Source organism: Camelus dromedarius, chromosome 8, assembly GCF_036321535.1.
Source record: "Camelus dromedarius isolate mCamDro1 chromosome 8, mCamDro1.pat, whole genome shotgun sequence".
NCBI lineage: Eukaryota > Metazoa > Chordata > Mammalia > Artiodactyla > Camelidae > Camelus > Camelus dromedarius.
This window is the reverse complement of record NC_087443.1, coordinates 15,863,686-15,935,774: the sequence shown is the minus strand read 5'-3', so window position 1 is coordinate 15,935,774 and position 72,089 is coordinate 15,863,686. Positions and strand designations below refer to the sequence as shown.

Here is a 72,089-nt window from a genome sequence, read left to right as displayed (position 1 = left end):
TAGACGGTGCAGACAGGTTGTCCTGGCTCTGTGATGGGGGTGTCCTGCCAGGGCTGCCTCCGCCTCCGAGTGACGAGCTGCCTCACGTGCTATGCCCCAGGGGGCATATGTGGGGGCCCCTGGGGCCCCCCAGGCAGGGAGGGCAGGCTTCAGTGGGCAGGGTGGTCAGGGTCCCCCTCCTGCTGGCTCTCCCAGCCCTGCACACTGCCAGCCCCCTGGGGCATCCCTCAGTGCCGCGGGTGCCCACCTGCCCCTCTCTCCCCAGTGCCGCCTTCCCCTGACACACAGGTGGGCACTGTTCTAACGGCCAGCAGGACAGCAGAGTGCCTTTTGTACTGGTGTCTGGGGATGCCATTGGCAGCCTGGGGTGGGTGGGGAGGGTACGGAGGCAGGGCCTGGTCCTATCTGTGTGATGGGCTAGGCCTGGGGAGGGTGCAGAAGGCTAAGATGAGGCTGGAAAATCCTGGAGTCTGAGGTACCAGTGTCCAGCCCATGCCCTTGTTGTCCGGCGGGGAAACCAAGGCACTGGGACTTCTGATCACAGGCAGGGGACATGGATGGTTCACACGTTCGTGGGTACATCTGGGATGGTGGGAGTTGGGTGTGGGGTCCCTCTTCTGATGGGGACCCTGCCAGCTGCAATGTGGGGCCTATAGTCACGTGAGATCAGAGACCAGTCCTGGTGTGCAGTAAATAAACTAGTCATCATCTCCCTCCCTCGTCATTGTGGCTCCAGCTCCTTGTCCCTGCCTGGCGTGGCCATCTCTCTGAGGTCCCCCACCCCTCATCCCGAGGAAAACCTGCAGGCTCTGGGAGGCTGTGTGGCAGGTTCGGGGAAGAATTTGACCAAAGCGATGGGGGCTGGACCCCTGGAGAGCCTCCTGGCAGCAGGGCATTTTTTTCCTGAGGATGTGATGGGAGAGGCAGGGACCTGAGTGGGAGGGCTTGGGTGTTCATTGATCACTGTCCTTGGGAACCAAAGAGGGGCAGTGGGTGATGGGCACTGCAGTGACCGAGGCTGGTGTATGGGAAACCAAGGGCCAGTCAGGGGCCCTGGGGCTTGGGGGAGACAGTCACCCAGTGAGCACCTCTGGAGAGGAAAGCCCAGTGACCACGCTGAGCCCCGGCCCCAGGGTCAGAGCCCACGAGCCTCTTCCACCCCTCACCTTTGGTCAGAAGGCTGGCAGAGTATGATCTCAGCAGAGTACGACCCCAGGGTGCTTGGTGTGGCTGAGGGGAGAGGGCGAGCCAGCTCGAGGGAGCCCAGCACAGAGGAAGCCACAATTCAGATGCTGTGGGAGCTGCCAGAGGTCCCCCGTGCCAGGTGCGGACCCAGCCATCCACTGGCCTGGCCCTCCTTCCCTGAGGCCCTGCCTTAGGCTCCTTGGGGCTCTGTCCTGGCCATTGGCCTCTCCCTAAATGGTCCTCGGCAGGCAAGCCCTCCTCTCCCGGTCCCTGTCCCTGTCCCACTGCCCCGTATGTCTCAGTGAACACACGCTGAGCCCAGGTCTCCTCCTGCCCTGAGACTTGTACACGTGTGGTGCACGTGTGCACATGTGCAGACATAGCACATGCATACACAGAGACACATGCACCTACAGACATGTGCTTGCACACACATGTGCACACGTCTGCTCCCCACTGCTCAGCAAGGGTCCTCGCCACCCATCACCTACTTGCCCAAGCTGGAGGCCCAGGGATCTCCATGACCCTGTCTCTCCTCTGACCCCATCTTGGCCCAGACATCACACAGGCCTCCTCCCAGATCCCCCTGATTGCACCTGCCTCCCCTGAGTCAGAGGGATCCCCTCAGTGAAGGCCAGGTCCTGACCCCTCATCCTAGAGTCCTGCCCGAGGGGTCAGGTGAGAGCAAGGAATCCCTCGCACGCCCTCACCCCATCCTGGCTCTGATCGCCCAGGCCTGGGATGCACTCGACTTGTCAACCTCTGCCACCGCTTTGTGGCCTGGGGACTGACATGGGTATCCCCTGGCCCAAGCCTTGGAGGGGCCTCTGAGGTGTTTATCCAAGGCCTCATTGCAGCGTTTCAGGCAGGCAGTTAGTGGGGACAGAGAGGTTCAGCTTCTGGAAAGCATCTGGAGGGAGGGCCTCAGCAAATGCCTTTGTCCTGCAGGCCATGGTGTGACAACAGCGGGGGTTCCCACTTGCTAAGGGAGGGAGCCAAGGCACAGGGAGGCTGAGCAAGGCCCAAGGCCACACACAGGGAGAGGGCAGGCCCGGTTCTTCCCACAACCTGTCCTGTGGATCAAGGCCTGCCGCTGCCCTGTCCCAGCTGGGTAAGTGGGCAGCTCCTGTCTTCAGCTGGTCCAAAGGGCATCCTGGCGCCCGCTGCCCCGAGGAGCAGGGCATGGAGGGCCTGGAGTGGGGGCAGACTCATTTCTCAGCAGAGGATGGTTCTTTCTTCCCCAAGGGAACGGCCAGGCCGACGGGGCCAGGGGTGCAGTGGCGTCGGATGTGGATTGTGTGTTGGCCCCCACACGGCCCTGCTATGTGACCCTGGGCAAGTCCTCTGCCAGCCTCAGTGGCCCCCACCCATCACCCAAGGGTAAAAGCAGCCCTGTCTGAAGGCTGACGTGAGGCCGAGATGACCTAGCACACTCACCACACGTGGGGTCAGGCAGAGGGGACACGTGCACGCAGACATGCGTCCGGAGGGCACTCATGCTGTCCATGTGAGTGAACTCGATCTCTGAGGGTGTGAACAGGAGTGGGGCGGGGGCTTCACAGTCATGGAGATGACCTTGGAGTTCAGGGCATCGTGTTCCTGGGTGGAGCCAGTGGGCTGTGTCAAGGTCTGGAGTCTCCCTGCATGAGACCCCCCACCTCCCGTGGCCTGGCCTTCCCCCACCCCACGTGCCCGCCGTGCCCACCTCTGCAGGGCCGGGAAGCTGCCCAGGTTTCTGTAGGGCTTGGTGCCCACCGCAAGCACAGACGAGTCGTCAGCCTCTAGAAGAGAGCACTGCCGGTGGCCCTCCTCCTGGCCCACCCCCAGGTCAGGACCCTGCTCCGGGGAGGGCAGCGCGTGTCCCCTGAAGGAGGCCCCAGCTCTGTGGTCACATCCACCCCCACGACGGATGCAGTCTGCATTGGAGCTGGGGTGGGGGTTGCCCTGAGTGACCCTTGAGGGGACAGTTTCTCTTCCTGGGAACCAGAGTCACATGCTGTGTGACTCCAGGCTAGACCCTTGCCCTCCCTGCAATAAGGCCGTCCACTGGTCCATTCAGCCAAGGTTGGCTGGGAGCCTCTCAACACAGGGAGAGCTGGGGAGGCTTCCTGGAGGAGGGGGAAACCTCAGGAACACTGAGAAGAAATGGATGCTGCCCTAGCCCTTAAAGCAGCAGGCCAGCCCCTCACCTGCCAGCCCCATGGAGAAGATGTTCTTGGACACAGTGACCCTGTCCTCTGGCACATTGGCCCAGTCGCCTGTGGTCCACCAGCCTTCATGGAGAAGCTGATGTCTGTGGCTCTGTTGACCGAGAGCTTATGGATGCCGAGGACTGGGGAGGGTGGTGGTGGATGACAGACAACAGAGACAGAGAGAGGGAGACACAGATGGAGAGAGCTTTTGTGACAAGGAGCCTGGGAGTGGGCCCAAAAGCATGGGGGTGCTTGTGTTTCGGAGCAGGTACAGGATATCTGGGGCCACCCAGGTCATGTGGCTCCCGGACACCAACCTGCCCATGAGGCCCAGGGCCTGGACAACTTCCTGGTTCCTTCCAAACCCTCAAATGACACCTGCCACCCCAGCAGGAGTCACCCAGCCCCTGTAAGAATCCAGGCCTAGACCCAGCCCTAAAAGTTGCCAGAGGTGGGTTCTGCCATCAGGGCTGTGGCCAAAGGGAGTGGTGCCCACTTGGTGCCCCTGCCCGGGACGATGGAGCCCAAGCCCTTCCCCCGTCTCTGTTCTGTAAAAGGGACAGATACAGATCCCCCTCACAGCGCTGGGGGCTATAAGGGGACAACAGATGGACAGAGGCATGAAGGGGACCCGGGAAGGAAAGTGCTGAGTGTGGGGAAGGGGCAGATGGGGACACAGCACATCTGGGGAGAAGCCAGAGCAGAGACAGCTGGTGGCATCTGCAGTCCTTCCTCCCACCCTCCCACTGCAGGGAGGGGCCCGGCCAACCTCCTGAAGACCCTCAGCCCCGCTAGGCCCCAGCCAAGCTGCTCCTGTAAACCCCAGTGGGCTATGTCTGGCCCTGACCGAGGAGTCCCAAGTGGCAGACTGGCCTGGGAGGACCGGACAGGGTGGAGGTCCCAACGTCTCTGAGCCCCTTCATTCCAGGCCCACCAACTCCAGGCAGACTCTGCTCGCTTCACCCAGCACCCACAGCCTGGGTCCAGGTCTGCACAGGGTGGGGGGCCTCAGGTGTGCGGTGAAGGGGGAGGACCACGGGAAACAACAGCCCCACCTGCCCGGCTGTCACCTGGCCTTCCTCCATTGCTAAGGCCTTCCCCCAACAAAACCCCACCCCTCAGCCCATTCCCACCTCCTGCCTTTGCTCAGGCAGTGCCTGGCCCGCACAGTCTTCCCCCTCCAGGCCTGGCATCCCGGCCATGCCCTCCCTCCCCCACAGGCCACGGCCTCCCTGCAACTGTGCGCTCAGCTCAGGGCCCAGGGTGTCTTCCCTGCAAGAGGCCCTGGGGACAGGGATGGGCTCCCTCTCCGGGTGCCCAGCCCAGCACGAGGCTGGCCCTCTGGCGCTGAGTGCCTCACCGATGACAGAACAGGTGGGCAAATCCATCATGCCCCATGTCTCCGAGCACTGACTATATGCCCAGGATGGTTCTCATGCTGCGGACACAGGAGAGGGAGACAGACCCTCTCCCGGAGCTGACGTGCAGCAGGGAAGACAGACAGTGAGCTGAGCAGAGAAGAAAATGGGTGGTCTGTGGTCTGCGGGGCAGTTATGGACCCTGGGGAGGCGTTCTCCCAAACAGGTGGTCAGGAAGTCCTCCCTGAGGAGGTGGCCTCTGGATGAAGACCTGGAGGAGGTCAGGCTGCTTGGATTCCTGGGGTAAGTGTTCCAGCAGCAGGACATAGGGAACATGTGGGTGTTTGGGGTCTATGGGGTGTGTGAGGTGCACAGGGATGGGTCATGAGGGGTGATGGGGTGGAGTCCAGGGCTTCCTTTGGTGACAAAGAGACGGCCCGGAATGTCCACCGGTTGTGGACAGGCCCCCTGGAGGTAGGAGGTCGGGGGATGGCAGCCCAGGCCTGAGCGGCACCCCCAGGGGCCATGGGCACTGCCAGGCACCTTGGGAGCTGACCTCCACAGTGGGATCCTGCAGTGGCCACTCCCGTGCAGCCACACAAAAGCTGTCCCCTCTCTGGGGTACTCCCACCTCACCTGGAAAAAGGGCCTGGGCAGCCCAGCCAGGAAGGGAAGGAAGGGCATGTCCCACCCAGCCAGCCTGGAGCCACCACTGACCACACTTGCCAGGTGACCTCCAACAGCACTGGACCCCCAGCCCCGAGACTCCCCACCTGTGAGGTGACAGCAGTCCCCGCTCCCCTGGCCTCAGAGGTCTCCCCAGCTCTCACCCAGCTCTTTGGTCCTGAGCTCTAAGGCAGAAAGGCAGAGCTGGTGCTCTGGGAACCTCCAGCTTAGCGAACATCCATGACATCCCAAGGCCCGTCCCCAAGTGTGAGTGCAGCACAGCTGACCCAGGGCGTGTCACTGAAGGTCCAAGTCTCTCTACAAGGGAGGTGACCATCTCCCTCTTGAGTGCTATTTGGACCACAGCCGGGTCCAGGGCCCACTCCTGGCTTCCCCACTATGAGGAGGGTCCCTGACAAGGGACAGAGTCTGGGGAGGTGCCTGACACAGGGAGGATTTGACAAATGTGGCCCAAGAGAGCTGCTGGAGGTCACCATGAAATACAGTTTTTGTGGTGCTTGTGCGCCCCAGTCCCCTCCCAGGTCCCAGGCCCGTGCCCTGCTCTCTACCCTCCACGAGGCCCGCGCTGCCGCCTTCCTGTCTGAGAGACACGGTCAGTGCCCCAGAGCTGGGTAGAGACCAGGCTTCTCTGACAAGGCGCCCTGGGCCTGGAGGGCTACACAGTCTTGCCTTCAAATCTCCAAGGCCATCCCAGCACAGAGAGGGCACTGGGGGTGACACGTGGAAGTGGGGTGCAGCCCCAAGGAGGTGCAAGCAAGGGGCTGGCTGTGGCCTGGGGGTCCTGGTGTGTCCCATGATTTGAGGTCTCCAGGATCTTGTCTGAGTCTAAGAGCCCCCATGCCGACCCCCTCCCAGGGTCACATGGAACCATTGTGAGGAGACTCAGGTCTGTGCACCTAAGAACATAAAGATCATCTTAGAACTGGGTCTGGGGGCCCCACAGAGGGTGTCTGGCTGCTGCTTGTTTAAAGATGAAGAAATTGGGGCCCAAGGGCCCTGGCCAGGGCTGCGGAGCAGGGGCGTGGGTGTTGGCAGAGCAAGGGGTGGGCTTACTCAGGTTGTCACCTGGTACGGGTCCCGCAAGTCCTTCATGCAGAAACCGATGACGTCCATGAAGTCCTTCACCAGCCAGAACAGCTCCTCAGTGTCGGGGCCCATCTGGGGAGGGGAGGGGAGGGGCTCAGGGAGCCTCGGAGACAGTGGGGAGCCCAGCCGAGAGTGCCAGCCACCAGAGTTGAGTGTCACCAGAGATGCCCACATCCCAGCGGGGACACATGTTCTTGTTCCTCGGCCTCCTCCCGCCTCCTCCCCTCAACTGGTCCCTCTGTCAGGTTCCTGTCGCTCCTTCCCTAGCACCATGGGGCTTTGGACCTGACTCAGGGAGCAGAGTCGGGACCTCTGGGACTCCATAGGCATTTTGCAGAGGAGAACACAGAGCGCAGGGGGGAGGAGAGCGGAGGGCCCTGGGCCCCACGCCCCCGCACCAGGTGCTGCCCTGGGCACCGGCATAGTGGCCACTTCCAGGTCAGTCTGGGAGGAAAGGAGGTGGGCAGCTCTCTCCAGATAAGAAAGAACTGCCATGTCCCAGTCACCCCAATTAGCGCCGCCCAGCCAACATGTTTGCTTGTACCCGCCCTGAGCCCCACGTGGGGAGCCACTGTCCTCAGACAGATGGGGACACTGGGGCTCAGAAGGACAAGCAACTTTCTCAAAGACACAAGACTGGCAGAGGCCATGCTGGGATTTGAACCCAAGATCCCACCCTGGTCCGGCCTGGGGCTCAGGGAAACACTGGAGAGGCCTGTGCTCTTCCTGCTACTCTGATGACAAGGGCCTCAGAATGGGGTCCAGACCAGCTGGGCCTTCTGCCACTTGTCCCGGTTCTCCTCCAGCAGCAGGCTGCTGCTGATCTGGACAAAGTTCAGGAAAGAAGAGGAAGGGCTAGTGGGCAGAGAATAAGGCATCAGAATCAGGGGTCAGAGTGAGACTAGGGTCAGAGCTCAGTCTAAGACTGGGGTGGAGGACCGCCCTCATGGGCACCCACCTGCACGTCCCCAGGGATGGGGCTGTGGTACGTCCCCCGGAAGATCTCCGTCATGTTGCTCAGGAATCGATGGTGGACAGCAAGTCCCCACTGTAGCTGATCCCCTCCTGGGAGCTCTCCACCAGCATCTGGATGACCTCAGAGAACCCTCCCGGGCAGTCCACACTGAGCCTTCGCCAGGTGCTCCTGGGTCTGGAAGATGGAAGGAGTGGGTGTCATGACTTGCAGGTACCAAGGACCTCCCACCCCCAGAAGGTCCTCTGCAGCCCCCAGTCATGGCCATAGCTGACTAATGTCCACAGAGTGTGCCACTGGGGACACATGGTTATGTCTGAGGACAGAGGCAGAGAAGGGCCCTGGAGATTTGGGCCAGGCTGGGTACGTGACCCCTGGCCTGGTCTTACCATTACCTGGGTGTTTGGGTAGTCGATGGAGACACAGCGGATGTAAGCGGGGGCTCCCAGTGGGCAATACCCTCCTCCTCCAGCTCACAGCATCGCAGGATGAGGCCTGGGGAGATGGCAGGTCAGTTCTGTCTCCCGATTCTCAGGTGGGAGCCCACCTCCAGCACAGGAGTCCCAACCACGGCTCCCAGGTACAAGCTCCTCCAGGTGGAACCCTCCAGCCCCAGAAGCAGACACTTGCCCATGGCCTCATTCCAAAATGAGCCAGCCCAGGGGACAGGCTTCCCTTGCTTTCTTTCATTCAAAAACAAAATGGGGCAGGGGGGTTGCAACCACACCTGGAAATACACAGCCCGCACTAGGGGGATGAGTCCTGAGTGGGTGGGGGACCCACAATATGCTTGTTTTACAGAAAGAAAACAGAGGCTCAGAGATCACTCTCTAGTCAGTATTGAATCATGGAGGGATATAGGAGAGCCATTTTCATTCTTAATGGAAATTATTATTTCATTTTATTAATGCGATGAATATTAACTTAATAAATGATAAAAGAACACTACTATAAAATGCCATTCTTAATATTCTATTTATGATGCATGACTTTTGTTGCACAATTATAAAACAAAGTTATTGATAATACTTGGAATAGATTGTAATTATTGGAAAAGCATATTATACCTAAACATGGTTTTAGGCCTTTGTTTTGTAATTAGATTTTGGAGCAGGAAAACAAGCTGTATAATTATGTTCTTCAAATGCAGAGAAATACAAAGTGTGTGTTTTGAATACAAAACACATATTTTTAGAATCTTAAAACCATAAGTTACTTCTTTTCATATACAAGTCCCAACATCTGGTTTCTATAATTAGTTTATGTCCGTTAGGTTTGTATCTATGTTAATTATGTGAATGCATGTGAGTACCAAATCATTTGGTCAGTCTTAGAAATCTTTTTGACAATTGTCTACTCTCCTTGGGGTTGAATTCAGCCTTCCCCTTAAACTAGAGAGAGAAATGTCAAAGGACTATCCTCAGTAAGACCACCACAGTGATATGAAGAGCTATACATTACTTTATCCAAGAGTTTTTCTTCTGCGAACATTCCCATCATGTTTTCCATGGAGACCATCTGTTACTGAGTTGTGAATAAATTCAAACCTTTCCTCTTTTAAAACACTGTTCATGTTTTAAACATGAGATGCTTTCTACTTTGAAATAAAATTATTAAAAGCTCTGGTTGAGACCCTTTTGAATACTTTTTATAGAGAAACAATGAAGGCAAGTTTAAACAAACGTCAAAGTTTCTGAAAACTGCAGGATGTAATCTGCGCTAGGCTGTCATTCACAAAGACAGCATCCTATTAATGGTCTTTGGGCAGTTCAGTCTCTATTACTTGAAGAGGTAGTTCTGAAGCTCAGATACAAAGAAATCTTGTTATGTTTTACAAAGTGTTTCTCAAATCCCCTTAAGAAGAATAAACTTGGGCCAGGAACCAGTCGTTTGTGTTCCAGGGGATTCCATGTAAATCCAGTAAAGTCAAGAAGTGTCTTTCACTCTTTACTTCTTAGAAATGTACAACGGAGGGGCTAACTGTCACCTGTGTGCCAACCAGCACAATCCCCATGCCGAAGCTCTTGGCTCACATCACCAGAATTCATAGTGGGTTTTTGGTTTTTTTTTTCAAATATTAGAAACATCAAATTTTCATGGCCATAAGGGTCATGATTTAGCTTCATGTAAGTGCAGGAACTGTGAGTGCTGAATTAAGGCTTAAAGCACTGACAATTAAAGTGTAAACTAGGTTACAACTGACTACACCTCCAAACTCATTACTGCACATGACATTTAGAGCAGGCTTGTTATTACCACAGACAACACAGCAACGAACCCTTAATGCATCAAAAACACAAGTCTACTCATATTATTAATATATCAATAACATGCCATTTGAAATCTCTTACTTTATCATGAAAACCTTCTATCTGTGCATGGTGTTTTCCCTCCTCTTGACTTGAAACTTCTTCAAGGAAGGAACAGCATTTCACTCATCTCTCTTCAACCATGGTAACTGTATTCAATGGAATTGTATAAATCAGGTGAAAATATTTGATATACACTGAACATTCTGAAGCCTTTCTTAAAAGCAGGCTAAAGGATATTCAGTTGTTAAAATTCTAGGGGAAAATGTGATTAGATGTGAACTATCTCCACAGTATAAAATAACAGTATGCTACAAGTTAAAACAAGGATTTTTCCATTTTCCAGTAAGATTTATTAAATGCCTATTATAATTCTGTACTTTCTGAAAATTGATTATGATGATGAGATCCTAGCCATTATAAAGTTGTCATTTGGATTTAGGTAAAATAAAGGAGGGAATTGTGGTGAATCAAATATAGAAAGCATTTAAATTGAAGAAAAGATGAATTTATACTTCTAAAACATCTTAGTGTTCATTTTGTGTTGAATAAACTAACATGGAAAGATAACATTTTCATTTGTAGATGCTAAAATTTAGATACATATTTTAACCTGTAATCACTTCAATTATACTGCAGTAATCATTTGGTGTTGAATATGTATCCAGAAGGCCTCAAACATGGATACACTTTAATGATGGCCTAGTGATGAATGCACCTGTGTTTAGTAAGGATTTGCCAATTATTCCTTCAAGAACTTTGGGTAATTTGCTAGTTTTCATGAGTTTAGATTAAGATAATGCCTAAATATAATGGCTTAAAGCATGAATGTAAAAATATGTGGGTGAAAAGTCACTCTAAGTCAGTAGTCTTCAAGAACTCATGATTTACGTGATCCATTGACATGTATGTAGGAGGAACATTAGGACTTCTGTATTTTATTTAATCGAAAAAATAAGTAAGAATAAAGGCTTTTCTAACATTCATTGTGTGAGTTGACAGTAGCCTCCAGGTGTTTTCAGGGAAAATGAACATCTATAAGGTGGGAGCATTTATAGTGATAAATATATTTATAGTGGTAAATTGTTCACTAACTGACATATTTTGAACTATTTACTTTAATTTTGCCCAGCTAAGCTGAGTTACATCACCTAGTTTTTTAGCCATATAAACTCAACAATCAGTACCTGAGTTGACTATATCCCCTCAGAAGAGCTGCAGCGAAGACAGCACTGACAGTGCACATGCAGGCCAAGCACGAGGAAACACTAACGTTGACCATCACCTTACATTTCCCCAGTCACAGGATGAGGTGGAGGTAATGACGACGTGAAATGTGACAAAAAGTTGAGCATTGAGTAAGAAATTGTCTTGCAATTTTGGATTTCATTATACAGAAACAATTTTGAAAACAATTGTTCAGAGAGGTTCTATCATTTTTTGGCCAAAATTAACTTTAGTCTATCGGCCACAATACTCTTCTGCACTTTGGAATCAGAAAACAGAACAATTTAACCTGCTTTTAAAATCTTCTGAACACAATGTTTCAGTGAGCTTTGAACCTTTTAAAAACAAATCAACATGCCACATTTTCTAAGTAATTTTCAAGTACAGCCAAGTTTCATAAGGAAATTTATTAGCCAGATTCCTACCATAACCTAAGCTAATTGATGAAAAGGATTGAAATTAAGTTTCATAATTTAGTATGCTCAGCCAATGATGTAATTCTTATAATGGGACCTGTGTGTTGTTTGTGTAGTATCTCTTCTGAGCTATGAAAACCATTGTTACTAAGTAGTAAGGTGAACCGAACCTAGAAAGAGACTTTAAAATTTCAGTATGTAGTAATATCACTAAGTAGTAAGCCAACATTTTTAAGAACAGGAAAACATTTAATTACATTGTTCTTTCTAAAATAAGAGCATTGTATTGTTGAGTGAAGAGGAGTTTTATATCAATAATTAAACATTTAAACATAGTGCTTATTTTTCATACTTTAAAATCTTTATCTTTGCTTTTAAATAAATTTACAACATATGAATATCATAGCATATTATACAATAAGTAAGTAAATATAAAAAAGAGAGTGTACAGATACATGTATACATGTCCATATGTATGTGTATATGTATTCTCATAATATATGTGAATATGTACCCTAAAAAAGCATTTTTATTGATAAAACTGTAAAATCAGTTCTGGAGACCCTTGCTCTAAGTAACTGAGTAGTGCAGTAAATCCACTCCCACCAAACAAAAAAAACTTGTGGGATAGATGAAACCTATCTCTCATGCATAATTAACATCTTTCTAACCATGGCCCTCATTCTCCTGGTGGTTACCTACTATTCTTCTATTGCTCTTAATTATACCATTATTTGGGTTTAATGCTCAAAATAGACACTTAAGAGATTCATCATTGCAAATGACCATTGGATAACTGATGTATGTATTCATTTATCAGGAAATTTCTAGTCTCTGATTAGTGAATACGACAAAGAAAAACCCTCACCTCCTGCAGCTTATTTGTAGTTAGAAGAGAGAAAATCACTTAGGTAAGTACACGGAGCGCATTATGTTAGCCAGGGAAGGAGGAGAATAAAGCACAGAAAGGAATAGGAAGAGTGGTGGCAGGTAGACGGTTCTATAATTTTAGGTAAAATATTTATTTAAAGAGCTAAAGATGACATAGGCACAAACTATATGGATGTCTTGGGCAAAAGGGCCTTAGGCAAGAGAAAAGCCAGGGTAGAGGCCCTAAAACCTGACGATGGCTGGCGGGATAAGGAGCGTTCAGGACGGGGTGAGTGAGAGGGGATGCAGGAGGTGGGGATGGGAAGAACATTGGAGACTTCCATTTGGTTATGTTTTTGGATTTTTATCACAGTGAAATGGGAAGCCACTGGAGTGCTCTGAGCACAAAAGTGTAATTATCTGACATATTTTAACAGTCAATGTGATTGTTACACTGAAAATGGAATGAAGAGGATGAAGACAGAAATAGGGAGCCCAGAGGCTTTGTAATCGTTGAGTAGGTAGATATGATGGCTTGGACCAAAGTGGTAGCAGTGGAAGTAATGAAGAGTGATTTGATTATGGATGTATTTTGAAGGTAAAGTAAAAGAGATGTCCTGACAGTTTGGTTATGGACCATTTTAGAGAAAGAGGAAAGTCGAGGATGACTTCAAAGATATGGGGGCCGGGAACTACATGATGCTTAAAGAAGAGGATGAAGAATTCGGGAAGGATGGCAGCAGTGGGGCCAGCTCAACCCTGGCCATTGGCTTGGACCATCCATGGTGGTGGCAAAGCGGCCAGCCCACTGGGGTCTGGCTTCCTTGTCGAGGACTCAGCCTGGCTGCCAGATCCCGGACGGCGGAGCCCCTGGCATGGACAGGTCCTCGTGACAGGCCCGCTGAATGAGGGGACACAGATGCCGCTGCAGCTTCAGCCACCTCTGCCCCAGCAGCTGTCCTGGGTGCCTGGGTCTCCTGGGAGCCCAGGAAATGCTTGTAGCATCAGAACGGCTGGGGGAGCCTGTGCCTCGCTGACCTGATGACTCACGCCACCAAGAGCACCCTGGGCAAATGGATTTTATTATTTTTTTAATGGCTAGTACTGGAGAGGGCTGGTTTAGATACTTGAGAAGCAAGATGTGCAGTGGGGAGAGGGTATAGCTCGAGTGGTAAGAGTGCATGCTTGACACACATGAGGTGCCAGGTTCAATCCCCAGCACCTACTCCAAATAGAAACAAAGGAGTAAACCCAATTACCACCCCTTCATAAATCAAACAAAACAAGCCAAATGTGTGCGTGGATATCATTCCCCAAATCTGTCTCATCTTTTAACAAATGCTGACATTAGGAATCTTAGATTGAAATGAATGAGAAAGAATGCTTCTGTTAACAGTAGGGTGTATGTATCTTTCTGAATTCATGTTTTTGCTTTCCTTCGGTTCGTGCACAGGAGTGGAATTGCTGGGCCATCTGGTGGTTGAATGCTTAGGTTTTTGAGAAACCTCCATATTGGTTTCCATAGCAGCTGCACCAATTTGCTTTCCCACACACAGTGTATGAGGGTTCCCTTTTCTCCACATACATGCTAGCATTTGTTTTGGTGTTCTTTTGGGGAATGGCCATTCTAATAGGTGTGCAATGATATCTCATGGTGATTTGGATTTGCATTTCCCTGATGTGAGTGATGCTGAGCAACTTTTCATGTTCCTGGGGGCCATCTGCATTTCTTCTTTTGGAAAAATGTGTTCAGTTCTTCTGCCCAAATTTTAAATGGGGTGTTTGTTTGTTTCCTTTGGAATTGAAGGGCAGTTGATTGAAAATGTTGTATTACATTCTGGTGTACAGCATGGATGGTCTTCAAAGGCATAATGCTAAGTGAAGCAAGTCAGACTGAGACAGACAAATACTCTAAAATATGACTTCCATGTGGAATCTAAAAAAATCTAGTGAATGTCACCAAAAAGAAACAGACTCACAGAAGTAGAGAAGGAACGAGTGGTTATCGGTGCGGAGGGGGGAGGGGGAGGAGCAAGATGGAGGTGGAGGATGAGGAGGTACAAACCGTCAGGTATAAAAGAAGCTCCAAGGATGGACTGTACACTGTGGGGAACAGAACCAATAGTTGACAGTAACTACCAATGGAGTGAAACCTTTAAAAATTATGAATCACTCTCTCGTACACCTGTAGTATGTCATTGTACATCAACTATACTTCAATTTAAAAAGTTTGATATTATCAAAGAAATACGTCAACAAAGAAAAGGAAAAGGTAGGAGTGGCCATGCCCGTACCCCTCCTGCCCCACCCCTCCCCCTTCTTCCCTGCCCAGCCACCTGGTCCAGCAGACACACAGAGCTCTGGTGGCCATGGCAGTGGTGGCAGCGGCAGGGGGAGGGGGGCTGCCCTGTGTGAGCCCATGGATTCACTCATGTATCCCCTAGCCTGGCTGGGGGAAGGAATCTGCTGCCTCGCCAACCTGATGATTCACACCACCGAGATCTTCCTGGACAAGTGGCTCACTGTATCCCAGATCTAGTAGTGGATAGTGTGCCGCATGATCTGCTTCAAGGTGAAGGGCGACGGGAACAGCTCTGCCCCTTGGAAGGTGCTTACCTGCCTCTGGCTGGCAGCTGGACCTTCCAAGCCACCTGCATAGTGGGAGACTCACCTTAGATTCCTGGGATCACATTTGCCACCACCTGGGAGTAGGGTAGGCAGGGAGAGCTTTGGGCTGTGAGGCTTGGGGGGATACGTGTCATGTCTGGTGAAGGGGAACCCTGGGACAGCCTTAGAGGCGGTGGGAGGGTAAGAGGAGTCTCCTGGGAAAGCCTCAGGCAACGCCAGGTACAGAGAGTGGGCCAGGGATGCCAGGCAGGTAAGCACAGATGGATAGAGGTGCCTTTGCTGGATTCCCGGGTCAGCACAGAGGAGGAATGTCTGCCTCCAGCTTTGGAGTCAGATTCACCACAGTGGAGGTGTGACGAGGGTGCTGCGGGTGGAGTGAGGGGATGCAGGGGAGTGTTTGGGAGATGGTGACTGCAGGAGAGGTTGGATTTGTGGTCTCCAGCCATTCTCAGGAGCACGGTGCATGGTGACTAGCAGGGTGAGAACCCTTGTGTTCAAGTTTCAGGCTTGTGGGTGCTAACTCCCACAGGCACATGGATCCCATGACAGAAAGCGGTGGTTTGAGAGAACAGGGGCCTGGTGCTTCCCCTAGCCTTTGGACAGAGGTTTCCAGGCAGGGCTGGACTGAATGGCTTCTACCTGTAAGTGAGCCTGAAGAGGGGCCCTAGAATGTCCCTTTTCAGCCTCCTGGGGCACTGGACACATGGTAGGGGGAGGTGTGCAAAAGCCTGTGATGTCATGACTTCCTGCAGGTGGGCATCCAAAGAGATTGCTCCTGTGCCCCTGCTGGGTGACTGGCACCTAGGTGTAAGGTAACACCTGCAGATGTCTTTTACAGAGCAGAGATCCGCAAATTACTATCCTCCAAGGCTAGGCTGGGGAGTCTACTCCCTGTTGCCCTACATTTTTTTCTTAGGTTTTTTTTCTTTTTTGTGGGGGGAGGTAATTAGCTTTATTTATTTCTACTTTTTGAGGGAGGTATTGGGGATTGAACACAGGACCTCATGCATGCAAGGCACACACTACCACTGAGGTATATACCCTCCCCCCTCCAAGTTTTATGTTTCTTCTTTCACAACACTTTAAACTTACCTTGATTATTATCTATTTAATAAATCCTTTTAGAATCACTTCTGGAACAAGACAGGATCCATGTTAATTAAACAATAAAGAGTAATCTGTGCTTTCAGTAAAGACCGTTGTACTAATTTTCTCTCTGTATGAGAGGGATGCTGAATAAACTAGTCAACAGTCACTTTTCATTTTATTTTTTATTCCACCCATTCATGTTAAGAATAAAATTGCATACTGTTTTAACTTTGTCTTGAGAAAAATGGCCATTTTTCTAATCCTACACGTGGGAATGTAAAATAACATAAACTTTCTCGAGAACAATTGACAAATACGGATCAAAGATATTTTAAAGATATAGTGTATATATATATGTATGTATGTATGTGTATATTTATCTTGCTGTATTACTTCCAAGAATTTCATACTCCACAATACTAATGAAATTTTTTCTCCTGTAAAATCCCAAAAGGTAAGTTAGCAATTATAAAACTTCTCCTACATATCTGTAGTATTAAAGCAAATATAAAGAGTTCAAATGTTTCTTTAAAAACAAGAAATTCAATGCCTCAGCTACAGAGCTCTCGTTCCCACACCACTTTTTCATGTTCTGTGATTTCATTCCTTTAGTTTCTGACAGCTCCTTTCATAGCCTATTAAGCTTCTTTTCCAATTTCTGAATTTTCCCTGTAAGTAGTTCACACTGCTTTTTTGAGTTCTATTCATTTTCTATATGAAAGAATTGCATACTGAATTTTCAATAAGCTACCGTAATCTTCATTAGGAGGAAATAAAAAATAGAAATAAAGATATGAGTAACTTTTGTGTATAAAGGATTGTGCACTTTCACATTCACTCATCCATAGATTGAACAATTGTATATACTGAGCATCTATAATGTGGAAGACATTCTACTAAGCTCTGAAGATAAAACAGACAAGACCCCTGGCTCCCCTTTAGTGTACAGTCTAGTAGAAGAGAATCACAAATAAAATAATTATAAATTCAGATGGCTACTATAAGAAAAGAGAGCTCTATGATCACATAACAGGGCTTGGTCTGGACTGGGCCCAGGGAAGACTCCCCAGGGAAGAGATGGTCATACTGAGAATGAAGGATGAGCAGGAAGCCACTAAGCCCAGGAGGAAGCAGCCCACCTAGAGCGGTGACCGAGGCCTCCTGCAGGCGGCTTCCAGGCAAGACAGAGGAACAGGCACTGACGGGCCTGCCTCCTTGAAACAAGCAAAACCAAAACAGATAAAATACATGAAAAAACAATCTTTAAGACAAAGGACTTCAGGCAATGACGGACAGTTATCCCTAAAAACACATGAAGTGAGTCTACCGAACGCCCCAGTGCACGGGCTTGGGAGAATATCCAGGCCGTGACACAGGGACAGGGAACGAAGGTAGGAGGGTCCACCAGACTCCCTCAGTCGACGTGATGAAGTAGGGAGTCTGGCGAAACCAATGCAGATAGAGATCAGAGGAGAGAGGGCTAGAGAGGAGGGAGCGGAACACAGAAAGGACCTTGGAGATCTGCAGTGGGGCCCCCTTGAGGATTCAACTGAGTGAAAAACTGCATAAAGGGTGAGAAAACACTGGAGATGGGGGGGTGGGTAGGTACATTTAAAAACAGGAAACAGTGCATACAGCTCACACAGTTCGAGGAAAAGAATCCATTCCTATAATTAGGGGTGGCCCTGAATATAACACGACTGAATCAACTGTTGGTATAAGAAACCGATATATTTCGTATTGCTTACCATACTGTTCTTTCTCCTGAAATGTCCCTGCAGATCTACATGAACATATAATAACATTTCAAAGGAAGCAGGGATATGTTTTAAAAGTTAAAGAGATGAAAACAGAAAAAATAAAAGAACAAAAACAAAAACACTATTCATTTTAATCAAATGTTTTTCTCTAAATCACTGTAAAATTTAACACATCCATTTATACCAAAAACACAACTATGGAAACAGGATGACAAACAATACTTCTGAAATTTGAGAACACATAGTTTAAGAACCAAAATGGAAACCATACAAATACAAACCACAGGTTTTTGAGCTATACAGACGGGTTTAATCAATTGAGGGGAAAGAATTAACAAACGGATACAATGCAGTATATAACATTTAACCCAGCCACACGTCATCAAGTGTAGGTTTATATGACACTACAAATATCAAATAAATGCTACATAAAAATAAGATATAAAAACTCTTCATCAAAAGTCATTTTGTCCTGAACAGTTGATTCCTCTGAAGGACCTTCAAGAGATTCAGTATCATATTCTTCTTTTTCAGTTTCTGGCTCAGTTGAAACTTCCTGTGAAACAAAACAAAACAAACCCCACCTTGAGAAACCATCATACTTATACACTTGACCATTCAGTGTATCAGTCAGTAAGACAGAAAATATTTACTGAATCTATCACATCATAGGCATTATCCTGGCAAAAGCCGGGAATACACACGAAAGACAGATTCTGCTCTGTGTTGTACCAGAGGCAGGGACACGTGAAAACCAACCAGAACAGAAAAGGGTCATCCAACAGCTCTACAACTGAACTCAACGGACAGTTAGCGCACATAGGAGAGAAGATTCCGTGGCAGGTATTGGCCCGGGGAATGCTGGGAAGACCGGACTGTGTCTTCAAAGACAGGCAGAGTGCAGAGGGGGCAGGGAAAGGGATTCAAAGAAAGGCAGCTAGAGTAAAAGGATGAGGTGGGAAACAGCATAAGAAATCACATGGAAAACTGGAACACACTGAATGGGAAAGGAATGGAAAGACCCCATTTGCAAGATTCAGTAAGCGACAACAGTCGATTAATCGAAAATGAGGAGTGCAAAAAATACAAGAAAAACAGTAGAAACTTTAAACTACACCGAACGTACACAGGGAACTATCTATATTCAATAACTTGTACTAATCTATAACAGAAAAATATTTGAAGCAAAAAATTTAGATACAGACACTGCTTTCTCTAGGCGAGAGTGGAAAATTCACACAACTGTACTGTGCATTCACAAAACCCAAAGCACAGAATGACATTATTAGTTGTAGATTAGAAAATGCTAGTCAAGAATTGGGATGGGAAAATGCAAACATCAGAACGCAAAGTCAGGGCATCCAACCGCTTATGTTTTAACGCTCTTTGATGCTTAGATATTAGACAAGAAGAAAACTAACACAAGGATGGTACCTCCTCATCGGGAGGCTGTGCGTCTTCAGCTTCTCCAGAGTAGCAGGGTGATGTTAGCCGGGAATACACACGAAAGACAGATTCTGCTCTGCGTTGTACCAGAGGCAGGGACATGTGAAAACCAATCAGCACAGAAAAGGGTCATCCAACAGCTCTACAACTGAAGTCAATGGATAGTCAGGGCACAAAGGAGAGAAGAGTCTGGGGCAGGTCTTGGCTCGGGGAATGCTGGGAAGACCGGACTGTGTCTTAAAAGACACAAACAAACGGATACAATGCAGTATACAACATTTAACCCGGCCACATGTCACCAAGCGTAGGTTTATATAACACTACAAATATCAAGTAAATGCTACATAAAAATAAGATAAATATAAGAACTCCTTCATCAAAAGTCATTTTGGCCTGAACAGTTGATTCCTCTGTAGGACCTTCAAGAGATTCAGTAACATCTTCTTCTTTTTCAGTTTCTGGCTCAGTTGAAACTTCCTGTGAAACAAAACAAAACAAACCCCACCTTGAGAAACCATCATACTTACGCACTTGACCATTCAGTGTATCAGTCAGTGAGACAGAAAATATTTACTGAATCTATCACATCATAGGCATTATCCTGGCAAAAGCCGGGAATACACACGAAAGACAGATTCTGCTCTGTGTTGTACCAGAGGCAGGGACACGTGAAAACCAATCAGCACAGAAAAGGGTCATCCAACAGCTCTACCACTGAAGTCAATGGATAGTCAGGGCACAAAGGAGAGAAGAGTCTGGGGCAGGTCTTGGCTCGGGGAATGCTGGGAAGACCGGACTGTGTCTTAAAAGACAGGCTCAGTGCAGAGGGGGCAGGGAAAGGGATTCGAGGAAGGGCAGCTTTAGCAAGTGGACGAGGTTGGAAACAGCAGAAAACTCACATGGAAAACTAGAACACACTGAGTGGGAGTGGAATGGAAAGACCCCATTTGCAGGACTCCATAAGAGACATCATTTGATGGATCCAAAATTGAAGAGTGCAATAAAGACCAAAACAAAACAGAAGAATCTTCAAACTACAACAAGCTTTCATAGAGAACTATCTGTATTCAATAACTTGTACTAATATACAACGGAAAAGTACTCCTAGCAAAGAACTTAGATATAGACACTGATTCCAGTAGGTGAGCATGGAAAATTAACACAAGTGTACTATGCACTGGCGTGACCGAAAGCACAAACGGACTTGACTAATTGTAGACTGGAAAACATAAGTCAAGAATTGAGATGGGAAAACGCAAACATCAGAACCCAAAGTCAGGGCATCCATCCGCTTATGTTTTAACGACCCTCAATGGTTAGATATTAAAAGAAGAAGAAAAATAACAAAAGGAGACAGTACCTCCTCATCGGGAGACTGTGCGTCTTCGGCTTCTCCCGAGTAGCAGGGTGATGTTTCACCTAGAGAATGTAGTCACATATACATTGATGACAACATTGACCACTGTCCATTGTACACACACATATAAGTCTATCTCAATTCAAGAATCTTTCCGTAAAATAACGGGGCACAAAAGAATTTCAGAGGGGTGAAGCATTTTCTTGAAGGAAAACCTAGTCGTGGTTGGGCTATGTATGAAGACAGTGGGCAAAAGGAAAACAAACAGTACTGCATATGGTATCTGGATCTACAGTCTTCAGATATTTTAGATTAGCATTTCATTTCTTTGTTTGAATGGAGGTCCGGCGATGCAACTACTGCATCCGAAGCATGCCATCCATCTACAAATCAGGTACACCCTTCCCTGACCCCACAGTAACTTTTAAGCACAGGGATAAGAAAAGTCAAACTCCATCAATGTTCACTAGCTTACTGGACATGTCAGCTTTGTTTGTTCCACCCACAGACGTCAATTCCTTCTCATCTGTTGGCTCCTCTCAACCACCTTCATCGTCTGCATCCATTTCAGTACCAGGTTCATCTTGCTCAATTTCTGCCTCGGTCACCCCTTCCTATAAAAACAAAACAAAAGAATATTAAAAACCCACCTTCAGAAGCCATCATACTCATGATTTGGCCATTCAGGCTCTCAGTCAGTGAGACAGAAAATATTTACTGTATCTACCACATCATAGGCATTATCCTGGGAAAAGCTGGCAATGCAAACGAAAGACAGATTCTGCTCTCTTGTACCAGAGGCAGGGACACGTGAAAACCAATCAGCGCACAAAAGGACCATTCAAAAGCTGTACAACTCAAGTCAACGGACACTCAGGGCACAAAGGAGAGAAGAGTGTGGTGCATGTGTTGGCTCAGGGAATGCTGGGAAGACCGGGCTGTGTTTTCAAAGAGAGGCCAAGTGCAGAGGGGAAGGGAACGGGATTCGAAGAAGGGCAGCTTGAGTAAATGGACAAGATTGGAAACAGTGTAAAACTCATATGGGAAACTAGAACACACTTAGTGGGAATGGGATGCAAAGACCCCATTTGCAAGACTCCATAAGAGACATCACTTGATGGATCCAAAATTGAGGAGTGTAATAAAGGCCAAAACAGAAGAATCTTCAAAATACACCAAGTTTGCACAGGGAACTATTTATATTTAAAACTTTGCACTAATGTGTAACGGCAAAGTATTCCAAGCAAAGAATTTAGGTATAAACACGACTTTCAGTAGGTGAGCGTGGAAAATTAACACAAGTGTACCATGCACTCGCATGACCGAAAGCACAGAATGCCAGTATTAACTGTAGATTAGAAAATATGTGAATTGTGATGGGAAAATGTAAATGTCAGAATGCAAAGTCAAAGCATCCATCCGCTTATGTTTTAACAACCCTAGATGGCTACATATTAAAAGAAGAAGAAAAGTAACAAAAGGAGACACTACCTCCATATCAGGAGAAGGTGCATCTTCCTCCTCTGTTGAGTAGAAAGCTGATGTTTCACCTAGAGAATGTAGTCACATATTTATTAATGACAACATTGACCACTGTCTATTATACACACACATGTAGGTCTATCTCCATTCAACAAGATTTCCATAAAACAATGTTGCACAAAAGAATTTCAGAGGGTTGAAGCATTTCCTTGTAGAAAAACCTGGTTGTGGTTGGGATATGTATGAAGACAGCTGGCAAAAGGACAGCAAACAGTAATGGATGTGGTAAATGGATCTACAGTCTTCAGATATTTTACACTAGCCTTTCTTTTTCTTTCTTTTCTTTTTCTATGGAGGTATTTGGGATTCAACCCAGGAATTCCTGCATCCGAAGCATCCCATCCATCTACCAATCAGCTATTCCCTTCCCTCGCCCTATAGTAGCTTTTAAGCACAGAGAGAAGAAAAATCAAACTCCATAGATGTTCACTAATTTACTGGGCATGTCAGTGTTGTCTTTTCCATCCACAAAGGTCAACTTCTTTTCATCTGGTGGCTCCTCTGGAGCATCTTCATGGTGTCAGTACCATTTTCTTGTTTCTCTGTTTCTGGCTCGGTCACCCCTTCCTATGCTTTAGGTCATGACCAGAGAGCCCTAATATTCAAATCTAATCTTCTTGCTCTTGTGCTCAAAATTCCCCATGGAATCCCTGCAGCACATATTGCTGACTTCCAACCTGACAGCCACTCTTTTTCTTCCTTCTTGCTGCACAATTGCAACTTGACTTTGATATTATTTTATCCCAATATCCCCAGCTCTGAAAAGAGAATTCACTATTCTAAGATAATCAGTGGAACTACCTTTCCTTTACCAGAGGCTTATTTAGGAATGAGTATGTGATATAACCCTGCCAGTAAAATGTTCAGGGAAATCTATTATAAGCATCTCACTGTTCTTCCTATTTGTAGGAAAACAGGTAGACAAAAGGAGCCCTTCCGGCCTTTGGATATTGTCATGTGAGAATATGATGCTGGGACCTGCTGCTAACCAGCAGACCAGGGAAGGAGACGTCAACCACCACCAGCCTCACAGCTGAAGGAGGGACAACATCTGGGATGCTGATGGCATCAATGAACCATCTAAACAATCCTGCTTCCTCTTGTTTTAGCCACTTCCCCTCAGGCCTATTATTCTTTACAGCAAGCAGCATTCCGATATATTTCCCCAGGGTGTACAGGAGACGTACTCTTCTCTATAGAACTAAAAGGGCTTTCCGGAGCATTCCTGAGCTGCGTATTCACCTTGTTCCCAACCAGGCCCATGGCATCCTTTTTGGACCAACAACATGAAACTCATGAATCCTCTTGAATTCCCTGGCACATCTTTGCCTCTGCACTGCTGTTCCTTTGGCCAAATGTCATCTTGAAAGATGTTCCTACTACCAAATATTGTCCTTCTGTCTGCTTCCCAGCAAACTTCTACTCGCTCTGCATGCTTCCCTCAAATCCTACCCACTTTTTCAAAAGGCATTTCCTCACCATGAACTTAATTTAAGTATTAGGCACATATGAAATACCAAAGAAAGATACAGACAGAAACTTAGGAAGCCCTAGGGGCCCTGGGACACAGGGAGCAGAGTCACCGAGAGGGAATCACAAACATGACGATAAGTGACACGCTCCTGGGGGGCGGGGCTGCGTGTTAAATGTTTGCATTTTGTTACGTCAGGTTCGTGCTTAGTACCTACAAGACACTTGACAGCCATTTACATGGGAAAAAATGATTTAAACAGTGATAAATAATTATCAGATAAATGAAAATGCTTTCTTTCAAAATTCTATTTAAAAAAATACAGAAAACAGCCAGGGACAACTTTATTGTATTATGATTACCTTAAAGACAAAAGTTACCAATTCCATCTTTGTGTCTCCTATAACATGTAACGCCAACCGCCAGAAGCACTTTGCTTGCTAGAGGCCTGCTATGTTCCAGGGGCCCTCACACACTGCAGACTGTGCAAACGCCAGGGCTCTCACCCAGGCAGCACAGCAGTGTTCATGTTCATGTGAAGCATTTTTGTGCTTTTACTGGAATTTCTTAAGTCCTGAGTTGAGCTATTTGAATATTTATGATGAAAATCCTTTAACTGATGGCAACAGAGCAGCTTGTTCTAACAAAATTAGTTTCATGACAAGTATCCAAAAAGAAGAGGAAGAGGGAGGAGGAGAAAGAGAAGAAGAAAATATCTGGTTCTCATTAGGTCAACATATCCCATTCTGTTTGCACTTATGAGGCATGAAGTTGGTAAGAGGGAGACCTGGTTGGTATAAGGATGGGAAAAGTGACCAGTGCTTCTCCATAAGGCACTGCTTTCCGGACTTCTGTACTGTCGCTGGGGACTTTTCAAAAACTCTCTCTTACTGGTGTGCTGCACTGGCTCAGCTTGGCAGTGCTCACTGTTTGCCATTTGTTTAGAGTACCAGGAAGGGATTGCTGACTTCCCAGTTTTAAAGATAGTAACTTTTTAAGTGAGATGAGTCACTATGCAATAACTAATATTCATTTCCTAAGTGTAACCCATTTGTTGTAAACATTATAGATCCAATTCTGTAAGAAGTCCAATGTGTTATGATGTGGTTGATGGAGGACATGTACAACAAACTTAAAAATCTGTTTTTCTTCTTTACACAAAGAAAGAATATGGGATTTCAGGGGTTGTGTTTAAATAAGTGAAATTCTTTCCAGACAACACTGTTTCAGGGTTTAAATTACCTACAATTAACTTCCTAAATAATTTTGAATACTAGAACATTAAGGGAGAAGTTAACTTTAAAACTCAAGATATACATGAAATTTCCACACTGGTTTTTTCACTGCTCTGTCATGATCAATACTTCCTCACTCTTACTTTCTTCATCTATGGCAGGACCACAGAGAGTAACTTACAATCAGGAGTCTTATCTGGGTTGGTATCTTGAAAAGGCGTTTCACATCTCTTTTCGTCTTTGTGTTCAGAAATCCATTGGTGATTGCTATGTAAAAAAAAGGAATTGATAAATATTACTCTTGAATGCCAATATGAAAATAATTACCAAATATATTAAATTCTTACATTATTTCAGACAATAGCAGAGTTAATATCAAAACTTCAGTGGTCCTATATACCTCAAATTTGTAAGTTCTATAAGCTTTTCCTTTAGCATGCAATTGAAGGAGAAAAAAAGTAAGGTGAAGTAGTCATGAATTGAGGGCCGGATAGCTCACTGAGTGAACTAGATTTAGCCTGACATATGGAAAGGATCTTGAACTCAGAAGTCTGAGTTCTGAAACCAACAGCTATTTGTTCCTGGAAAAGTTGTTTCTAATCAGCTCAAAGTCTTCCTCTATAAAACTGGGAGCTTACTGCCTTAATTTCCAACAGTATTCAGAGGATTTCATGACATAATATAACCCCAAAATGCTCCGAGAAACAGTGAAGGAATGGAATAAATCCTTCTTGAACTTTAATGCCTGAACTATTTTAGCATCCCGGATAAAACCAATGTGTGCTTTTTTCATAGGTGGAACATTCAAAGGTTGCAGTTTTAAGAAAAATGTTCCAAGTTATGGTGATGAGCAGCCCTTTTTTCAGGGTTTATAATTCAGGGCACCTCAGCTATTACATACTTTGTAGCTAAATTTATAAATATAGGACATCACACAAGCAATGCATGAGAACTAAACAAGCTGTCGCTCTGCAGTCTAAGTGTGGGTCACCAGGAAGGCTGAGAAATGTGGGTCAGCAAGGGCATCCCGGGAGAGGTCAAACAGGACCAACCGCAGAGACACTTTCTGTTTTCTTCTTTTAAAATGATTTTATTAAAGGTCTTTAGAGAGCAACATGCAGAGCGCAGACCCAGCTGCCAACGAGACCCTGTTAAGACCAGTTTTCATACTGACGCTGCAGCAACAGAATTGAGGGAAACAACAGAATGGTTAGAAAGCCCTCCTCCCCACCCCAACCCCAGTGACTTGTGGAAGACAGTTGTCACTTTGATCTCGGGGAATCCCTTTGCTTCTCGGAAGATTCCAGAGGAAGAGTACAGAAGAAAGTCCTCAAGGCAAAAGACAGGATTTTCTGCTCAACTAAACATTTTAAGACCCAAATAGCTACTTAGAAAAATCAGTTATGATACTGTTTGTACCCCATGCATAAGGGATACACTTGGAATGAAATAAAGAACACAAGGATGCTGAAGGATAAAGGGCTCATAGACCCTGAGATAAAGAATCCTGGGCCACTGCTGCATCTCACTAGTCTGGCCTTCAGCATGATTTCCAGCTCATGATGTGGCACAGCTCACTGCCATCCCCCAACTGCCTGCACCCAACTCGGAACTCTCACCTGTCCTGTGACAAGTAACAGTTAGTTTCACCCTCAGTTTAGTGATCATAGCCATTTTAATGCAAACACTTACATATTAAAACCACCAATAAGAGTATATCCTTCTACACTCCATGCCTAGATATCTTGAGAAAAGACATCAATGCTTGTTGAAGAAGAAGCCTGATCATATTTGGTGATTCACCACTTACAGCAAGCATGAGGGTTGTTCTAAAATCAGAGAAGAAAACTCACCCCCTCCTCTGAGGAATTTACTTAACTTATTTAAACAGCTAATTTGATATATTTTACCAAGTTTATATCTTGACCATCTCTGTAAGACTGATCATATACATGCTCAAGTGTTCATCTCAGCAAATTACCTCAAGGCCAAAAGCAAGCCACAAAAAAGCAGCCCCCTGTCCTACTGGGGTAACACAGAGATGAAGTTGCAGATTTAAAGTCCTCTGATGGACAAGAAACGATGCTGAGGTCACTTATTTCAAGTAGGTAAAGATTTAAATAAAGATTTCCCCATTTCTTACTGAGTCTGAAATATTATACTTTAAAATCAGCTAGAGATCAGGAAAAGAAAAGCTGTTTGCAGGCTTAAGACAATAATATGAATGAGGATGGCCATAAAAATAGTCATGGTTGCAGTGAATCATGCTGAGAAGCATGTGCTCGGCACTGAATTAAATACCGTATGTATTTCTTACACACAACCCCTCTTAAAGGACATACTCCTCTCCTCCTTTACGTATCAGGAAACCTATTTGTTGATAAGAAGTCATGTTCCCCAGGGAACACACCTGACAAACAGGAAAGCTAGGACTTAAACCTGGTCTGGATCTAAAGCTCAACTCTTTCCTATTATCTACCACTGGTTTGTCTGCTTTAAAGGAAATGTTCATTCAATCACTAAAGCTATCTTTCCTCTTTCTACCATTATCAATTAAAAAATAAAAACATCAAAATGTACAAGAATTGAAAAACGATAAAAACGGATGAGTCTATAGGATCCGGTAATGGTGTTGAATACTCATGCGTGATAACATAAAAATATCAGTATTCTTCAAAGAAAGTCATTTCAAGCTAATAGTCATCCAAAAGACAAAACAAATTCCTCCATGTTTAACCTTCATGTTTTAAGAAAAAATTTATACACAGTAGACATTTAAAAATTATTATAAAAGAATTCAGAAATTCAATGTTCTATCATAAGGTCAATTAAAAGTGGAATTCATACTAATGAAATGAAAGTGATCTCCCTGACCTCTGAGATCATATGATCAAAAGAATCAGGTTGCAAATGACATCAGTCAATATTCTAAAGGAAGATGAATCCTGCTCTATTCTGTTCTTTGTGACACCCAGCAGAACTGCTTTTCTACCTAACCAATGATGTGTGGATTCCAAGTTAATCCTTTTATTAATTTAATTTTCCTGACTGATACTGCTCAAGAACAACATCAAAGGTTTTTTTTTAAAAGAGAACAAACTACTGTACCTTTTCATCTTCTCAATTGCATGTATATTTGCCTGTTTTTCATTTAAAAATTCTGCCATTCACTGCCTGTTTTCCCTTATGGCAACTAATAGTGGTGTCAGGTCATCCTGTAAACAGCAAAAACAGTGTATAATGTACAAAATGACATATTTCAAAACTGAAAGTAAAAACTTGTAAGTCTCTGAACATAAACATGTCATGTAAAGTAAATAAAAAGTAGCCTTTTCCTCCTCACCCCTCTGTGCTCCTACTCTAAAACATTCCTCCTTGACCACTTCAAAAGATTCACTGTGAAGTCATTCTCTACAACTCACTTCAAGCACTTACTGGTTCCAAGAACTTCTGCTTCTGCCAGGCCGTCTGTCGTCCCCTTACTGCTCCGTGACTGTGCTCAGCGCTCTCAGCGCTGCTCCACAGGGAACCATGTAACTGCTGAGTCAAGTGCAGCTTTAAGGAGCCACGCGGAGGAGAAAGATATCACGCTGTCTTCAGTGAGCATAACCTATCCAGCTATGACCACGACCAACCTTATCAGGTTTACAGACATTCTGATGGGAATATGATCATTTGCATATTCATGAAAAGAAAAAGTTTGTTTTAAAAATCAACTTATAAGTTCTAATTTGAAAGATTAAATCCCATGCTTGAGATTATTATATAATATGAAATAGATTATAAATCAATACAGACTGCCTTTAAAATCTCAAAATCATTATCAAAATATACTATAAGACAGGAATTGTCAAGTCAAATGCTTACAGAGGCAAAGTAGGGGACCCGTGTTAAGTGAAGGTCCCAGGTGAGGACAGTAAAGTGGAGACCACACACCCCACTGACAAGGGGCTGCCTCTGCACAGCAGACCACACTGGGCACTAGAATTGTTCCTTTAGGAGAAGTCTGAAGTGTAGATTTCTGCACAAGTCTCCTAAATTTTAAACGTTGACTCGATGTGTGGAGGCCAACTGAACATATCCAGGGGCCATGTTTCGTCTATAGCCCACTTGTGTTTTTATGTTTGCTGTGCTTCCAAACAGTTGGGTATAAAAGCAAATATTTGGATGTAAAACCTTTCCTTTCTTTAGTATCGTATGTCCTACAAAAAAAAATAATAAAATAAAAATAAAACTGGGCCCCAACATGTCATAAAAAGTGCTATTAAGACTCATAATACCCACTTTAAGAATTTTTCCTATGCCTACTCAGACTACAGTCTGTATCTCAATCTCCCTTATTGTTAATCATATGGATCTTTAGTTCATAAGATGGCTGAAACTACACTATTAAAACAATTCCCTTCTGTTAGTAACTTCCTGGGTTTTGATGTTTAAAACTGCCATCTTGCATGGTACAGTCATATAGAATGGAATACTACTCAGCCATAAAAACAATGAAATCATGCCATTTGCAACAACATCGATGGGCCCAGAGATTATCATACTGAATGAGGTAAGTTGGAAAGACAAATCTGAGGTGATATCACTTAATATGTGGACTCTAAACTTTGACACCAATGAACTTATTTAAGAAACAGAAACAGACTCACAGATGTAGAAAACAAACTGATGGCTGCCAAATGGGAAAGGTGGTGGAGGAGGGATAAATTAGCAGTTTGGGATTAGCAAATACAAACTACTGCATATAAAATAGATAAATGACAAGGTCCCACTGTACAGTATAAGGCCTTGTATGCAACATCCTGTAGTAAACCAAAGTGGCCAATATGAAAATGTGTGTGTGTATGTATATGTGTGGTGTGTATATATATACACATATATATATATATAACTGAATCACCACTATAAAGCAGAAACTAACACAACTCTGTAAATCAAGTATACTGCAATTTAAAAAAAAAATCCATTTTGATGATGCAGGTGCTCAGTGAATCTACCTGATATATTGCATGATTTGGTTACACAGCTTTAACCAGTGGAAGGGTCATGATTTATTATTATTGCAGTCAGGAAAACCCTGTTGGCCTAATGACTTGGATGGTAACAAAAGATGCAAAATCCTTAAAGGGCTCTACTTATTAAATCATTCACCATAAGCAAATTTCTAAGACTCTCTGAGTGCCACTGAATGATCAGTGATTGGAAGGAAAAAGGAGTTATTCTTCAAGCCCACAGATACTGCCAATAATACTCGTTTTAATTTGTCAAGCACAGAAGTAGAGACAGATAAAAGTCAAGTCAAGCTTATGTGCCTGGAAAGGAGAGCACTGAAGGAGGCAGCATCTGTCAAACTCCCACTCTTCTAGAGAGGTCTTCTTTTTGAGATCTGTGAATTTACACGTATTACACGTAGCCATTCAATAGCTCTTACCCAAGGGTTGTGTCAGAATCTCAAGGAAATCTTTCTAAATACCTGTGTCCAGGCCTTACTAGATTTCTTCAATCAAAATCTTCAGGGGAGAGCCTAGGCTTGTACATTTTTGTAAATGCTGCCAGGTGATTGTGGTTCACTGGCACGATTTTAGCTGAGAACTCGCACAGGAGACAACCGACCAGTTAGGACTCATCGCTTACCCACATGGCCAGTTCCTCCTCTCATTTGAGGAATTGCACAAAGAAAAGTGTGAGACGTGAAAGTCACTTAACAAAACTGCATTTCATTCTCCTGGGTATACAGCGGTAGAACAGGGACTAGTCAATTCAGAAGCAACTTGATTTCATTATCCATGCATTCCTTACTTCCCATCAAGACATCCTAGATTTGAAAGCCAAGTCTAGGCTCTAATCTAAGTGGCTGTTTCTGCCAGAATAGGACACTGGTCAGTTCATTATATGTTCTTCTCTCTTATTTCCCACTTACTCACCCCCTGTTCACCACCAGTGTGATTTCCTTAGAGTCCCCATAACAATGATGTCTCGGCAAGTGTACAGTTCACTCACACTCTTTCCCAAGATGACAGTGTTTCTCCCCGACAAGTGAAGAGCAGCTTGCCCAACAACTACATCAACAGAAGGAAAACAAAAACCTCCTCTTGCTATTTCCCAATTGCCCAATTTCCAAACTACCCTGCGTATTTCAACTGCTCAATCCATAGTCTGTTTCCTTTAATTTCCTCTTAAGCCTTGGGCAATGAGACAGAAATCATTTTTAGATAAAATTTTTTTAATAAAACAGAAACTTATCGATAGCAGCAAAAAGTTGGTTATACTGTCAGATGTTTTTGTTTCGCTTCAGTGTTAAGACAAAGTCTATTTCCAAGGCAAGTTTTGCTTTCTGATTTTTACACCAATCAGAAAAAAATGTGAGTGGGTAAAAACTGAAATTTTTTACCTGCGACAAATGCAATATTTGCACGAATATCTGCCATAAATAAATAAAAGAAAGCTGCAACTTCTAATGCTTCTTTGGAAATCTCATTATTTAAAGTGAAATCTTAGACAATTAAGTTCTTTCCAAATATTTTCACTCAGGAAGTGCCTGAGCCTCCAATACGTAAAACTACACCTACTATGTCAGCAGAGGGCATTCCTGGCAGGGCTGCAGTGCCAGGAGGTAATGGATGTCCCAGAGCAAAAGCAGGCAGACCAGCTTTGCCATCACCTGCTGCCCACACACAGCCACAGCCCCGCTGAGGAGCTACACCAGGCTGAGCATGGAAGACCCCAAGGTGTACATGGTGGGCCATGTGGCCACCAGCACCAGTGAATGCCCCTGCTGGTTGTCAAACATGACCTGACCTCACTTGTCCTGATCCTATTACCGGGGGTCCTGGGGTGCTCAGGGCCTGTGACCTGCTGCCTCCCTTGCCCAAGTGCACTCACCCAGCTCCCCTGCTGCATACTGGGTCTTCCTCCTCCCACCATCCCCAGTAGCCACCCTGCCTCTGAAGGCAGGCAGCCCACATCATCACTTCACTCCCCCAAGGCCTTCCTCTTTTGTGGGCTCTGAACCTACCACTCACTCCCAAGCACTTCCTAATGGGGAGTTGTTCCTCCCAGGGTAGCAGAGGGGCTGGGAGACAGAGCTCTGCCTTTTCTGTGGGCATCACCTTTCTCTAGCCCCTGGCCTTGGCTTTGGCTTTGTTTCCATGGTAACAGGGCCTGATGTAGTCTATTCAGTACATTTATTAGAAGTAAAACACCTGTGGCTAAAAAAGAACCTGTATTTCAAATATTTTGTAAAGAAAGCGAGTGGAGCTATACCTGGTTTTTCACGTCCATGTCCGCGGCATGGGATAGAAGCTTCGCCGCAATACACGTTGTGTTGAGGATGCCGCATAGTGGAGTGCAGTGTTGCCAAGTACATCTGCGGCGTTGACGTTCGCTCCACTTTTAAGGAGGATGTCCACGCACTCCTCCGCCTCGCACTATACAGCCTGTCGGTATCATGCCAAGAAACAGCCTGTAAGTGCTAGGAATTCCAAGTCAACATGTCACAAGTCCCACCCGTTCATTATACTTACTTAAATCAGATCAATTGAGTTTTAATTTAAGTCATTACATGGAATCCATCTCACGTGGGCACGGCTGGCTGCTACACACCTTGATCAGCACCATCCTTTTCTTCCTGTCCTGAGTGTTCACCTGGCATCCTCGCTCCAGGAGAGTTACCACGCCTCCGTGGCCATTGGCACAGGCCAAATGGAGGGCAGTCCTATGAACGGGAGAGGACTTTTTAGGACATTAGAGCGTACTAGTTCAAACATACCATTACTCATGTCATTGGAAACATTCAATAGCATGCTCTTCCTACCCCTTTAAAAGAAATACTCAGTTTTCTTATGCAGAAAGAATACGATTTAGAAGCTGTTACTACTCACCACATTAAAGGAAAAGCAACTTGTTTGGATAGTAAGCATGACCTTGAGATTCAGCTCAACTTGGGCCAGACTTCTACTTTAACTGTCACTTACTAGCTGTCATTTACTTAGCCTTTCTGTGCCTCAATTTCCTCATCAACCAAACAGGGATGAAGTAGGAGTTATCTCATAGGACACCGCTGTGAGGCTTCAATGAAAATCTATGCAAAGTGTTTAGAACAGCTCCTTGCACAAGTAACAGCTCAGCTGCTGTTAGACAATATAATTATGACTCTCACTCCTATTTTACAAAGACAACATTTCAATGAAGTAAAATGATACCATACCTACTTTGCTGCTGTAAGAATTAGAGAGAACACTGGACTTCAATGATTCTAAGATGCTCATGTTCTCACAGTTTTAACATCTCTGGCATGGGAAGGCAATTTAAAATTCATCATGTCTTACAACCATAATTGGTAGAATTTTAAAAAAAACTGTTTCTCATTTTTCCTGTTGGTCTAATTATTGAAATGTCTTTTTGTGTCCGGTTGCATTTTTATTGTTGTGGAAGTATAGTTGATGTATAACATGATGACAGAAATTACAGGTGTACAATACAGTGATTCGCAATTTTTCAAAGTTATACTCTATTTTGAGTTATTATCAAATAGTAGCTATATTCCCCGTGTTGTACAATATATCTTGGTAGCTTATTTTAAACCTAACAGTTTGTGCCTCTAAGTTCCCTACACCTATACTGCCCCTCCCTGCTTCCCTCTTCCCACTGTGAACTAGTTTGTTCTCTATATCTGGGAGTTGGCAGCACTTAAAAAACTTCCTTATTGGGACATAAAATAGTGGGGCATCTTACAACCTATGGTGCCTTCCAGTAAGTGCAATAATGGTCTATACCACAGGTCTACTGCTGTTCTTGTCACACGGGTGGCATTTAAATCAACTTTAGATATTAAAAACATGATAGGCAATATTGTAAATCAACTAGACTTCAGTTTGAAAAATCATAAAATAAAAGCATTATGAGGAAAGAGAACTCAAATAACAAAACAAGAATTTTTGAAAATGGAACTCTTACTCTGATTTTCAAGAAACTTTAAGCCAAAGGAAATTCAGGTCAGCTGAATCAGGATGGCTCCTTTTATTCAATATTTAGATTTGTACATTGTATGAAAGCAAAATTTCCAATGATAAATATCAAAATTATATACTACTCTAAATGTTCAAAGGGGCAGGTAAACGTTAGCTTTTACAGTTTCCTACCTTCAGACACACTTTTTTTTGAAAGAAGGGAGGAAAAGCTTAAACCAAAATGAAGTCTTAATATTTCAGTTTTAAAGTTCTCATCTTGCTCAGAAGAAGCAACATGGAGTTTTTAAGGAGGAAAGGGTTCTGACAGACAGATGAAGAATATGTCTCCTACATCATAGTATTCAGGTTACAGTTGAGGAATAAATGGATTGAAAGAATTAATAAGTATCTTGGAGAGTTCAATCTCTTTTAAGAAATCTTTTATAAAGGAAAGCAATACTTTTGCAATAGGAACACTCATTGACATTGCTACTTTTGACTTTCTTGTCATAAGGACATACCTAAAGTTTTACAAATTTTTGCAACAATAATAATCATTTATATTTGCTATTTTTAATTTCCATAAGAATGTAAAGTAAAATGATTACTCTATAATCATTTACATATGATATGCAATAAAGCTACATATATTCCAAAACATAGGCATATAATATATTTCCAGTAAAATCTACAAGCACAGATAAAAAGATTCCCTTTACTTCTGAAGAGGCTAGAAGTTGTCTCAAGATTCAAATCCTCAAAAAAAAATTTAAAATAGAAAGTTAGAAATTATTTTTATCTGTGCAAGATTCATATTCTTGCTCTTTCCCAGGAGTATTTCATTCATAATAAATATTTATTAGAAGTTTTCTACTGCTTCATTCTAGAAATTAATTTTACTAAAAGGAAAATCTTCACAAAGAATGCAAATGCCCAGAACTATATTTTTATCACACTTGTGTACCTATTTTTGGCTAAGAGACCATAGCCCTCTTCTGTTTATATATAACAAAATTGATTTTTTTTTGTTTTTCAGTGATCTTCAAAAGGTCATCTCTGCAAGTGAACATACATCTAGTATCCATGCCACCTTCCATGGTCAAAGATTGCTCCATACCAAATGCACTGCAACTGATTTCAAAAATCTTTTGAGTTTTCCTTTATACATTGCTGTTTTAGGTAGTCCTTGAGAAAAATAAGTTGTAAGTTATTTATCTCTAATTTACCTCTATTTATCTCTCATTCATACAAATAGCATTCATGTGTAAAGGAAATATATATATTTTTAATGTAGTACTTATCAGCAAATTATCTCTTTGAAAACTCAAAATCAACTAAAACTTGAATCAGCAGTAAAAGTACCACTGCTCTTCATCTTGATGAATTTTGTGAAGGAAAAATGATATTTCATTTCTTTTAACTTAAATTCCTTTTCTGAACAGAGATATCAGATATTTTCCCTATTATCTATTGGTCACTTATAGATATGAAAAAAAAAGTACTTTGCCCAATTTCAAATTAGAGGCTTTTTTTGCTTGTTGCTTTCAAAGACTTGTCAGTAAAAATGAAGATTTTGTCTGACACAAATACACTGTACATCTTTTAAAACCACATTGTTTTTTCTCTTGTTAATCTTATTTTCTGATCTACAGGGTTTTGTTTTGTTTTGTTTTTATGTTGTTCAATCAACCTCCAGAATTCTTGCTTTTGAAGTCCTTCTTAGGAATGTCTTTGTCAGCATAAAAAATGTATAGATAGGAATTTATGTTTTCTTCTGGTACTTTGCTAACTCTGTATATTTAAAAATGTTAATCTATACATCTGACACTTATGTTTGTGAGATAAAAATCTAGCTACTTTTCTCTAAATAGATTATTTCTCCACCATTCATTAATAACTTCTCTTTTCCTTACATGAAATTTCATCAGTAACAAGTTCCAAAGTCTTACATAGACTTGGGTGTTTGGGCATGTTCCGTTCCATTAACTTATCTGTTTTTTCAACTGTTGGTAAATCAGTAATTTGTGGAAATTTACAGCACACTTTGATATCTAGAAGGCCAAAGCTTTGTCTTTGTCTACTACACAGAAATTTGAATTTCATCACAAGAATTCAAAACAGCATGTGTAACTCAAAATTTTTAAAAACTCTGATATGTTTACTTGGTTTATGGAAAACTGAATAAATATGGGAAGACCACACATTTTAAGAAAATGAGTCCACCTATTCAAGAGCACAGCTGTCTCCCCACTTCAAAGTTGTCCTCTATGGTCCTTCAGTAAAGAACGCATGTACAAACGTGTACATTGATATAAAACGGATCTTGAATTTGAGACCAAGAAGTTTTATCCCAGAGGCTCATCTATCATGGGAATTATTTTTCTCATTACACACTTTTCTGTATATAAAAGTGTACATTCAAAATAAGATGCCATTTTATGTTTATGTTGAATTTGGTTTCTATTATTACTGACATGCAGTTAAATCACTGAAAAACTGTCAGGAAAGTGCTCTCTAAGGGAAGTTATGAGTGGGTCCAAAACCAGTTCAAGCTTTAGCCGCCTATAAAGTTTGCTGGGCACTGGACCCCATGCTGGTTTCCAGGAGCCTCAGAGGGAAACTGACAGCTGGGCCCGGCCCCCAGCCCCTCTCAGACACACCCCGCCCTGTCCCTCCACCCCTGTGACCTGTTCTTCCTATCAGGCTCATCCAGGCCATTCTGCCTAAGGAACAGTACACGCTGGACCTTCCTGACATCTCCAACAAAGGCAGCTTTGTGGAATTTTTTAAGTCTCTCCTGCGGATGTGGTATCCAGGCTGTGAGTTCCTGCGGTCTCTCTGAGGGTTGTGGTACAGCCCATGGGTGACTCACAGTTCTCATGGCAAAAGCAAAATAATCTGCTCATCATTTCTACGAATAGGCTTTCCACCACCACTGGGGTCTGGCTGGGAAGCTGTGTCCATTGGACTCTATCCGTACACAGTTACCGCAGCCTAGCAACCCCGCTCCAGTGCCCATGCTCCTCGGAACCCCGAGCCACTGCCCATGCGCACAGAGGCCCTGAGGCCCAGCACGCCCCGCCCACATGTGCCAGCCCCAGGCGTCTCAAATCTCTGCCACTGCTTCTGGGTCACACTGCATTCCTTTCAAATGTTGCTGCTAGTTGGCTGGGTGGTTCAGGACATTTGCAGAATTTAGACTCACCCGAGAAAGACGTGTTGGCATGTGACTGGCCGTAGAGTGGCGTGGAGCTTCAGGATGCTGAAGGCCTTGTCCCCCAGAGAGCTCCCCCCGAGAATTCTTTCAACCTCCTTACCCTTCAGTTTATTCCCATTGTTGACTGAAATAAAGTCACACAATGTGAAAGTGTGGGTTAAGTTATATTGGCGGCAAAATGAAAGCTCTGAGAAACTCTTCCAAAGAGGCAAAGGGAAAACTCAGTGTCATACAGGATTTCAGTGAAGAGGGGCACATGCAGTCAAGCACAAACTTAGGCAGAGGCTGCTGCTAGTCATGAGGAGCAGATGTCACTGTCAATGATTTTCATACTTTTCTAGATATGAGGAGATGCAAGACTTTGGGTCATAAAATCTTCTCCTGAAAATACCTAACTATCTGAAGGCCTGTTCAGCCAGTTTTCCGAGAGCACAGAGTGCCTCACTCTTGACCTCTGTCCTGAACTCCTCTCACGGAGTGTTGGAGGTGAGCGGTGGCAGCAGCTCATGATTGAATCCAAGCAGAATTAGGTGGCGAGTGCCAACCTGATCCAATCCTTGGAGGGGCAGATGGCAAGTGCCAGTTTTTAGTTAGCCCTTTCCACATGCCTCTGAGCCCCAGCCGCTCTCCATGGAATGTAGCAGATGCAAACAGCAGAAAGCTCTTTTCATGGTTTCAGAGATTGTGGCAATGTGTGTCATTCAGTGCAAACTTAAGAGAATCTGATGTACGTTCTCCAGATGAAATGAAAACGCATTTCCACGTGCCTGCTGACCCTTCCCTGTGGCTCAGCCTTATGTTTTCACATTTCCTTCACTTTTATTTTTTGCTTTGATTTTCCACCAAATACATCTTTCATCAATCCAAGATTTGTTTTGGAGCATGGTGTAATATTGGAGGACGTTTTAAAAATGATTATTCACTTGTCCCAAACAACCCATCTTTTCTCACCTGTACCACGTTAGCTTGCATTCAGTTCTCAGAGGTTTATTTCCATTTCTGGGTTTTCCATTCTGTTCCACTGAATGGTCTACTGCTTCTAGCATCAGTAGCACATGTCCAAAGTTCCCCTCCTTATTCTTCCTCTTCAGGATTCTCTTGGAAATGTTTACCTCTAAATTATTTGACACGAATTTTAACCATCACTATGTCCCCTTAAAAAGAATTCTTAGTTTAGTGAGACTTTTGATGGTAATTATGTTAAGAGAATTAACTTTCACTGAGAATCAGTCTCCTATAACAGTGTATCCAGGTACATGATATGTCTCTCAATTGGTCTTATTTTATGTCCTTCTTTAGCTTTTGGTGTCTTTTTTCCTTATGTAAATCCTGTATATTTCTTGATATATTTATATTTGGGTTTTTTCCATTTCTTTATTGTGATGGTATATTACTTTTTCATTACAATTTATAAATGATCATTGGATATCTGTGGGTTTGTTTTATTTTCTTTTGCTTTTTATACCAGGAGTGAAGAAAATTTTTAAGCCTTAATTTTGTAATACAAGACAGAGGAGACAGTTTCTGGCAGTACTTAAGGAAAGCACAGACTGGTTGGTGTAGATTTCACCGATGTCATAACTGAAGAACAGTATGCAGATGAAAAAAAATCAAGTAAAATGCAAACATGGAAGGCAGAGGGGAACAAAGAGGATTGGGGAGAACGTCTGAAACTGAAGAACAATCCTAATGCTTCTGGCCAGGCCAAAGGAGAGTCCCGGAGCCTAAGTCACCCAATAAAGAAATCCCACTTCTTCCAGAAATGGGCTTGTACTGTACCCCTACTGTGCTAGTCAGTGGTTAGGAGCAGTTGTGAGAAACATGGTCATGGTACAAAGATGTGGATCCAGAAGGACAGTCGCTGGGGCGTACTAATGTGTCCTAAGTGGGCTCCCGGGTTTGCCCAGGACTAGGGGACTCTTGGGACACAGGACTATCAGTGATAAAATCAAGGCAGTCCTGGGGAAACTGGCATGGTTAGTTCCCCTCTCCCTAACACTGCAGGCCTGATCTGGGCATTTTCTTGCTGGCATACTCCACATCTCTGTGGCTCCTCTTAAGATCATTTCTGCTTATCACGGCAGCTTACAGCTGGAAAATGTTTTCACCCTCTTCCTACTTTGGCCATCTAGCCAGAGAAGACAGCATTTGTGATTCTGAGATTCCTTAGGCAGAATAGGGTATTTGTAACTTTTCTTGGTAGCTCTCAGACAATGAAACTCTCGGAGAATGCAAGTTAAAATTTCAGCTCTGTCCTGTTTTACTTCCATACTTCCCCATCAAATCCAGACTAACCCCTGTGTCGTGGACCCTCCAGCACTCTGAGAGCACAGAGCAGACCTACTTTGACCCTCCCACAAGGGCCTTTGCTTCCGAGAAAAGGCAAACGTTGGCACTGAGCTTATTTCCTCAGGACTACAGTCAGCCCCCTGTGCATTTCCACCTTCAACAAAAATGGGTGAGCATCTCTGCTTCACAAAGTCTTAAGCCATTTTTATTTGCTCCAGAATCTGAGCCACACATAGGACCTCTTAGGCTTATAGGGGTTTGGTGCCAAGAAATTGTTACGACCATCCTCTTGGTGGCCAATTTTTTGTTCACCAGAAACAAATTGGGTGGCTCAGCCTCCAACCTGAGACCCAAGTGGGTTCTCATAGGGGAAGAAGGTAGGCAAGAGCTTAGCATCACTCTTTAGAACCTTGCATGGGGGGGACTCAAGTGTTAGCAGAGTGAGGCATACCTACATCCACTTTGACTACTGAGGTCTTCCTTGTTTCATATTTATTTTCTTTCTCATGTTTTCTATCTTTTTAATAGTAAATATAGGCTTTTGCATAGATATATAGTGTGATTTGTCCTAGTTAAATAATAAAATAGCTTTAAACATGCTTACAGAAATATGAGATCAATTAAATTTTATCTATTAGATTATAAACCATATAATTAATAAACATAAAATTCAATACTGGCCTACAGAAAAATAAGCATATTTTTGGAAAACAATATAGCGTTGAGAACTTGCTAATAGAAACTACCCAAATCAATGAGAGTTATATGAATTATTAAGTCATGGTTTGGGAAAAATCAATTAGTGATAAGAACTTAATGACACATCGCAACATACACACCAAAATAAACTTCCGATTAGCAAAAATGTTCAGGCTTTTAAAAGAAACCATTAAATATTTTAGAAGGAAATATGGATGAGTGGTATTATTTACAAGTGTTAGAAGATTTTTCAAGCATAAACAGTGGAAGTTATAAAACATCAATACCTCTGGCCACATAAAATTGGGACCAAGACCTTCAGTGTAAATGCAAACATACAAAAGGCATTCACATGCACACTTAATAAAACATTCTTACTTGTTTACAATAAAGGAACTAAACTTTTTTTTAACGATCAAAGGATACCCTCAGTTCACAAATTAACTGTCAGTACCAGAAGCTTTCTATTCTTACTTGATAGGAATAGTGGTTCAACTTCATTATCGTGTTCAAGACATTTGCTCTTTGGTTCTGTGAGAATTTAACCCACTGGGATCTTGTTATTCTCACTACCTTACGGGACATCAAATGTACCCATTAGGCGGGGGATTCTATGCTGCTGCTATTGGTTGTATAGAAAATAGGAGGTAGTTAGAAAGTTCTGGGAAAAAAATTACTTTGCCACTTATAATTTATCTCAATCCTCTTAAAAAAAATCAGCATTACCCATTTAAAGAAATATTTCCCCCAAAGTTAAGCACAAATTCAAAATGTCACCTTGGCATCACATGTAATTTAGAACTGACTATATTAACATTGTTTTCTAACAATGACCAACAGCTTTGGTGGATAAATGAAATTTGTGGTTTGGGGTATTGACATGCATAGTAACAGCTCAATTTTAGAAAAGTTGTTTTTCTGTTTTGTTTTGTTTACAAAACCTAATCCACACAGACATTCTTTTTACCTTCTTTGAATTGCTCTAACAATTTTCTTCAAATTTTATATGAGAGGATTGGAGGAGATCTTATGACACTAAGAAGCAGCATGAACTTCAGAATCTCAATATGGAACAAGGACCAAAAAGCACACAGAACATGCGGGGCACAGGTAAGCACCTGCCCACCTGTCAATTTCCCAAACAGAAGGGAAAAAAATCACATTAAGTTTTGATGAATTTGGAAGTCAGCTTTCTTTGTACTGTCACAGTAGAAAACATTATCTTTCACCCAAATTTAAAATATAAAATGACAGACCTCTTGGCAGAGTTAACACTGACAACATGAGACTGCCCGGCGGTGCTGGGCTCCATCTCCCTAGGAACATTCTGCACCAGGCCCTGCTTGCTTGATTTACAAATTCATACCATAATTCAGTCACTTCAGGTTTTTGGTTATGGTTCATTTTGGTTTCCTTTTCAATAATCATTATTTCCAAATACTATAAAAACAGAACCTCTCTTTTCTTCTTTCTGAAAATCCTTTAGCAAACATCTGCTCCAATCCTCTACATTTTGCCTCTTCTTCCTCCATCTTCTCCCACCTCTATCTCTTTCATCACCTAGTTCAGAATTTCTACGTGAGTTATTCAGACATTACCGACATCTCCAGGTTACCAACAACTGCTCTTTAACAGGCCTCAGGACTGCGAAGGGGGGCGATGGGTTGATCAAAGATAAAATATATCTTGTGTGAAATCAATCCAGAATACCTGAAAGAATTTCCCATCTTGCAGGTCTTAAATTTATCACTTTAGCCACTTAATAAATCCTTCTGTGTAAAAGATGCTGTTAGCCTGGCACACAATCCTACTTGGCATATTATCTCCTAAGAAGGATAATACTAGAAGAAGGATGGGAAAATCACTACTAAACAACCCCTCCTGGGGTCTATGGGTCTCCAGTCTCCCTTCATGCACATGGCCAGGCCTCCAGCAGAGGGCTCTCAACAAGCAGTGCCCACCTGCCGAGTATCAGGGGGTTGAGTCCTGCTAACAAGCCTTCTGTTGCCAGCATCCTCAGTCACACAAAGGGGTGCCCCTGGCAGCTGATGGGAAACTGACACATTGTGCATTTACAGCAACTTTTACAGGACAACCTTGAAGCATTTCACTCTTTTCATCCCTTAACCATGTTTCCAAGTTGGATCAACTCAACTCCGCTTTACAGGCACTAAACTTTATTTCCCCAGGTTTCAATGAGTTGAAACGAGCCAGGCTCATTTCAGGACACAGCAGTCATGTGCTCCTAGGCCCCAAGACATACCCTTCCACACTGCCTCCTGCTGCTGTCTTGAAGACAGTAGAAGAGAATTCTTGCAGGGGTAGGATGGCTGTCATTGGCACCCAAGTCCCCATGTCTCCCCAGATGGGGTTCAGACACTGGAGCAAGGCCATATCAACTGGCCACAAGCCTAGGCTCTGGGAGGAGCAACTTCTGTGTGTCTCTGGAGACCCAGCCACTGCCCAGTTTCCTCAGACAGATAGGGAGAAAGATGGGTAGGAGCAGCAGCATAAGTGAAGGAAGCGTGGCCCGTGGTCAGCAGGAGATCATGGAACAGCACAAATGACAGGGAATGGAAGGTACTTGAGCATTCATGCACTCATTCACTGGGCATCTGCTGAGCATTTTCTGTGTGTTAAGCTGCAAGAATGAAGAAGACAGTCCCTACCCTCTGGGGAGGAGCAGCCAAAGATTTTAAGAGAATTCCAACACATGAAGCTCAACTGTCAAGAAACCACAGTCACGAAGAAATTTATGTTATAGGGTTGATTTTTTTACAGCTCATCTGATCTGAACCTACTTTTAACTCATGGTCTTACAATGCAAGTAGATAAAAACAGACTCATGGGCATCTAAACATGCACTGCCCCATACACAAAATAGCTTCATGCTTGTGGAAAACCCACGAAGACCCTTGCGGAAGAAGGATGCATCAGCAGTGAACAGGGAAGGGGAGGGTACGGAGCTAGTCTGTACGATGCTCTGATGGTGGGTCTGCGTCACCGCACACTTGCCCAACTCCAGACGAAGGACGGCACTAAGGGCGACTCCCCAGGGAAACCAGTGGGCCTTGGATGATCAGGATGTGTCAGTGCATGTTCACCAATTACAACAGACATACCGCTCTGGAAAGGAAGGTGACAGAGGGAGAGGTCACACGTGCTGCAGCAGAGGGTGTGCAGGAAATCTGATCTCTACTCAACTTTACTGTAAACCAGAAACTTCTCTTAAAAAAGGTTAAAAAAAAAAACAAAGCAAAACAGAAAGCCCACTAGGTCACAGTGCTGACAGGTATCCTAGTCCAGTCCAGCTGCTGCAGCAAAGCACGAGAGACAGAGCGACTCTAACAGCAGCACCCACTTCTCATCGTCGAAGAGTCTGTGACATCCGAAGTTCAGACGTTGGCAGATCGGGTGTCTGGTGAGCGTGGCTTCCTGGTTCACAGACGGCCACCTTTCTGCTGAGTCCTCACGTGGAGGAGAGGACAAGGGAACTCACCGGGGTCTCTTCTAGAAGAGCACTAATCCCATCCATAAGACTTCACCCTCATGACTTAGTCACCTCTCAACCATCACACTGGGGCTAGTATTTCTTTTTCTTTTTAATGGACATTCTGGGAATTGAACCCAGGCCCTTGTGCATGCTAAGCATGTGCTCTACCACTGAGCTGTACCCTACTTCCTGTAAGTTAGCATTTCAACATATGTACTGAGGGGAGAGGGGACACGGTCAGTCTGTGGCAACAGGAATCCTGGGCATCCAACCAGCTGACTCACTCTGAGCCCTCTCTCCGCTCAGAGCCCTCTCCATGGCAGCGACCGAACCCCTGCTCTCCCGCCACCTGCCAAAGTGAGCCACTACACAGCTTGCCAGGCATTTGGGCCTCCATGCTCATCCTCTGGGGTCCAAGATTTAAAGCAGTCTCCACTTGGAAGCTCAAATGTCTTGATCTGCAAGCTTTACCTCCACACACCATTCTCAGATGACAGTTCAATGGGACAAAATGCAAACCATCTGGGCATATGCCAAATTAGAGAGTTCCCATTCACCAGCTAGCCATTTCCTAATCTGCGCCAAACTCTCTGCATGAAAAGCTCATTTAAATCCTAAATCTCTTCTGTAAAGAGAGATCACTATCCCACTTTTACAGATAAAGCAGCCGAGGCTGAGGGAGGTTGAACGACTCACCTACAGTCAACTTGTTTGGAGTGATCCGAGGAGTCAGCCCTGTGGGCCATCCCAGGCCAACACTCAAGATGGTATCCACCACCTTTAAGAGTGCATAGGAGAGTAAGCAGTACCTTTGACATATTTCCCTGGTGTCCCTAAATGCCTCTAGAGCCCAGCTTTGATGAAGCAGGGTTTTCAAGAGCAAAAAGCAAACCCACTGCCCCTGTAGGATTAGCAAGCTGATCGCACTGCTGACAATGGCACCATCTAAAGCAAATTTCCTCAGATAGGTCTCTCCACAAAGCATTAAGTTCCAGTCATGAGAGAAACACATTGGCAACGTGACTTGGCTTGGGGGAGAAGCAATGACCTTCCCTTGAGGGTTGCACTGAGTTAGTGTCTCTTACAACACAAAATCCAAGCCCTCATAGGACCTTCCCAGTAAAGCCTTGTAGGCAGGTTTCTAACACTGGGGAAGACTTCCTGCTGACTCCTTCGGGCATGTTAATATTTCATCATTAACAGATATGTATTAAGTTCCTATCATTCATGAAAAGAATCAGATTTAAAAGAGAGGATTCCTTTTCATTAGTAGCTTACAGCCTGACTACACAGATAAAGACTCATAAAAGACACACCTGGACTTCAGCAGGTTTAATCTTCCTTAGGAACAACTGGACAGAGGAACGAACTCGGTCCTGGGCTTGAGCACAGATGGTGTCCGGATGGTGCCAACAATATAGTTTGAGTGACCCAACGTATCATCCAGAAAGGAGAAGCTACCTTCCCTCTCTTGCCTGAGTGGCCTGATCCACTCATTTTTCTCCCCCAAATGGAGTATAGTTCATTTATAATATCACATTCGTTACAGGTTCACAACAGTGATTCAGTGCTTTTATACATGATGCTCCATTTAAACGTATCATAAGATATTAGCTACATTCCCCGTGCTGTACATTCCATCGTTATATCTTATTTATACTTACTCGTTTACACCTCTTAGTCCCCTTCTATCGTGTACCTCTCCTGCCCTTTCAGTCACTGTTTAGAATTAAAGGTTCTAAAGCTTTAAAATGTAAATGTTTATGGAAAGGCAGTATGTACAGTCACTCATCTCCTTTACCGTTCTACCTTGAATTAGTCTATGGGGTCAGTTTCAACTGTCTAGCAGAGCCTGGAGGCTACAAAACACGGGTCAGCAAAGTATGTAGGTGAATCTGGGGCCTGGAGGATGACCTCTGAGCAGGCGGCTGACCTGGGTCTGCAGGGAGAACCCGGAGATGAAAACAAAAAGACTAACAGCACAGAGAGACTAACCTTGGTCTCCAGACACAACTACAACCATGTCCCAGAAAACTAAGAAACTGACCCTTCTCTCTGGCCACACAATAAGGAAAGGAAAAAAGAACCCTCTTCTCAGAGCAAATAAACAGAAATGACTTAGATAGCACGTGCGCTGCTACCGTCTGACACCGTCCAAGAACATCCTTCCTTTGCTTTTTCTGTAGGTCCTATGCACACAGCCGTTGGTTTACTTCCTCTGACCTGTATTATGACCACTTTGCTTTCCTACAAAGCTGTCACAGAGGCTTGACACTTCATGAACAGTATGCTAGCTTCTATGGGTATATCACTAGTTTTAGGATTGAAATAATGATTATTGTATTCAAATCAGCATCACCAAGTCACATGCTAAGAGCTGTAGCCCTAGGGTGGGTCTTTGTTTTCCCATACAATCCTTCTCTGATATCTCATTAACGGTCAGCTGGATGACTCTTCACCTCCCTTCCACCAAGGATAGTTTTCATTTTGTGCCTGGGCAGAGTAAACCGACTGGCCTTGAGTGCACTCCGGGGACACTGACCCCCCAGAGCATGCTGGCAGCATCTGGGTTTGCCCAGGCCCCGTAGGGGAAGCGTGGCTCTACCAGGTGTCACAGCTGATTTAATGAGAAGAAAGATGAAAACCAGCCAAGGGAACTGAAGCTTGACAGCCTCCCTTAGGGTCTGGCTAGTGAGAACCAGAGTAATATGGAGGAGACTGGAGGAGATCACCTCTGGTCCAAGATTCACAGGTGGTGTTTGTTCTGACCCCCGAGGTCCATCCCCAGAAATGCCCCCACCTGTGTGCAACACCACAGTGTGTGCTGAGAAAGGAGAGAGCTGAAGCTGGTCAGCTTCTGGGGTGGGATGAGGCTGAAGCCAAGGGCCTACAGGGTGGAGGGGGAGTCGGGAAGAAAAAGAATAAAGGCAAAGATACATTTCCCTTTCCCAAGAGAAGTTTGCATAAGCTAAGATGTTCACAGGAAAAGCTCAGATGGTGGCAGATTTTTTGCTTCCAAGACAAGAAGGGGGATAAATGATCGTCCTGTCTTACTTAAAACTACAGCTTGATGGTCAAAAATCTTCCCAATCCTATGCTGCTTTGTCAAGCTTCTACAAGGACAGTCAACCCATTCAGCCTCTGTGTCCACATAGGAACAATAAAACACAGAGAAAGAATTTAATGACAAAGGCAACTGCAGGAGACTTTTGGAACAGACATCAGAACGTCTATTTCCTAGTCTGCAAGGCTTGTGGAATGCTTTATTTCATTTCTTCCTAGTATGAGAGCCCATTACCATGGCAACTCCCTGAGAACTGGGTGTCTCATGGGGCTAGGTGGGGCTGGCTTGAGAATCCTCCTCATTGGGGGCACAAAAGACCCTTTACTGAGACTCAGATCCTTTGCTGGTTCCCATTTCCATACATACGTGCTGAGGTACTTTGGAATGGTTTGGGGATTCAAGAGTGAGCATCATGCAAAAGAAGAAATTAAAAATGAAGAAATGAGGTCGCTCAGTGAAGCCTCTTCAACAAACCTGGATGAGAACTTTCTCCTGCTGACTTGTGACTTTTTGGCACAGGCGCTGTAACTGCTCTGCTACCTGCTCTGCGTATGTGAAGAAGTCCACACGAGGGGGACGAGGGGATTGATTACTCACAAAGTTCTGAGTTTAGTCAAGTCCAAGTTCCATACCTCAAGGACCTACCGTTATCCATTTTGCTGATGGGGAAACTGACTCAAGGTGAGATCACCTGATTATTAGTTAATTATGAGTTAAAAATGAGAAATGGCCTAGCATGGATCACAATCTACAGCTATGATAAACAAGGTCCTACTGTACAGCATAAGGAGCTATATTCAGTATCTTGTAATAACCTATAATAAAAAGGAACAGAAAAAAGAATATGTATATACATGTATAACTGAATCACTATGCTGGACACCAGAAACTAACACAACATTGTCAATCAACTACATTTCAATTAAAGAATTTTTTAAATTTTTATAAAAAATCCACAGCTATGGTCACATGCTGAAACATGGATGATCCTTGAGGATAACATGCTAAGTGGAATAAGGCAGTGGCAGAAGGACAAATAATGCATGACTCCCCTCATTCAAGGGACCTTGGGCCATCAGACTCACAGAAGTGAGAAAGAATGGCGGCGGCCAGGGGCCGGGAGGTGGAGGGAACAGGGGGCTACTATTCTGTGGGTCTAGACTTTCAGTTTGTCAAAAGGAGAAAATTTTAGAAATCTGCTATACAACCTGCCTCTAAGTTAACATCTGTACTCTACACGTGATTGTTGAGGGAAGATTTCATGTTAGGTGTTGTTTAATCACAGTTTTTAAAACCTATAGCCACGAGTGGCTTGGAAGAGTTGTGTCTCTGACCCACCCTAGTGCTGCTGCAAAGAACACTTTGAAGACATATACTACAAAGGACACTACCTACAGCCACAGCTCCAGTAAGAAGAAATGACAAACATGGGCAAGAGACATGAACTGACATCACACCAACAAGGGCAAACAGATGGTCAACACGCACATGAAAAGAATATCAACCCTGGCAGACATTAGGGAAATACAAACTTAAACCCCAGTGAAAAGACAGCCCCCAGAATGGGAGAAAATATTTGGAATCATATGTCTGATAAGGGTCTAATATCTCAAATATATAAGGAACCATTACAACTCAACAATAAAAGGACAAACCAATTAAACCTGGGCAAAAGGCTTGAATAGACATTTTTCCAAAGAAGATATGCAAATGGCCAATAAGCACACAAGAGAAGACACTCAAATCAACAGTCATCAGGGAAATCAAAAATCAAAACCACAATGAAAGAACCACTTCACTTCTAGCAATGATGACTAGAAGCAGTAAGACAGAGAATAACAAGTGCTGACAAAGATGTAGAGAAACTGGAGCCCTCACCCACTGCTGGTGGGAATGTAAACTGGTGCAGCTGCTTTGGAAAACAGTTTGGCGGTTCCTCAAAAGGCTAAACAGAATTACCCTGTGACCCAGCAATTTGACTCCTAGGAAAATACCCAAGAGAAGTGAAAACACACATATGCACAAAAATTTGTATGTAAATGTTGTCATAAATATTCACAGCAGGTCAAAGTGGAAACAACCCAAACTGGTAGTTGCCCAGAGCTGGGAAGAGGGATATATTTGGGAGTGATGGTAATGGGCTCTGGGTTCTTTTTGGAGAGATGAAAAGGCTTTGAAAATAGATAAAGATGATCATTGCATATATCTGAAACATATACTAAATACATGTATACACATATATATTTAGTATACACATATACTAAAAACCATTGAGTTGGACACTTTAAAAGGATGATTTTTATGGTATGTGAGTTATATCTAAATAAAACTAAAATACAAGACATAACAATACACACCTATCAGAACAGCTAAAATTAAAAACCAGTGATAATAGCAAATGCTGGCAACAATGCAAAAAAAAAAAAAGTCACCCATAAATTGTTGGTGGGAATATGATTCAGCCACTTTGGAAAATAGTTTACAAGTTTCTTTAAATAATGACACATGGACTTACAATATGACCCCGCATATGAAACTCTCGGGCATTTACTGCAGAGAAATGAAAATGTCTAGCCACACAGAAACCTATGCATCAGTGTTCAGAATAGCGTTTTCCATGGAGTTCATACCTGGAAACTCCCCAATGTGCTTCAGGGAGTGAGTGATTAACCAAATGCTGGTCTGTCTGTCCGTAACACGGGCTTATTACTCAGCAATAAAAAGAAACACAACAACTTGGATTAACCTCAGGGAGATTATGCTGAGTGAAAGAAGGTCATCTCAAAAAGTTCCACAAACTGTATGGTTCTACTCATATGACACTTGAAATGACAACACTCTGGAGTCCGAGAACAGAGGAGTGGCCACCAGGCTCTGGGGAAGGACCATGGAGAAGGTGTAGCTGTGAGGAGCAGCACAAGGAGCTCACGGTGATGGGGCAGTTCTGTGTCTTGATTATGTTGGTGGTGACAGAGCGACACACACGAACAAGTGTGTGTAACTGGCAGCATCCGAAACTGTTCTGAGGCATCTCCGTCAGCGCTGTGGGTTTTACCAACATCACCACCTGGGTCTGCTGCTGCAGCTGATACACAAGGCGCTCAGTAGGGAAGAATGAGTGAGGAGCATTGAAGACTTCTCTCCGTTTCTTTGAAACTGTCTGTCCATCTATATCTATTGCTAAATAAAAAGTCCATTGTGTTTTTTTTAAAGTAACTCTATAGTAAAGGCATTCACCAATGTTTAAAAATAATGACTGTGTTTCAGTAAACCTCATCGTCAAAGACAGAAGTAAACAAATGACAAAGTGCACAGTACAGCCACCAGTCATCACCTCTGCAGCCTGTTGGAGGGAGCCCCCCATCCAGCGTGAACTGCACATACACGATAACAAGTCACGGACTTCCCATGTGCACCTGCTAACTTGCATATGCTCACTTGCCCCCTGGTTCCCCGCAGCAGCCCTGCTGTCCTAACACACCCTCGTCCTCATCTCTGGGCTTCCATTCATGCTCTTCCCTGTCTGGACTCATCTTCTCCCCTCTCCACCTCTCCAAGTCTGCCCCACTTTGGAAGGCCCAGCATCGGTATCCATTCTTCCACATGGGCCAGCTGTATCTCTCCAACTAGATGCTTGGGTTTACACACCAGGTCGTCTTCCTACTACATTCTCCGTAATGCACAATGCAGTGCTAGGAACATAGGGAATATTCAAACATCACTGGTGATGGAGTAAAGGCCTGCCTACTTCAAGGTCTTTTTATTCTCACCCCTGTGAGCTGTGATGGAAAACAGGTATACACATGGATGTGAAAGCCAAGACACAACATTTCACATTCAACCACTACAGTGTAATTTTAAATATGTCATTTCAGTTGTTTTTTTTTTTTCTTATTAAATCACAGTGCTATGGATGAAGCATAGTAGGTATAATCTGACCCATTTTACAGATAAGGAAACTTAGCTCAGCGTGGTGACATGATACACAAAATCACAAATGATACCGAGTCAGGGTTAGAACCCAAGACTCATCCTAAAGCCCGACCGAGACGCAAATTGCCACTTTGAAACTTTGGTTTTAAAAAGGCAATTTACTCACAAATTCAGATGTACATATTCCCAAAATGGAATGTAACTTTCACAGCAGAAAATGTGGTACTTTGCCAACACCTTGGGGGTGGCTGAGGCCTTGTAGGAAAAGAAAAAGAGGAAACGTTTTAAAAGTGGGGATAGAAGAGTAGCCTGTGATGAGGGGGAAGAGTCCCACTTCCAGAATGTATCCTCAATCCAGCCATTCCTCTCCAGCGCCACTGCTGTCCCCTGTCCCAGCCTCCAGCAGTCAGATCACATCACTCCACTCAATGGCTTCCCGGAGCACAGAGATCTAAACTTCTTGCCTTTGCTTTGAAAGCTCCAAGTGGTCTGGCTCCTGCTCACCTCTGCAGACTCACCTGCTTCCATTCTTCCCCACCAGCGACGCTCCCTTCACACCTTTCCATCCCTCAAGTATGCCAAGCAGAGTCAGTCTAACACAACAGCACTGGCTCTTCCTTCTCCTGGGGTCGCTTTGCTGACTGATCTTTGGACGGCTGGCCTGTGTCATTCAGATTTCGGTGTAAGTGTTAGCTCTTCAACCTAAAGTAGCTACTAGTTCCACTCTGTCAATGACCTCTCTTTTAATTCTTTGCCAGACATATCATTATCTGACATTTTTCTTATTGCCCGATGTATTGATTGATACATTAACCATCTCTTCCTAATCCCACCACAGCGTAAGCAACAGGAGGGAAGGGAACTCTTTTTCTTTTGTATTCCCAGTGCCTGGCATACAGCAGGTACTCAATAAATATGTGTACAACGAAGGTCTGAATGAATGAATGAATGAAAAAAGACCACCACCCTACCTACTTCACAATTCTGGCTCTATTTGGCCAAATGAATGACCCACTAATGACAATTGCAAAGTTACTAGCCTTCGACTACAGGGTAAGTGAATAGGATGACCCTCCATACCCCCAAAACACTTTGAAAAGTGTATACAGTAGATTCCTGAGCCACACAGGGGAAAATCTACATATAACAGAGTTGGCTCTCTGCATCCACAGTTCCACTGCATCCCTGAACTCAGCCAACCACACTGTGGAGTACTGTAGATTTAATATTGAAGAATATCTGCATATGAATGGACCCATGCAGTTCCAACCCTTGTTGTTTAAGGGTCAACTGTATTATAGATCAATTGACAAGGTGATGAAGCCCCCTCTCTTCTATGAAAGCATCCTGAAATACTCAAGGCCTCACTGGTTACTCACTCATCACCCCCCTTACTCACATTCAGCCCTTGTCAGGGCCAACTTCCCAGGGACAGCTGCCTGCCATGCATCACCTCAGAGCCAACATCTTAAAGCTCTTTCTGGTCCAACTTGACTCCCCAGATTCTAACCTCTGGTGTCTCCTTACCCACAAGGCCCCATGGTTCTCCATTACTATTTTATCAGAACCCCCACAGAGACCTCTTGCAGGCAGGTCTATTGAAGCATCTTGGCCCAATCCCTTGTCCAACTCCATCACATCCTATTGCTTCCAACAAAGAATGATGCCAAGAAACACTGTCCCATAGTGTTCTGAGCATGGACCCCAGAGCCACACGACCTGGGGGTAACCAAAGGGAAGTTATTTAACCTCCTTATGCCCCGGTTTACTCATCTGTAAAATGGAAATGATAACAGTATGCCTACCTCCAAGGGTTTTGTGAGGATTAAGTGAAAACATTTGTAAAACATTTAAACCGTCTTAGTTACTATCATTATTGCATAGAATTTAGTTTAGGATAAACAAGTCTCTACACAATGAGGGAAACTGGAAGAAAAGCTCACATTAAAATAATGTCTTTACTAAGTTTTCTAATTCTTAACTTTGGAAAAGTTAGCAAAACCACTAACACTTGCCTCTAGTGACACTGAACTCATTCACTGCAAAAATAAAAAGTCAAAAGGTTTAGGAATTTAGATAGTGTTGATCAATATATACTTTATACTGAACAAGCATTTTCCTACCACTTTGCATGAACTATTCTAAGACTCTGCAGATGGATCAATTCGGTCACACAGAGATCTTGCTAGAGGCCCCTAATGGCAGTGCAAGACTGAGATTGGGACTTCAGGTGGCTGGCTCTGGGAGCACTTGAGGAAATCAAGTTTACATTATTATTATTAGTCACAAGGCCTCACAACTTTTCATTTTCTCCTAAGTATGGGCAGTAAAAGCATGGACTCAGGGGCCAGACAGTGAGTTGAAATCCCAGCTCTGCCACTCACTTGCTACATGATCCTAGCAAGTTAGTTAACTTTTCTATGCCTGAGTTGCCTCACTTGTAACAACACAAGGACAATCACCACACTGACTGCAACCAGGAAAGGAGCTATTAGATGTAAGGTGCTTAGGACACCGCCTGCCACATAGTAAGCACTGAACTGAGGTTAACTGTTGTTATCAGCAAGTTGTAGACACAGAGCACCTGGTGTCTGCAAACAGTATCAGCCTCTGCAGAAAGCAGGGCAGAGGAATTGCCGGTGTGGCATTTCTAAGGGGCCAGCAGGGCCTCCCCATAAACACACTTCTCTCCTAACCCCCAACTACTTGAAATGTTAAATGCACTGAGAAGGTCCCCACCACATGGCACCACGTGCGTTTGTGTACAGACTTTCTTCACTGTGCAGACTTCCGTGAGAACAAAGGCCTGACTTCCTCCACCTCCTCAGCACTGGACCTGACCCCAGCCCTAAGAGATGCTCCATGAATGTGGAACAAATCAGTGCACACTCATTCCTTTGCATTTTAAGTGGCTTTAAATTTCAGGTACCTTCCTGAAAATACATAAAATGAACTGAACTCCTGAACAAGCATCTTGACGATGATTACTGAGAACTGAGCTGAGGGAGGATGATGACAGCTTCCCACTGCTTGCAGCTCTGGCACATTCAACCCTGTCTGGTCCCACAAACAGAGACAAAAATTTGTCCATTTTGAAACACAGTCTAGGGTCAACTCTGACTGAAGATAACTAAGCAAATTTACTTTTACAAATAAAAGTATGTTTCCAAAATGCTTCCCTTGCCTCATAAATGAAAAAAGGGGCTTTTTCTCTTAAATCCCATCAGTTGTTTCTCTTTAGTCAGGTAATCCAAAACATAAATATTTGGAGCAAAATTTATCATGTTTTGTTCACCACAGCCATGAGGCATCTGAATTAGTGAGGCAAAGCCTCACTAATGGAAGAACCAAGAATATCTCCTGAAAGCACAAGATATTTAATATGTTCAGTAAATCCTCAACTAACTGTACCTACTGGTGGCAAAGAGACTCCCTGTGAGAGCAGAAGGCACCTGACCCAGAAGCAGTATCGTTATTCCACCGCCTGGAGCAGAGTAGAAACTGTGCATCAAGCTTTTAGGAAAACTGACCAAATAAGTGGTACTGAACTTGCAGGTTATGTGACAAATTAGGAGACTTTCAGCTCAAGGACATGGCATATCTTAGCAAAAAGTAAGTTTAAAAAAATTCTTGGACAAAAATGTCAGAAATTGATCAAGAAACCATCATTCTTATATAGGAAAAACAAGGCTTTATTATTAGTATTCTTCACAGAAATAGAACTTTACTCTGATTTCCTTACTAATACACTACAAGTTCTTGAGAAATGACATTTCTAAGAGCAGGGGTTGTGGTATGTTTCAAAGTGCTCTATTCAGCAACAACAAAGTAGAACTAACAAGTGTTTCGAGCATTTCAGTGAATCTCAGGATGAAAAGGGATTAGAAATATTCTTCAAAGTTAGTTATATAAAGTTATACAAAACACACACTTTACCCACATTCTAACACCATAACTCAGGAAAATACATAAAATTTTTCACATATAGAGGCTGAGTTCTAATTCTGACCCCACTATGGTTGAACTGTATAGAATATCCATCATGTGGCTTATTTTAGAAATATACACCCTTCCAAGTCCAGATACCTAGTGAAAAGCTGCTTCTAAAGAAACTGAATCCACTAAACAGAGGAAGAGCTTCATGTGAGTAGGCTGCAGCCATGTGAGCGTATGATGTCTTAAACATTAGATGTTAACGCAGTGAGGTAAACGCTGCTGCAGGCTATGCTTTTAACTATTATTACCACTGCAGGTTATGTTTTTAATATTCAAAGTGAACACAGACTCTCAAAAATTTCCAACAGACAACAAGCTAACATTCTTGCATCTGGAGTACCAAATAGTTTTTTTTTTAAATAAATAACCATATAATGGTAAAGCTTTAAAATCTATTACTGAAATCAAGCTTTACAATGAAACCTCACAGCACTTCAATAACCATAGGCAGACTCATTCCAATGTAAACAGCAGTGGGGTAATTTAAAATTCTAGGCTCCTTCCCCTCCTGTGTATGTGCATGTATGCGTGTGTTATGTGTCTATGTATATGTGTGTGTTATATGTGTATGTATGTGTGTATGTGTGTTATGTGTGTATGTGTATGTGTGTTCGCATTTCTGTATGTGTGTTATCTGTGTTTGTGTGTGCACCTCAGCCACCCGTGTGTTTGCTGCATCACTCAGCATCTCAACACTGTGGGAGGTGCTTAGGCATCTCTGAGCATCCCTGAGTAGAGAGATTATTTAATTCTTTTTAAGAATTTTACCTAAGGTTCCCCAAAAAGTCCTCACTAGAGGCACTGGTTGTTGGGGGTTATAATAAAAAGTGTGATACCTGCAAATGAGATTTAAAAAGCATCTGAAAAAGTGTCCCCGGTCCTGACACCTTAAAGACCTAACAGACTATTTAGATGTTTTTAATCTACACATGGCCTTCAGGTACATGTACAGCACAACTCTATAAATAAACCATTTGCATGGAAGCTCTGTTGGACAGTTGAAAGGACTTTTAGACTGGTTATCAAAAGGTAACTAGGAGAGGGTGACCCAGCCAGTGGGCAGCTCCTGCTGTGAAGGTTACTTGTGTTCTGCACAGAGAACTGCTCAGGCAGCAGTGCTCAGTATATGGTGATCAGAAGCACTCATGGAAACTTTTCAAAATATGCAAGCCCTAGCCATAACCCCAGAGATTCTGACTGAGCAGACTGACAACAGAATCCAGAGATTCATGTATTTGCAAAGCCCCACAGATGGTGCTGGCATTCACCAGTGGTCAAGAAGCTCTGCCCTTAGAATAACCCCTCCCTCCAGCCACAGGCTAGTATGGCCTGGCTGTTCAAAGAGTGGTTTGCACACCAGAAGCATCTGCATCACCTGGGAGCTTGTGAGAAATGCATAATCTGTGGCCCCACACAGGCCTCCTAAACCAGGATCTGCCTTCACACAAGTTCCCCAGGTGCTTCACGCGTGCTGATGACTGACAAGAACTGGTCCAGGACACACATCTAGCAGCCTTTCTGTCATCAGCAGTGGGTACCAACTAAAATCATTTTGCAACTTCTTCTCATTAGGACTAAGAAAATGCACCTACAAATTGATGAAAAATATATATTATTATATGCAAAGAAACCAGCAGTGATGGTGACACACTCTGTTCTTACCAACTGCAGCTGATCTGAACTCTTTCACAACCGCTCACTGTATGAAGAGGGAGGGGGAAAAGACGTTCTCAGGGTAGTTTGTCACCTGCTGTCCATCAAGTCTAATAAGATGCATTGCGAATAGGATTTTTCTATCCCTTCAGCCTGTTGAGAAAAGGAACACAATTAACATGGTCTCTACTCATCTGTTTACAGAGAACTCTATGCAGATAGTCTGGCCTGTGCGTGGTTAGATAAGTACCCACGTCTTGATTTTTGCTTCAAATCTGTTGATAAATGTTTACGTTCTAGTTAAATTTGATAAAACATTTCATACAATGGCAGTGGAAATGACAAAGAAAAAGATGAAAATGTGATGAGAAATCCTTTTAGGTGGGTCCTATTATTATCCAAAGAGGCAGGTAAAATACCTTGTCCAAAGGCACCCTTGACAGAGCAGGCATGCGAACCCAGGGCTCACTCCAGAACACAAGCACTTATCCCCTATTCTGAGCCATCTGTTTGCATACTCTCTTTGAAAAAAATCTACCAAACCTCTTCTACCCATACTGAGGAATTCCAAAATTCAAAATCTACATACCAACTTGGCATGATTTAAGAGGATCCCAACATCACACAGATTGTGAATGCAACTGACTTGCTTTCTAGTCACCCTATAAATTTAAAGGAACATTGGCAATTACTTCTAAAACATAGATGGGATATAGTTTTCCATTCAGATGGAAAACCGTCGGGCATTCCCAGGAGGGTGAAGAGGATCTACTAGGTCTTGCCAATAGATTTAACCAAGAGAAAAACCACTTTCTCTTTCCTTTTCAACTATGAATTTCTATTTCATTTATTTAGACTTCAAATACTTACCTTCACTAAAACTCTATGGGTGACGGCATCAGAAATAGCAGGCGAGACAGCTGTGACTGTGACAGGAATTTCTCCCAGGTGTGCTGGTGTAACTGGGAAAAGAAGAGTTGCCCCATCCTCACTGGGAACCAGGACGGTCTGCTGGGGTCCTGGGGCAATGATTTCATTTGAAGCCATCAGACTATCAAAATCATCACTTTTCTCTATGATCACCTTAAACTGGAAGAAAAAATCATCAAAGGCTTTGCATAATAAACTTCCTCAAGAAAATGCTGCTTTTGGTGTGGTTCAATCTGTGAGGCCCAAGCTTAGAGAAACATGAGACAGAAAGGTTCAGCCGAGGAGAGGGTGAAAGCGTATCAGAAAAGAACCTCATTTCTTTCCTATGCTTTCCCACTCTACCTTAAGCCATGTGGGGAAAGTGCATTCTTAAGTTCTAGTTCTCACATTAAACTCCCATGAACATTAAATTCTCTCCTTTTCCAAAGCCTGTGAGTGGTAAGGGTGTGCCCAGAAAAGGTATTGCATGTCATGGTATTGCCACCAGCCTGACTCAACTGTGTCATCCTGGGACTCTGGTCCCATTAGAAAAACCTGACACCAATAGAACTGAAATGTTATTTACCCTCATTGAAAGTCTCTGCTAAAATTATTCCCAAAAAAGTATGATATTAGTCCTGGAATATTAGTCCTCAGATATTAGTCCTGGAAGCGTATATTTGTTGTACATTTTTGTAAAGTATCCCAAAGTTGCTAAGCTCATAAAGAATAGCATTTCTCTGGGTCTAAGATTTTATTAATTGTTTTCCCATTTATTTTCTCATCTGTTTTTCAAAAGATTGCCTTTGTAAGCATCAGGGTGCAAACACACGGGTAAGATAAAGAGTTGAGATGGTCCATCTTGGGTTTCATGGGAAAGATGTCATAGAAGGACAAGGGACTAGGGAAGAATTCTACCAGCTTCACTTGACCATGTGCTTCAGGTACTGGAGGAAAATAGGGGCAGAAGGAGCCACTGACCCAGAATAACCAGATGTCAAGACCAAAGAAGATAATCTGCTCTTTAGTAAGACCAAAGAAACATTTAATAGAATTGAAGGAGTGAGGGCATAAACAGGGTGGGAGGACAGGCATTTGAGATGTCAGCGGTAGAGTAGTGTTCAGGTGATAACGTGACCTTGGGTGACCAGTGTTGCCACAGTGGTGATCACAGGATACTGCACATTAGATGGACCAACCACATGGACATTCAAATCCCCCAGGAGGACAAAAGTAAGACTTTGAATCTTTTGTGAGAGTCATCGATGTAGGAAGAGGAAAAGGGAAAGTGGCTGACCTGAATGTTGATCAAAGGATTTGTAATTGAAATTTTTGAGAGTCAAGTGATAAGGGCCTCTTCACTTGGGGTTGTTGGACAATGATCTTGAAGTCACCAAGAAAATACTGAACCCTATGTACCTACTGACCCTGAATGAGCAGACAGGCAGAAACGTTCATGTCAGTGGCTTGAGAAGGTTTCTAGGAACATGACACACTAGTAAGAGTATCGGCTGCTTCTGCTACAGTAGAAAGTAGAAGAAGGTTCTCAGAAAAGGTAAAGGATACAAAAGCATTACTACGAATAGAATGAGTATTGCTGTGGGCATCAGGGTTCAGGAAGTAAACACGAATCAAGGTGAGTAAAGGCTGAACCTGACAGAGAGAGAATGGAAAACACTATTGGAAGGCTGTCTAGGAGAGATGATTACATGAGGACAGCTAAATGGGCCATGTGTCTTTTAATACATGCATCACTTCACAAGTCTTTATAAAATTGTTCTTTTAATCTCAGGACAGACACTCAGCTGTCCAGTGGTGGCAAGAACCAACCTAAAGCTGGAGACCCTGGGGCTCAGTGTGGAGTAACTGGAAACACCTGACAGAATCAGGGAATTCATGGATAGAAAGCAGGAGAGTTCTAGAGTCTTTCAAGATGATATTCATATAATTTTACCTAAAAGGAAAGAGAACAACTTCTAGAATTAACCATTCTCATTGATACATTTCCTTCAGTCAAAACATTGCATGACTTCTTCCTAAAAGCACACTTAATATTGTTAGTTGGGTGGTCATCTCTACTTACCAATCCAGGGAACTAGGATGTACAAATGTGACCCCGCCCAGGAAGAACTCAGTGTGTGTTGTGTCTAATTCCAAAATAACAGCAAAGTTTGTAATACAAACTGGAGGCAAACGATCTTCCAATAGGTCCAAAAATACAACCATGTCAAGAAATAACAGAGAGCACATGGAAAGCATTCATTACAAAGATCTAGGCAGGAGCCAAAAACACTCCACGTCATGGCCCGGAAGTACTTCCAAGTACAGTAAACTCCACACGTTGTAGGATCAAAGAACAGAAAGTGAAAACCACAACATCCATGTTCAACCAGAAAGTACTCATACCCGTATAAGTAACTTTAAATACCTGAGATGAAAGACCTAAATACTTTAAGTCACATTGCCAGGTTTTACTTACAAACACCATCAATGTCACTCTTCACAAGGTTTGTGTCTTTCAATACCCAGGGCCACACTCCTAGGAAGAGTAATTTTAATTTCCTTTTAAAATATAAGTTTAAATGTTCTCTAAATTATCAGTCATCCTTACTCCTAGCTCACTCTTGATCACTTGTTTTTGTGCAAAATATGAAGATACTCACCCCCATTTTTTTTTTTTACTATTGCTCAGTTTTGAGAGTTTAGGCACACACATGAGCATACATTCTCTCATACCCAGACAAAGACACAGACACATATACTCTCACACTCTCACAAGCAGAAAAAGCCATTTCAAAGTCAACAAAAGTGATATAAAAAAAGAAATTATTCATTTAATGACAGTTCCATTCTTTATCTAATAGAATGATCTCCAGGTGCATCCTGGTTGCTGCAAACAGCATTATTTTATCCTCTTTTAACGTATTCCACTATAAACACACACACACACCCCCTGCAGCCTCTTTATCCAGTCTTCTGTCAATGGACATTTAGGTTGTTTCCATGTCTTGGCTATAGTAAATAGTGCTGCTATGAACACGGGTGCATGTACTTTTCGAATCCGAGTTTCCTCTGGGTATATGCCCAGGAGTGGGACTGCTGGATCTTTGGGTAAGTCTATTTTCAGTTTTTTTAAGGAATCTTGATACTGTTTTCTACATTGGCTGCACCAAACTACAATCCTACCAACAGTGTAGGAGGGTTCCCTTTTCTCCACACCCTCACCAGCAACAACACTGTTTATAAAAACAGTGCTCATTGCTAGCAAGAGTGAGTAAAGCAGGCTAAAAGAATGAATAAAGTTGGCCCAAACACAGATTTGGAATATGACTCAGCAATTCCACTCCCAAAGGAACTGAAAACTCAAGGAGGTATTTGTACATCAATGTGCCCTGCAGCATTAGTCACAAAAGCAAAGGACAGCAACAACCTAGGTGTCCGTCACCAGAAGAATAAACAAACAAAATGTGGCACATTTACACAATGGAATATTATTCAACCATAAAAAGAAACGAGGTTCTGAAATGTGCTACAACACAGATGAATCTTGAAAATATTATACTAGCTGAAATAAGGCAGTCACAAAAGGACAAATACTTTATGATTCTACTTATAGGAGTTTTCTAGAATAGGCAGATGTAGATTAGAGGTTACCAGGGTTGCTAAGGGAAGGGGGGAGTTCATAGTTAGTGCTTCCTGGTCACAGAGTCTCTGTCTAGAGTGATGAAAAGTTCTGGAAATAGACAGTCATGACGGTTGTACATTATGAATGGTCACTAGTGCCACTGAATTGTATTTTTTAAAATGGTTAAAATGGAAAATTTTATATCATATATATTTTGCTATGGTAAAAATGTTCAAGATATTGTACCCTTTGGGGTAACTATTTTGATGTTTCCCTTATTTTCATTAGCATTAACACAGACAAATCAAGAGAAAGCTGCAAGAAAAATCATGAAGGATTCAAAGTTTAAAAAACACAAAGTTTAAAAAAAATTAAACAGCCAAACCACTGGTTCTGCTATGCTAAAAATAACCACTCCTACATCTATGGTAAGCAAACACGGTGCCAGAACAGGCACCAACAAGAAAACAACAGAAAACAGAAAAGTGCATAATATCTCAACAAGCCAGCAAATGCAGTTAGCCCAACTGCAGACAAGGGGGCCAGCGCCAGGCGTGCTGGAGGGGAAGGTTTCAGCTCTGGAACTCCAGCTCTGCCACAGAACACCTGCAGGTGCCCGAGGGCCTCTGCTGACACTCAGGAGTGAAGTGACAGGACTATCAAGGAAGAAGCAGCTCCTGCAGAATCAAGTCCTCCTTTCCCCACTGGCTCAGTAAACAGGGACCGCCAAAGCGGCAGCAGGGGAAGCCCCGGCTCTGACAATTTGTCCTGGAAGATCAAGGACACTTAAATTATTCCAAGGTACTCAAGAGTCCCTGGGCAGCACATACAGATTTAACAAGAACCCCAAATGGTCTATTATAATAGGCTCCTGACTCCCTCCTGGAGAGCCAACTCTGGAGAGACAATAAAAGCAAGCAAGAAGCTTGCAGGAGCAGAACCAGAGGACCCCAGGAAGAGGAAAAGTACTTCTGACATCTCCACCCACTTCCCCCATCAGGAGGCTCCTCCCTGCCTTGGCCCAGGCTGCTACCATCCAACAGGACACAGATCCCCCAGTCCCCCCGTGGCACTGCTTTTGCCCCACCCCTCCCATGTTCATTAAGGCTCTAGGCTCCTCACTGCCAACAGCATAAAGCTAAACAAAAGGTGAGACCCTGAGGACCCTCAGCAAACTCCCCAAGCTCCACCTCCTGTCTTCCCTCTGACCACTCCTGGACAGGGAACAGGAGCTCTCTGCTGCCACTGCCCTGGCCCAGTTGCTGTCACCTGAATGTACCCTGAACTCGCCAACCAAAGTGCTCACCTCTGTCTCAGCTCATCTGGTTCCCCACCTCCAACTCACACATCTCAACTCTGAAAACACGACTGATCTTTTCACAAATAGCCTAAACCTTCCCCTTTCAGAAAGCCAGCCCTCCCTCCCTGAACTCTCATTATTTCCCTCTATTCATTTGGAAATTATCATTTGTAACCTCAAGTTGTTTTTGGCTTTTTTTTAAACTTACGTTTCCCAACTGTCTAAATTATAAGATTATTAAAATCAGGAGCTCTCTAAAACTTTTTTTCCCTCACTAGATCACTGGTGTATTATAAAAGGATATTGAGCCAAAAAGAAGAGATGCTTAGGGCAAACAAGGTATGGGGAAAGGGGAACACAGCTTGCATGCCCTCTCTGAGCGCATCCCTGTCCCCAGATCTCCACAGATACACCAACATGGAAACTATAAACTTTCTCTCCAACTATTCAATAAGAAGTGATCCCTCCTTGCTTTAAACCAGGGGTCAGCAAGCTATGCCAGGCAAGGAGGCCAAATCCAGTCTCTTTGTAAAGAAGGTTTGTTGAGAAGCAGTCACCCTGACTTGGCTACCAGGCTGCAGGAGCGGCTTCACCCTACTTCAGAGCTGCACAGTGGTGACTTAGACCAACCGCCCACAAAGCTAAAAATATTTACATCTAGCCCATTGCAGAAAAAGTGTGCCAACACCTGTTTTAAATCCCTATAGAAATGTACTCATGACGTGGATCTTTTCCTGCCCTGAATCACAGTTGTGTGTCTATTTTCCCATCACTGTCACAAACACTGTGACTCCAGGGGAGGGACTGGGTCTCCCTTAGGTCTCAGAGCCCTGCCCAGCAGCACACCCTGCTCAGGGTCAGAATTCACTCAGGTAATAAATGGTAATTCAATATTCTCTCAAGAAGTGAGTAGATGTGCTGATAATTTTTAATGCTACACCTCTGGTAGAAGTAAAATTAGTTATTATAAAAATCAAATTGGAATGGAATTTTTTTGACTAGCATCTAATTCCTTCAGTTAATTTACAAAACTTCAACATTGCAGTCCAAGGCTAACTTAAACAGCTTATTAAATATACTTTGAGGAGAATTTTTTTTGGACCTACTTTTTGGGATAAAGTAGATAAAGGTCATTTGGAAACAATTCCACATACCTCATATAACTGAAGAGGGAAAGTTATCTACTTCAAGTATTTAAAAGTACTGACAGTACTATTTCCCGTTCTGTTTCACTAAACTGAACTTACTGCTTTAGACCATTAATAAATATGCCAACTCACAGTGGTTGTGAAGTTGAGAGATGGCTTCAAGACTGTGGCATCATCAAAAAGTTCAATGATGTTAATCATGTTGCTTGAAAAATACACTGGAGCCTGCACTTCTTGAGATACCTGTTTGGGAAACTGCATCTTGTAAAAGGAAACAGAAATGCTTTACCAACAGCTCCTATCCACCAAATCTTCCCATCTGCGCTACTTCCCAAATCGGTTAGGATCTCAAGACACCTCTCTGGCTTGGGCACTAAGAGGACCATACAGGTCTTTTCTGTCCTCTGCGGGTCCCTTCTGAGCACCACTACTGACCCCCATCAATGACATGTGCCCCACACATTCAGGCCACTGATACAACTGTCCTTTTACACTTTCAGGGATTGGTGAAACCTATTAAAATAGCAATAGAAAGATCCAAGTAATTAACATTTATTTTATTACTAAAAGAGAAAACTGTCTAGAAGCCAATGAGGTTTCAGAAGAGGTTATTTAAAAAAAAAAAAGAATAAGAAGAAGATGGTTAGTCAGCTGAAAATGTACCCTTTCCATGTAGTTTTCAGGTTGAATATGAACTTATAAATATTTATCACATGTGGCTTAAGTAGATACTTTCAAAGAAAGTAAAGTTCCCCTTCATTATGTACACATTCTGCAAGTTAGTAACAGTCATGACAACGTCAGCATTAAACAGCATCCTTAGGCAGCGATGGCCTCACAGGAATGTGCCAGTTACCATGGGGAAGATGACAGAGCAGAACCACACAATTATCTCTACCTGCACTTTTCCACGTCTACAGACCTGTGAGTGATTCTGTCACCGGGGCTAAAATTTCTACTGGCCCAGCAGAACAGAGGGGCTAAAGATGGAAGAGATATGAAGAAGTGGAAAATGCAGCTCCAACTCTGGGAGGAGGGGAGAGACAGGGCATCAGCTGAAGAAGGCATGAATGTCAAGGGAGGGTATTCGTCTAGTTAATAACTAAGATGTGGCTGCAAAGGAACGCTGCTCTTCTTGTGCACCAGGGAGTGCTTCCTGAAGGCAATCCCAAAAGGAGACACTCCTACTTTGAACAGCTTTGAAAAACTAAGATAGGAAATATTTTATAAATATTAATGTTATTTAAGACAAAGCACTTCATTAAAAAAATATTGACCCCTTCCAATCTATAGAAATCTTCTTTAACTTCACTAACCAATGAAACAGATCTGTCCCGTAACTAGGCATCTCACCATTCAATTAACACAAGAGAACTAACAAGATGACCAATGAGGCAGCAGGACAGGATCGACCTCCAGCTCCAGGAAAAAGACCCTTGGAGCGCCAGGACATTCCTAGGCCCTAGACCAGTCTAGGACTGGAGGGCCAAAAACGCCACCTGAATCAACTCTGACCTCCTCCAAGGACCTCCACCTGCACAGAAGCTAGGAACCACTCCGAGGTGGAATTTCCTTAGCTTATGCTCAAAAATAAAAAAATTTAAAACTTCAAATATGATATAATCACAACAAAGCAGAAAAACAGAATAATTGTGCATAAGAAAAAGGCTAGCATAATGGGACTATAAGTGATCTTTTTCCTACTTTATTCTTTATAATGACCTTTTATAACTTTCATTTTTACAAAGAAACACATTTAGACTTCTAAGAAACACCAGGATTTAACCTCCACTGGGGTTTTTTTACTTTAAATAATACATCTCTTAGAAACTTCCCTTATCTCTATGGAAATTAATAAATGTGTTTTCCTTCAAAATAAGTGAAAAAACTCTTACCATATTCTGAACCTGAAATGACTGAAAATATGTCTGGTCCTATTGGGAGGAAGGAAAATAAAAGACAAGAAAACATAAGAATTCTCTCTAATTATTTTCCTTGCTTACTTACCTCACAAAAAGACTTAGAAAAAAAATTTTTAATCACATTTAAAATTATTTAATCAACAAAATTACTTATTTTAATTTGTAAAAGTTTATTTTCAGTCATCCACAACACAAAGCCTGTGAGAGTTTATGAGTTTTTCTTCCCAATCCGCTAATATAAAAAAGATGACTTGTCTCTATAACTCGCTGCAGGTCACTGAAAAAAAACTGCTTAATCTGACTTCTATCATGGGTGAAATGAGAATGAGATTAAATCAGATAATTTGGGAATTTAGGAAGCAAGGATAACACATGTCAAACTAACAGGAAATAATTTTAAATTTGGTTTGGATATCACTATCAAAGAAATCCAGAGGAGAAAATAAAGTTACACAGTTATCAAATATTTAAAACTAGTCAAGGATTCAAAATCATCATGGACCAACACCCTTTATCTTCCTAATTCCTTGAATTATTTTCTACCGTAACCCTTAAATCAATACACTCTACTCTAACAGATATTGTTAATTATTTCCTTGTGCAAGATCAACAAGAAAATCTGTGGCCTACTATATTTTTTTCCAACTCCTCCTATTTCTATCTGTCCATTCTAAATCATACTTAACACATTAAATAGAACCGCTTCAAAATAGCTAAGAAATTCCACTCATGAAATGTGTATTCCATTCTGATTCCCTAAGTTGATCAAAGCAAATACGCAAATGCACCTACAAGATACCAGCTTTTTTAAAAAAATCATCCTTGTTTGAAGTAACTGTGTATCACCTAAGCTAATATTATAGAAATCAACTATACCTCAATAAAAAAATTAAAATTTAATAAATAAATAAACTATACATTAACAACTGACTTTTTAATCCTAAATGAAGGGTACAGTTCACTTCAATGTAGAAGACGAACAACTAGTTCCCTCCCTCCTGCCTAAAGTGCCCACTCCCAAGGTCACTGTCTGGACCCCGAGGAGGGAGCGCTCCCCACCGCCAAACCCTCCCCGAAGAAGCCCGGCCGGTTCCCAGCTCGCCCACCTCCCCCAGGCCCCGACTCGCTCCGCACCACTCGGGCGACTTCTGCCGCCCGCCGCCCCTTCGCCCGCGGCCCCCTCGCTGCCCCGGGAGCCCGCGGCGCCCTCGCCCCCAACCACGCCTGTGGCGCCTTCCCGCCCGCGCCTCGCGCCGCCCGCCAGGCCCTCGCCCCACATCTTGGCGGCCTCCGCTGGCGGCGCTGCTCCCCGCCGCACCCCAGCCAGCCCGGGACCCCAGCCCGCCCGGCCCCACCCGGGCAGGAGCGAGCCGGCGCCGCGAGGCTGCCGCCGGGCCGGGCCGACCAACCCCAATGTGGAGCGAACTTTACCTCAGAGGTGCGGCCGCCAGTAGCGGGGTCGGTCCGGGCGCGAGCGGAGCGTCAGTCACCTTCAGCGGGGGCACTGGCGGCGGCGGCGGCAGCGGCAGCGAAGGCAGCGGCAGCGGGAGCAGCGGCGGGGGCTGCATCAGCGGCGGCGTGAGCAGCGGCGGCGGCACGTCGCACCCGCCGGCTGCGGGAGGAGGCAAGCGAGCCAGGCAGGGAGGGCGCGCCCCCAGTCCCCTCAGCAGCCTGCGGCTTCGGCCGGCAGAGCCCGCACTCTGGCGGTGCGGCAGCGCGGCGGCGCGCTGCTCCGGCTGGGCTGGGAGCTCGGAGAGCAGCCGGAGCGCCGGGGCCCACTGCGCGGGGCCCACCGCGCGGGGCTCGAGAGAAGAGCGAGGCCTTAGCGGGGACCCGAGAGGGGCCTGGGCGGAGGGCGCGAGCCAGAGCCCGAGCCGTTGGGCGCGCAACCGCCGCCCCTCCCGCGAGGCCGCTGACCTGCCACCTGCAGGGAACGCTTTAGGGATGGGGGAGGGGCTCTGCCACCCGCCCGGGAGCGCAGCGCGCGGTCCCGCGCCTGCGGGACGTGGGAGGGGCCGGCCTGGCCTTGAGTGGCCAGGTGCCAAGGCCCGATCCCCTCACCGAGGGCCCCTGCCCTCAGCTCTCCCGGTGAATGGGGTGGGGGTGGGCTGCCTTTGGACCTGTATCTTTTTTTTTTTTTTTAAGTCTCATACAACAGGTTTATCATAAACGGAATTAAAAGGCAAATCACATATTTTTAGAAGGCAATTTTATCAGAGAGAACAAACACATTAAAGCCTCCACCATGTGGCCCGGGCCCACAGGTATCTGCCAGGCTGCCCTCTGAGGATCTGGGGTGCTGGCTGATCTGTCTCCCCAGGCCCCAGAACCTCACAGGCTTCCCCCAGTGCCCGCAAAGCCAGTGCTGCTCCCTCCTCCCCAGGCCCTCACCTCTGTGCACTGACATGAGTTGATAAAGACGACTCAGGCTAGGGGTCTGAGAGGCCACTGCTGTTAGCGGCACAGAGGCTCCGAGCCTGGTACCTGTGGGCACGGGGCTTGAAGGCCTGCTTCTCTTTGGGCAACGCAGGCTGGGGGGCTGGGAACAGGCGACAACCAGTGCCCTCCCAGGGTGAGGGCTGGAGCCAGGGGCTTCCCTGAGCTGGGCCGCAGACAGCCTCACTCACTGGTGCAGACCAGGCTGCTGGGCAGGAGGGAGTGCAGGCCCAAACCCGGGGCCGCCTGGACCCCCTCGAAGCCGCAGGGCAGGCCCCACAGCAAGTCCCCGCGCTGCCAACTGTGGCCCAGCTGCAGGCAGGGCTCCAGCCCACCATGCCGAAGACCCACTACCCTGGCAGCTGGGGGTGGGCACGGGGTCAGCTGTTGGAGCCCGTGGGGTGAGGAAGGGGCAGGGGGCTGCAGGAGGCCGTGGTCAGAGGGCCTCTGTCCCTCCGCAGCCATCCAACTGGGCTGTGGGGTTGGGAACAGAGCGCCAAGGAGGATGGACGGGATGGGACCCCCTGTCATTCCTACTCTCTCCACCTCTTCTCTGAGCACCCCATCAACTCAGGCCAGCCAGACTCGGGGTGGGCGCGCTGCTCCGTCCAAGGGAGGCTGACCCATTGAATGAAGCCTGGACCCATCCACCCCCTAATTCGCTTCCCTTCCAGCACCTTGAGGAAGAGTGCCTTGACTCTGGCGTGGTCCTCACCCAGCTCCTCCCCCACGATGGAGAAGAGCAGGTCCTGCTTGGGCACCGGGCTGAGGCCATGTGCTTGTCGTCGCTCATCATCCAGATGAAGATGTCGGGGATGCTGTGTGGGACTGCGGTGGGCAGCTGGGGGCCCGTAAGGGAGAGGTCCTGCCTCTTGGCCAGCCCTGGATCCATGGAGGGAAGGACCCCTGACGCTGGGATTTCCTTCTTCTCCCACTGATCCAGCGGGAAGAACACCCGACAGGGTGAAGGGCTTGGTCACCCCCATCCCCCAACAGCTGTCAGAGCAGGAGGCGCCTCCTGGCTGGTCTAGCTCAATGCCTCCTGTGCAGCCCCACTTCTGCTTCGGGTCACTCGGGTTTGGGGCTGGTATCACCTCTGCACATGCCTTCAGGAGACACACCTCGTCTGCCAGGAAGCGCAGCTTCTGCAGGAAGTTCTGGCTTAGCTTCAGCTTCTCCTGCACTGTGTGCCGCTTCACCTGTGCCCGCAGGGTCTTTGCCTGCTGCCCCATGCTCTCCTGAAGGGTCAGGGGGTGTACGTGGGGCTCAGTCCATGACTTATGATGGAGGCTGGCCCTGGGGGCTGTGACTTCAGAGCAGATGTCCCCCCACTTTGGGTTCCTTTTCCACCTCCAGACCCTCCCCCGTCCCCCATGTGGTCCAGCCCCATCCGCACCTGCTCCTGCACACAGGACTTGAGGCACTCTCCGTCTAGCCTGGTGCGGGATGACAGGCCCTGGTCCTTGTCAGCGAGTGAGAGGAAACGGCTGGGACAGAAAGCAGGAAGCAGGGCTTAGCAGAGCCCACCTGCCCGCAGGAGGCCTGCAAATGCCTCCTTCTCTGCCAGCCCCCTCTTTTGCGTGCCCCACCACCCCTGCCCCATTCAGCAGCCCTGCCTCTCACCAGCAGCCACAGCTCGGCTCCTTCAGGACGCCCCGCAGTTGACGCTCAGGGTAGGACTTGTCTGTTTTTACCATCTCCTGCACATCATCCAGGCCCTCTTCCTGTGAACCAGGAGTGTGAGCCCCAGTCTCCATCAGCTCCCCTAGATGTCTTACCCCGTTCATCAAGGGGACGAGGGGCTAGTGCCCTAGGACCTCCCATGAGTACTGTCCCTTGAGTGTCCCATCGTCATAGGGAAACCACCAATTTCTCTGTTTTCAGAGCCTAGAGGCCTTCATGTTCAAGGGTCTTGAGTTCTTGAAGGAAGAAGCCACTTCTGGCCTGAGTGTGTGATCTGGTGGACTCACAGGGGCTGGGCAGGACTCAGGGCTAGATGTGAGGGGTGGAAGGGGTGCAGGCCAGAGACAGAGGGGTTTGCCAGCCGCCTCCAGGGAAACCCAGGACTGGACGGGCTAGGATTCCCACACGACACTCTGCGTAGCCGTCAGGCCCTCTTCCGCTCTTGGGACTGGGACGGGGACAGGACCCTACACATTTAGCCTGGATACTTAAGTAACATAATTAAAATGTGGGCACACAGTGTAGTTCTTATTTACTTGCTTTCTCTTTTCCCCAGAGATGAGTACGTTTTTTCACCATCAAGGACTAGAAATAGGGACAGTCCTGGCTCCAGTTCCTATTTAAAATATGGTCCTTTCCATGAGGACCCTGCTTTTCTTTACAATGCTTGGTATGCAGCAGTAATCAATGTACATTGAATGAACAAACAAGGCATCTTCTATTACAGTAGTGTGTTTAAAACAAGATGATTTCAGGCCTCTGGAGATGCCCTTCTACTTCCTGAAGTCTAGTTCCCAGTGTATTAAACTGAACATTTTAACTATAGCATCTGCTTTTACTCTTTCTGAAACTTTTTTGTTTCATCTATCTTTGTCTCTGTACATTTGCACCCTTGTGCCCTGCATTTGGCTTCTGAATGTGAGATACTTCTCTCTCTCTAGTTATGAAAATCTTTAGGCATTTACCCAGAGCTCTGCATTAATCTCTGGTTTTCTTAAGGGTCTGGGCTTTCATTTTGTGCTGCTCTTTGCATCCTACTTCTCTTGGAAGTCTTCTAAAGAAAGCCCCTGTGGATAGTATGACCACAGGTACTAATCTCAAGGTCTCATCTTCTTTCTGTTCTTGCTGACATTAACCACAATCACCGTTTGCTGTACTTACCTGTGGGTCCTCTATGATGGTCACAACTTTGTGGTCTGTTAGTATTTCCATTGTTCCTACCATTTCCCTTTGGTCTCAGCCCTCCAGAAAGGACTATAATCTTCTTACCATAATTTTGGGCATGAATAACTTCTGGGCAGCATTGACTATGAAAATAATCTCTCTGGGAATTATATTTTCGTCCTTGATCCTGAGCTTTGTGCCTTTGTTTACTTCCCTCCCATATTGAGAAAGGCTGACCTGTGCAACTAACAAGATACTGCAGAAATGAAGATGTATGACTTACTTCCAAGCTAGGTCACAAAAGGCATGTGACTTCCCCCTTGCCCAGTCTTGTATCCCTTGTTCTCGGTGAACCAGCCACTGTGTCATAAGGGCACTCAAGAGCCCTGTAGATGGGTTCATATGGTGAGGAACTGAGACCTCCTACCAATAGTACCAACCTGCTAACCATGTGAGCAAACCATCTTGGAAGAAGATCTTTCAGTCCAGTCAAGTCTTCAGGTGATGCAGCTCCAGGTGACATCTTGACTACAACTTCATGAGAGACTCTGAGCCAGAACCACTTAGGTAACGGGCTTCCTGACACATAGAAATAATATGAGATAGTAAATGTATAGTTTTATACACGCGCCTCCAACGCACTGTTGCATCTTTTCTCCATGCCCTGCTACCCCAGCGAGCTCCTCATGAGCCTAATAATGCTTGTCTCTGTGTGCCTCCAGCATGTGCACACAGTAGGTCTCGACAGCCGCTGAACTCAAAGTGGTGGGTTCCCCTGGGACCCAGACCAGAGCCACTGCTCCTACAGGCCCCTCCCTGTCCTGAGGAAGCGGGCAGACCCTGGCCCAGGTGACCCGGCCCATGCGGGCTCCTAACTCAGCCAGCAATGGCCGAGGGGGTAGCCAGAGGGAGGCTTCTCTCTCCCCCTTGGGGAAGGCCCGCAAGTTGCTGAGCCCACAGAGCCATCGCCAGGGGACATGGGGAGAAGAGGGAACAGGGTGGGCTTCTCAACTGTGTTTGCGTCACAAGCCCCGCTGAAAACACACACATGCATTTTTTCACTCCGTTTCCAGGAGGACTTCAGATCCCCGAAGAAGAATCCCTGAGCAGGCAGCTGGGCTCATCCTCAGAGGTTGCCCTTAGACCCCCCACATCCCAACTTCCCTTTGGGGTCTCCAGGGCTCCAGCATCCAAGCCCTTTAAATCTTGTATCTTTGGGGACCAGACCTCCAGAGATGACTCTTCACAAGGGCTCACGATGACCCCACCAGCCTGCATTCTGCCTTCTCAAAATTCACCTGCTCGGACCCATCCCTGCCCACACACAGCAATTCCTCTGAGTTCTTCGCCTGTCCTGAGAGCCAAGCCCCTCAAGGCAGGCCAGCCCAGAGGCTAGCAGCACACGATTCACAGTCAGACGCTCTAGGTATGAACTAGGTCCCCTCGCCTCCTAGCAGGGTGACCTGCCCCAGAGCCCACCAGGCTCACCCATGAGTGGGGAGACACGGGCCCTGGTCCCTGTAACCCGTGGTGCTGTGTGAAGAGCCCCAGGAGGTCTGACCACAGGAAGTGATTAATTAAGAGCAGTTGGTTATTAATGATCATGGGGGCAATTTCATGAAGAGCCCTGAGGGGAGACCTGGATTCCTGACTTGCTCTGCCCGGGCCCCGAGACAGGCCCTCCTGTTCCTGGCCTGCTCCTCGCCTGTCTGACGTGAGACGTGCTGAGATGACCCTTCTCCCTGGGTAACCCCTCTATCGTGGTATCCTGGGCCC

The 72,089-nt window shown here is 44.8% G+C and overlaps 1 long non-coding RNA gene across 3 annotated transcripts; it reads right to left on the bottom strand.

The window, feature by feature from the left end:
* Positions 1–18,058: 18,058 nt before the first annotated feature.
* Positions 18,059–58,772, bottom strand: LOC105097404 (uncharacterized). Of its 3 annotated transcripts, XR_004139559.2 has the most exons (11): positions 56,997–58,772; positions 56,136–56,279; positions 32,358–32,548; positions 32,098–32,270; positions 27,940–28,046; positions 25,013–25,098; positions 22,075–22,133; positions 21,059–21,197; positions 20,587–20,645; positions 19,215–19,703; positions 18,059–18,336 (listed from the first exon to the last, which is right to left on the bottom strand). It is a non-coding gene; the product is annotated as an uncharacterized LOC105097404 (long non-coding RNA). The 3 variants fall into 3 exon arrangements; XR_004139563.2 differs by lacking the exon at positions 27,940–28,046; XR_010381888.1 differs by lacking the exon at positions 27,940–28,046 and having other exon boundaries at positions 32,437–32,548.
* Between the last annotated feature and the right edge of the window lie 13,317 nt (positions 58,773–72,089).